The sequence below is a fragment of the Oncorhynchus kisutch genome, unplaced genomic scaffold, assembly GCF_002021735.2.
Source record: "Oncorhynchus kisutch isolate 150728-3 unplaced genomic scaffold, Okis_V2 scaffold1223, whole genome shotgun sequence".
Lineage (NCBI taxonomy): Eukaryota > Metazoa > Chordata > Actinopteri > Salmoniformes > Salmonidae > Oncorhynchus > Oncorhynchus kisutch.
This window is the reverse complement of record NW_022263168.1, coordinates 2,501-67,500: the sequence shown is the minus strand read 5'-3', so window position 1 is coordinate 67,500 and position 65,000 is coordinate 2,501. Positions and strand designations below refer to the sequence as shown.

The window sequence follows — 65,000 nt, the reverse complement described above, 5'->3', positions numbered from 1 at the left end:
TGTATTGAGCTGTAGTAAACTCCCAACCTGCATGGCAGTAATGAGGTAAACATGCGGTGCCAACCAGAATGTATTGAGCTGTAGTAAACTCCCAACCTGCATGGCAGTAATGAGGTAGACATGAGTTGCCAACTAGAATGTATTGAGCTGTAGTAAACTCCCAACCTGCATGGCAGTAATGAGGTAGACATGAGGTGCCAACTAGAATGTATTGAGCTGTAGTAAACTCCCAACCTGCATGGCAGTAATGAGGTAGACATGAGGTGCCAACTAGAATGTATTGAGCTGTAGTAAACTCCCAACCTGCATGGCAGTAATGAGGTAAACATGCGGTGCCAACCAGAATGTATTGAGCTGTAGTAAACTCCCAACCTGCATGGCAGTAATGAGGTAGACATGAGGTGCCAACTAGAATGTATTGAGCTGTAGTAAACTCCCAACCTGCATGGCAGTAATGAGGTAGACATGAGGTGCCAACTAGAATGTATTGAGCTGTAGTAAACTCCCAACCTGCATGGCAGTAATGAGGTAGACATGAGGTGCCAACTAGAATGTATTGAGCTGTAGTAAACTCCCAACCTGCATGGCAGTAATGAGGTAGACATGAGTTGCCAACTAGAATGTATTGAGCTGTAGTAAACTCCCAACCTGCATGGCAGTAATGAGGTAGACATGAGGTGCCAACTAGAATGTAATGAGCTGTAGTAAACTCCCAACCTGCATGGCAGTAATGAGGTAGACATGAGGTGCCAACTAGAATGTAATGAGCTGTAGTAAACTCCCAACCTGCACTGAGATGCAGTATCTCAGACCACTGCGTCATTCGGGAGCGATCTAAAAAATAATCCTCTTTGGCACCTCATGGAAACAGTGTAACCTGGGCTCTCGAATGGCGCAGTGGTCTAAGACACTGCATCTCAGTGCAAGAGGCATCACTGCAGTACCTGGTTTGAATCCAGGCTGCATCACATCTGGCCGTGATCGGGAGTCCCGTAGGGCGGCGTGCATTTGGCCGGATTGGGAGTCCCGTAGGGCGGCGAGCATTTGGCCGGATTGGGAGTCCCGTAGGGCGGCGTGCATTTGGCCGGATTGGGAGTCCCGTAGGGCGGCGTGCATTTGGCCGGATTGGGATTCCCGTAGGGCGGCGTGCATTTGGCCGGATTGGGAGTCCCGTAGGGCGGCGTGCATTTGGCCGGATTGGGAGTCCCGTAGGGCGGCGTGCATTTGGCCGCATTGGGAGTCCCGTAGGGCGGCGAGCATTTGGCCGGATTGGGAGTCCCGTAGGGCGGCGCGCATTTGGCCGGATTGGGAGTCCCGTAGGGCGGCGTGCATTTGGCCGGATTGGGAGTCCCGTAGGGCGGCATGCATTTGGCCGGATTGGGAGTCCCGTAGGGCGGCGTGCATTTGGCCGGATTGGGAGTCCCGTAGGGCGGCGTGCATTTGGCCGGATTGGGAGTCCCGTAGGGCGGCGTGCATTTGGCCGGATTGGGAGTCCCGTAGGGCGGTGTGCATTTGGCCGGATTGGGAGTCCCGTAGGGCGGCGTGCATTTGGCCGGATTGGGAGTCCCGTAGGGCGGCATGCATTTGGCCGGATTGGGAGTCCCGTAGGGCGGTGCGCATTTGGCCGGATTGGGAGTCCCGTAGGGCTGCGTGCATTTGGCCGGATCGGGAGTCCCGTAGGGCGGCGCGCATTTGGCCGTTTTGTAAATAAGAATTATTCTTAACTGACGTATCCTTAACAAAAAGCTTATACGTATGTAATAACAACTTCAATGATTTTTACTGAGTTAGTTCATAAGGTAATCAATACATTGAAATAAATTCCTTAGGCCCTAATCTATGGATTTCACATGACTGGGCAGACCTGGGAGGTCAGGTCAGTGTATATCCACCGGCATAACGGGAGTAAATGAAGACAGTTGCTCAGCGACACTCCATATTTGGTGAATCAATAAACGTATTTTGACATGAACGGTTGCAGAGCTGGTTAAATAATGGGATGTTGAATCTGAGCTTTCTGGGCGTTAGAGACGCACAGAGATAATGGTTCATCTAGAAGTGATCCGTCTCTTAGCTACGATCCTACGTTAGAGACGCCTCTAATGCACAGAGACGCCTCTAATGCACAGAGATAATGGTTCATCTAGAAGCGATCCGCGATCCGTCTCTTAGATACGATCATACGTTAGAGACGCCTCTAATGCACAGAGATAATGGTTCATCTAGAAGCGATCCGTCTCTTAGCTACAATCATACGCACAAAATGCTCTCACGCCATAACAGTAACTAAAATATCGGACGAACAATAGCTAGCAAACGTAACTATTATGAGTTGATAAAAGATACTTGGTCAACTATCATGCGTTGGTTAACTAATATACGTTTAGCTTTTTCCACTCAACTCAATCAAGGTCAATTGGCATCACTCCACTGCCACAAAATAAGACAAAATAGGTCAATAACAACAATATGTACAGTAACTCCGATTGTTAACTAACAACAAGTTAATAGCTAACTAGAGGCTCACTTTAGACGATGTGCTAGGTCAATGACATGTTAAGTCATGCTAATAGCTAACGTTACCTGTTGACCTAATCCTATTCAGTTAAACCAAACACCGTAGCATAACGTTACATGTTTACATTAGCTACAAATGTTAGTCAACTCACAAGGTATGGTAGTTATGTAGCTAGATACATACATGTCTCTTCCCCCAGGCTAAAGTCTTTAGTGGCCCAGCATGTAACCTCCCCTTATCTCACCTCATTTCACTCACATTGTATATAGACTTGTTTTTCTACTGTATTATTGACTGTATGTTTGTTTATGTGTAACTCTGTGTTGTTGTATGTGTCGAACTGCTTTGCTTTATCTTGGCCAGGGTTTCAGATGTAAATGAGAAATTGTTCTCAACTGGCCGACCAGGTTAAATAAAGGTGGAATAAATCAATAAAATCAAAAACAAGAAGACAACGCTCCCCAGCTAGTATAACTAACTACAGCTAGCTACCTGTTGAGCTAGAAGCTGGCGTCGCAGCTTCTGCTTTTCCCGTATCTCCTGTAGGCGACTATTCATTTCTTTATCGGTGATTAGTTAATAAAGTATTTGTTAGTTACACAAAAAAAACTGTTAAAAACTTGTTTTTTTCTTGTGGCGGTGTCGGAGGTCGAAAAGCTGTTTTACTCGAAAACAATGAACGTTGGTCGAGTTGTGATGACGTCCATCCGGTTCGATTGTTGCGCATGTGATTTGCGTCACAGTTGGTCGCTTTCCTGTCTTTCTGCTGGTGCAATGGAGTAGATGCGACCACACGGTGGTGATGTTGTATCGCGTTATTCCTCCGTGAATAAACTGTGAACAATGATCGTCAGAAAGGCCGTTAGTCACCAATTCTCTCTACTTCCGCCCAAAGTGTGCTGGAAGAGGGGCGTTAACTTCCTCTAGCTAGCCCATGCCTCTACCAACCTATAGCTTTCAGATGAGAGCAGTGAAGAGTGAAGAGAGCAGTGAAGGTGTAGACTTCAGTAGGAAAGAGAGATTATTGTGTTCCAGTAGCAGGGCTGTTCCAGTAGCAGGTTTGTTCCAGTAGCAGGGTTGTTCCAGTAGCAGGTGTGTTCCAGTAGCAGGTTTGTTCCAGTAGCAGGGTTGTTCCAGTAGCAGGGTTGTTCCAGTAGCAGGTTTGTTCTAGTAGCAGGTTTGTTCCAGTAGCAGGTTTGTTCCAGTAGCAGGTTTGTTCCAGTAGCAGGTTTGTTCCAGTAGCAGGTTTGTTCCAGTAGCAGGGTTGTTCCAGTAGCAGGTGTGTTCCAGTAGCAGGTGTGTTCCAGTAGCAGGTGTGTTCCAGTAGCAGGGTTGTTCCAGTAGCAGGTTTGTTCCAGTAGCAGGTTTGTTCCAGTAGCAGGTTTGTTCCAGTAGCAGGTTTGTTCCAGTAGCAGGTTTGTTCCAGTAGCAGGTTTGTTCCAGTAGCAGGGTCGTTAAACATCTGATATTGAATTCTCCATGTGGTCTATATTAAAAGGACATTGCTTGAATATAACAGGATTTTAAATTCAATATTGGTGCACAATTTCTACTTAAAACATCATAGGGACAAAAGGCAGTCATTTGATGGAACGACCCAGCTACTGCTTTACATAGAAGGATGACCTTTGACCCCAGACACTGATGATATACTGTATCCTAATAACAATAATATGCCATATAGCAGAAGCTTTTATCCAGAGAGACTTGCTGCCTCCCATTACACTGATCTAAGGTCAGTAAAAGTGTTTATCCAGAGAGACTGCATCCCATTACACTGATCTAAGGTCAGTAAAATGGTTTATCCAGAGAGACTGCATATCATTACACTGATCTAAGGTCATTACAAGGGTTTATAAGGTAAGAGAGAGAGAGAGAGAGAGAGATGAGGGTTAGATGGGGCGGCAGGGTAGCCTAGTGGTACACATCCTAACACTTCCTGTTATCATTTAGGATCCTAACACATCCAAATTTAGGATCCTAACACTTCCTGTTATCATTTAGGATCCTAACACATCCAAATTTAGGATCCTAACACATCCAAACACTTCCTGTTATCATTTAGGATCCTAACACATCCTGTTATATCATTTAGGATCCTAACACATCCCAACACTTCCTGTCAGAATACAAGCTACTCCTCTCTTCCTGTTGTTAAGTCTCTCTCTCATTTGCTGTCTCTCTCTCTCTTTCTCTTAACCCCCCATTTCTCTCTCTGTCTCTCTGTCTCTCTATGTCTCTCTCTCTATGTCTCTCTCTCTGTGTCTCTGTCTCTCTGTGTCTCTGTCTCTCTGTGTCTCTCTCTCTCTCTCTCTCCCTCTCTCCCTCCCTCCCCCCTTCTCTCTCTCCCTCTCTCCCTCTCTCCCCCCATATCTCTCTATCTCTCTCTCTGTCTCTCTCTCTCCCCCCCATCTCTCTCTATCTCTCTCTCTCTGTCTCTCTCCCTCTCCCTCTATAGATATATATATATATATATATCTTTCTCCCCGTCTTTCCCAGATATGCTGTAGTTTAGGACCAAATGTTAGTCTGAACAACAAACCTATCTTAGTTCTCTCTCTTTAACACAGCACTGCCCTGTCAAACAATGTCTACAGGAATGACCACACACACACTGCACTTAGCACTACCCTGTCAAACAATGCCTTGTGGAATGACAGTCATTGTGTGTGTGTGTTTGCTGAATAAGCAGACACACAGTTCAGAGCTGTGGACAAAGCAGGCCTTTATGTTAGACTCTCCCTTCACTAGGGTGTGATAGACGGGCCACTGTTCACATGTGATACGTACAGAACACTTTAAAAACATCCTTCCATCTCTCCATCTATCCCTCTATCTTTTTTTTTCACCTTTATTTAACTAGGCAGTTAAGAACAAATTCTTATTTTCAATGACGGCCTAGGAACAGTGGGTTAACTGCCTGTTCAGGGGCAGAACGACAGATTTGTACCTTGTCAGCTCAGGGGTTTGAACTTGCAACCTTCCGGTTACTAGTCCAACACTCGAATCACTAGGCTACCCTGCCGCCCCAGGATCCTAAATTATATAACAGGAAGTGTTGGGATGTGTTAGGATCCTAAATTATATAACAGGAAGTGTTTGGATGTGTTAGGATCCTAAATTATATAACAGGAAGTGTTTGGATGTGTTAGGACCCTAAATTATATAACAGGAAGTGTTGGGATGTGTTAGGATCCTAAATTATATAACAGGAAGTGTTTGGATGTGTTAGGACCCTAAATTATATAACAGGAAGTGTTGGGATGTGTTAGGATCCTAAATTATATAACAGGAAGTGTTGGGATGTGTTAGGATCCTAAATTATATAACAGGAAGTGTTTGGATGTGTTAGGATCCTAAATTATATTACAGAAAGTGTTGGGATGTGTTAGGATCCTAAATTATTTAACAGAAAGTGTTGGGATGTGTTAGGATCCTACATGATATAACAGGAAATGTTGGGATGTGTTGGGATCCTAAAGGATATACCTGGAAGTGTTAGGATTGTAAATTATACACAAAACAGGAAGTGTTAAGATCCTAAAAGCAATTTGTTTGTCTGTTAAAATATTATCAAATTGATCAGAAATGCAGTGTAGACAATAATAATAATAATAATAAGAAGAAGAATAAGGCAGAACAGTTGAAACTGGAGCAGCAGCACGGCCAGGTGGACTGGGGACAGCAAGGAGTCATCATGTCAGGTAGTCCTGGGGCATGGTCCTAGGGCTCAGGTCAGTTGAAACTGGAACAGCAGCACGGCCAGGTGGACTGGGGACAGCAAGGAGTCATCATGTCAGGTAGTCCTGGGGCATGGTCCTAGGGCTCAGGTCAGTTGAAACTGGAGCAGCAGCACGGTCAGGTGGACTGGGGACAGCAAGGAGTCATCATGTCAGGTAGTCCTGAGGCATGGTCCTAGGGCTCAGGTCAGTTGAAACTGGAACAGCAGCATGGTCAGGTGGACTGGGGACAGCAAGGAGTCATCATGTCAGGTAGTCCTGAGGCATGGTCCTAGGGCTCAGGTCAGTTGAAACTGGAGCAGCAGCACGGCCAGGTGGACTGGGGACAGCAAGGAGTCATCATGTCAGGTAGTCCTGAGGCATGGTCCTAGGGCTCAGGTCCTCCGAGAGAGAGAAATAATGAGAGAATTAGAGAACGCACACTTAGATTCACACAGGACACCGAATAGGACAGGAGAAGTACTCCAGATATAACAAACTGACCCCAGCCCCCCGACACATAAACTACTGCAGCATAAATACTGGAGGCTGAGACAGGAGGGGTCAGGAGACACTGTGGACCCATCCGAGGACACCCCCGGACAGGGCCAAACAGGAAGGATATAACCCACCTACTTTGCCAAAGCACAGCCCCCACACCACTAGAGGGATATCTTCACAGGAGTACAGAAGCCCATTATCAGCAACCGTCACTCCTGTGGTTAGAGTGCTGGGCCAGTCACCGAAATGTTGCTAGATCGAATCCCCGAGCTGACAAGGTAAAAATCTGTCGTTCTGCCCCCTGAACAAGGCAGTTAACCCACTGTTCCTAGACCAGTTAACCCACTGTTCCTAGACCAGTTAACCCATTGTTCCTAGACCAGTTAACCCATTGTTCCTAGACCAGTTAACCCACTGTTCCTAGACCAGTTAACCCACTGTTCCTAGACCAGTTAACCCACTGTTCCTAGACCAGTTAACCCACTGTTCCTAGACCAGTTAACCCATTGTTCCTAGACCAGTTAACCCATTGTTCCTAGACCAGTTAACCCACTGTTCCTAGACCAGTTAACCCACTGTTCCTAGACCAGTTAACCCACTGTTCCTAGACCAGTTAACCCACTGTTCCTAGACCAGTTAACCCACTGTTCCTAGCACCAGTTAACCCACTGTTCCTAGACCAGTTAACCCCACTGTTCCTAGACCAGTTAACCCACTGTTCCTAGACCAGTTAACCCACTGTTCCTAGACCAGTTAACCCACTGTTCCTAGACCAGTTAACCCACTGTTCCTAGACCAGTTAACCCACTGTTCCTAGACCAGTTAACCCACTGTTCCTAGACCAGTTAACCCCACTGTTCCTAGACCAGTTAACCCACTGTTCCTAGACCAGTTAACCCACTGTTCCCTAGACCAGGTAACCCCACTGTTCCCTAGACCAGTTAACCCACTGTTCCTAGACCAGTTAACCCACTGTTCCTAGACCAGTTAACCCACTGTTCCTAGACCAGTTAACCCACTGTTCCTAGACCAGTTACCCCACTGTTCCTAGACAGTTACCCCACTGTTCCTAGACCAGTTAACCCACTGTTCCTAGACCAGTTAACCCACTGTTCCTTAGACCAGTTTAACCCACTGTTCCTAGACCAGTTAACCCACTGTTCCTAGGCCAGTAACCCACTGTTCCTAGACCAGTTAACCCACTGTTCCTAGACCAGTTAACCCACTGTTCCTAGACCAGTTAACCCACTGTTCCTAGACCAGTTAACCCAACTGTTCCTAGACCAGTTAACCCACTGTTCCTAGACCAGTTAACCCACTGTTCCTAGACCAGTTAACCACTGTTCCTAGACCAGTTAACCCTGTTCTAGACCAGTTAACCACTGTTCCTAGACCAGTTAACCCACTGTTCCTAGACCAGTTACCCACTGTTCCCTAACCCAGTTAACCACTGTTCCTAGACCAGTTAACCACTGTTCCTAGACCAGTTAACCCACTGTTCCTTAGACCAGTAACCCACTGTTCCTAGACCAGTTAACCCACTGTTCCTAGACCAGTTAACCCACTGTTCCTAGACCAGTTAACCCACTGTTCCTAGACCAGTTAACCCACTGTTCCTAGACCAGTTAACCCACTGTTCCTAGACCAGTTAACCCACTGTTCCTAGACCAGTTAACCCACTGTTCCTAGACCAGTTAACCCACGTTCCTAGACCAGTACCCCACTGTTCCTAGACCAGTTAACCACTGTTCCTAGACCAGTTAACCCACTGTTCCTTAGACCAGTTAACCCACTGTTCCTAGACCAGTTAACCCCACTGTTCCTAGACCAGTTAACCCCACTGTTCCTAGACCAGTTAACCACTGTTCCTAGACCAGTTAACCCACTGTTCCTAGACCAGTTAACCCACTGTTCCTAGACCAGTTAAGCCCATGTTCCTAGACCAGTTAACCCACTGTCCTAGACCAGTTAACCCACTGTTCCCAGACCAGTTAACCCACTGTTCCTAGACCAGTTAACCCACTGTTCCTAGACCAGTTAACCCACGGTTCCTAGACCAGTTAACCCCTGTTCCTAGACCAGTTAACCCACTGTTCCTAGACCAGTTAACCCACTGTTCCTAGACCAGTTAACCCACTGTTCCTAGACCAGTTAACCCACTGTTCCTAGACCAGTTAACCCACTGTTCCTAGACCAGTTAACCCCACTGTTCCCAGACCAGTTAACCCACTGTTCCTAGACCAGTTAACCCACTGTTCCTAGACCAGTTAACCCACTGTTCCTAGACCAGTTAACCCACTGTTCCTAGACCAGTTAACCCACTGTTCCTAGACCAGTTAACCCACTGTTCCTAGACCAGTTAACCCACTGTTCCTAGACCAGTTAACCCACTGTTCCTAGACCAGTTAACCCACTGTTCCTAGACCAGTTAACCCACTGTTCCTAGACCAGTTGACCCACTGTTCCTAGACCAGTTAACCCACTGTTCCTAGACCAGTTAACCCATTGTTCCTAGACCAGTTAACCCACTGTTCCTAGACCAGTTAACCCACTGTTCCTAGACCAGTTAACCCACTGTTCCTAGACCAGTTAACCCACTGTTCCTAGACCAGTTAACCCACTGTTCCTAGACCAGTTAACCCACTGTTCCTAGACCAGTTAACCCACTGTTCCTAGACCAGTTAACCCACTGTTCCTAGACCAGTTAACCCACTGTTCCTAGACCAGTTAACCCACTGTTCCTAGACCAGTTAACCCACTGTTCCTAGACCAGTTAACCCACTGTTCCTAGACCAGGTAACCCACTGTTCCTAGACCAGTTAACCCACTGTTCCTAGACCAGTTAACCCACTGTTCCTAGACCAGTTAACCCACTGTTCCTAGACCAGTTAACCCACTGTTCCTAGACCAGTTAACCCACTGTTCCTAGACCAGTTAACCCACTGTTCCTAGACCAGTTACCCCACTGTTCCTAGACCAGTTAACCCACTGTTCCTAGACCAGTTAACCCACTGTTCCTAGACCAGTTAACCCACTGTTCCTAGACCAGTTAACCCACTGTTCCTAGACCAGTTAACCCACTGTTCCTAGACCAGTTAACCCACTGTTCCTAGACCAGTTAACCCCACTGTTCCCAGACCAGTTAACCCACTGTTCCTAGACCAGTTAACCCACTGTTCCTAGACCAGTTAACCCACTGTTCCTAGACCAGTTAACCCACTGTTCCTAGACCAGTTAACCCACTGTTCCTAGACCAGTTAACCCACTGTTCCTAGACCAGTTAACCCACTGTTCCTAGACCAGTTAACCCACTGTTCCTAGACCAGTTAACCCACTGTTCCCAGACCAGTTAACCCACTGTTCCTAGACCAGTTAACCCACTGTTCCTAGACCAGTTAACCCACTGTTCCTAGACCAGTTAACCCACTGTTCCTAGACCAGTTAACCCACTGTTCCTAGACCAGTTACCCCACTGTTCCTAGACCAGTTAACCCACTGTTCCTAGACCAGTTAACCCACTGTTCCTAGACCAGTTAACCCACTGTTCCTAGACCAGTTAACCCACTGTTCCTAGGCCAGTAAACCCACTGTTCCTAGACCAGTTAACCCACTGTTCCTAGACCAGTTAACCCACTGTTCCTAGACCAGTTAACCCACTGTTCCTAGACCAGTTAACCCACTGTTCCTAGACCAGTTAACCCACTGTTCCTAGACCAGTTAACCCACTGTTCCCAGACCAGTTAACCCACTGTTCCTAGACCAGTTAACCCACTGTTCCTAGACCAGTTAACCCACTGTTCCTAGACCAGTTAACCCACTGTTCCTAGACCAGTTAACCCACTGTTCCTAGACCAGTTAACCCACTGTTCCTAGACCAGTTAACCCACTGTTCCTAGACCAGTTAACCCACTGTTCCTAGACCAGTTAACCCACTGTTCCTAGACCAGTTAACCCACTGTTCCTAGACCAGTTAACCCACTGTTCCTAGACCAGTTAACCCACTGTTCCTAGACCAGTTAACCCACTGTTCCTAGACCAGTTAACCCACTGTTCCTAGACCAGTTAACCCACTGTTCCTAGACCAGTTAACCCACTGTTCCTAGACCAGTTAACCCACTGTTCCTAGACCAGTTAACCCACTGTTCCTAGACCAGTTAACCCACTGTTCCTAGACCAGTTAACCCACTGTTCCTAGACCAGTTAACCCACTGTTCCTAGACCAGTTAACCCACTGTTCCTAGACCAGTTAACCCACTGTTCCTAGACCAGTTAACCCACTGTTCCTAGACCAGTTAACCCACTGTTCCTAGACCAGTTAACCCACTGTTCCTAGACCAGTTAACCCCACTGTTCCTAGACCAGTTAACCCACTGTTCCTAGACCAGTTAACCCACTGTTCCTAGACCAGTTAACCCACTGTTCCTAGACCAGTTAACCCACTGTTCCTAGACCAGTTAACCCACTGTTCCTAGACCAGTTAACCCACTGTTCCTAGACCAGTTAACCCACTGTTCCTAGACCAGTTAACCCACTGTTCCTAGACCAGTTAACCCACTGTTCCTAGACCAGTTAACCCCACTGTTCCCAGACCAGTTACTCCCCTTTCCCCTTAGCCCAGTTTAACCCACTGTTACTAGACCATTAACCACTGTTCTAGACTTAACCCACTGTTCTAGACCAGTTAACCCACCTGTTCCTAGACCAGTTAACCCACTGTTCCTAGACCAGTTAACCCACTGTTCCTAGACCAGTTAACCCACTGTTCCTAGACCAGTTAACCCACTGTTCCTAGACCAGTTAACCCACTGTTCCTAGACCAGTTAACCCACTGTTCCTAGACCAGTTAACCCACTGTTCCTAGACCAGGTTAACCCACTGTTCCTAGACCAGTTAACCCACTGTTCCTAGACCAGTTAACCCACTGTTCCTAGACCAGTTAACCCACTGTTCCTAGACCAGTTAACCCACTGTTCCTAGACCAGTTAACCCACTGTTCCTAGACCAGTTAACCCACTGTTCCCAGACCAGTTAACCCACTGTTCCTAGACCAGTTAACCCACTGTTCCTAGACCAGTTAACCCACTGTTCCTAGACCAGTTAACCCACTGTTCCTAGACCAGTTAACCCACTGTTCCTAGACCAGTTACCCCACTGTTCCTAGACCAGTTAACCCACTGTTCCTAGACCAGTTAACCCACTGTTCCTAGACCAGTTAACCCACTGTTCCTAGACCAGTTAACCCACTGTTCCTAGACCAGTTAACCCACTGTTCCTAGACCAGTTAACCCACTGTTCCTAGACCAGTTAACCCACTGTTCCTAGACCAGTTAACCCACTGTTCCTAGACCAGTTAACCCACTGTTCCTAGACCAGTTAACCCACTGTTCCTAGACCAGTTAACCCACTGTTCCTAGACCAGTTAACCCACTGTTCCTAGACCAGTTAACCCACTGTTCCTAGACCAGTTAACCCACTGTTCCTAGACCAGGTAACCCACTGTTCCTAGACCAGTTAACCCACTGTTCCTAGACCAGTTAACCCACTGTTCCTAGACCAGTTAACCCACTGTTCCTAGACCAGTTAACCCACTGTTCCTAGACCAGTTAACCCACTGTTCCTAGACCAGTTAACCCACTGTTCCTAGACCAGTTACCCCACTGTTCCTAGACCAGTTAACCCACTGTTCCTAGACCAGTTAACCCACTGTTCCTAGACCAGTTAACCCACTGTTCCTAGACCAGTTAACCCACTGTTCCTAGACCAGTTAACCCACTGTTCCTAGACCAGTTAACCCACTGTTCCTAGACCAGTTAACCCCACTGTTCCCAGACCAGTTAACCCACTGTTCCTAGACCAGTTAACCCACTGTTCCTAGACCAGTAACCCACTGTTCCTAGACCAGTTAACCCACTGTTCCTAGACCAGTTAACCCACTGTTCCTAGACCAGTAACCCACTTGTTCCTGACCAGTTAACCCACTGTCTAGACCAGTAACCCACTGTTCCTAGACCAGTTAACCCCACTGTTCCTAGACCAGTTAACCCACTGTTCCCAGACCAGGTAACCCACTGTTCCTATGAACAGTTAACCCACTGTTCCTAGACCAGGTTAACCAACTGTTTCCTAGACCAGTTAACCCACTGTTCCTAGACCAGTTAACCCACTGTTCCTAGCACCAGTGTACCCCACTGTGTCCATACCCAGTTACCCACTGTTCCTCGACCAGCTTAACCACTGCTTCCTAGACCAGTTACCCACTGTCCCCTAGACCAGTTAACCCACTGTTCTAGGCCAGTAAACCCACTGTTCCTAGACCAGTTAACCCCTGTTCCTAGACAGTTAACCCACTGTTCCTAGACCAGTTAACCACTGATTCCTAAGACCAGCTTAACCCACTCGTTTTTTCCTAGACCCGGTAACCCACTGTTCCTAGACCAGTTTTAACCCACTGTTCCCAGACCAGTTAACCCACTGTTCCTAGACCAGTAACCCACTGTTCCTAGACCAGTTAACCCACTGTTCCTAGACCAGTTAACCCACTGTTCCTAGACCAGTTAACCCACTGTTCCTAGACCAGTTACCCCACTGTTCCTAGACCAGTTAACCCACTGTTCCTAGACCTAGTTAACCCACTGCTTCCTAGACCAGTTAACCCACTGTTCCTAGACCAGTTAACCCCTACTGTTCCTGGACCGTTACCCCACTGTTCCATGAGACCAGTTAACCCACTGTTCCTTAGACCAGTTAACCCACTGTTCCTTAGACCAGGTTTAACCCCACTGTTCCTAGACCAGTTAACCCACTGTTCCTAGACCAGTCTAACCCACTCGTTCCTAGGACCAGTTAACCCACTGCTTCCTAGACCTAGTAACCACTGTTCCTAGACCAGTTAACCACTCGTACTAGGCCAGTTAACCCACTGTTTCCTAGACCAGTTTAACCCACTGATTCCTAGACCAGTTAACCCATTGTTCCTAAGACCAGTCAACCCATTTCCTTAGACCATGTATACCCCACTGTTCCTAGACCAGTTAACCCACTGTTCCTAGACCAGTTAAACCCACTGTTCCTAGACCAGTTAACCCACTGTTCCTAGACCAGTTAACCCACTGTTCCTAGACCAGTTACCCAACTCTTCCTAGACCAGTTAACCCACTGTTCCACTGTTCCTAGGCCGTCATTGTAAATAAGAATTTGTTCTTAACTGACTAGTTAAATAAAGGTAAAAATGTGCTTTTCTTTCTAAAACAATGAAATGTCTAAGCGACCCCCCAAAACTTTTGAACAGTCGTGTATATATATTCATATAACAGGAAGTGTTTGGATCCTAAATCATATGAGAGATCAGATAACCCTTGGACAATCAAAAACACAAAGTTCTTTAAAAAATCCTAGTTTTATGAGGCAACAGGACATTGAGTCAACACAGACAGGGTTAGCATCCTAGATGGGCCCCTTGTCCTGATGTAGTACAGTACATTGAGTCAACACAGACAGGGTTAGCATCCTAGATGGGCCCCTAGTCCTGATGTAGTACAGTACATTGAGTCAACACAGACAGGGTCAGCATCCTAAATGGGCCCCTAGTCCTGATGAGGCAGCAGTACATTGAGTCAACACAGACAGGGTTAGCATCCTAGATGGGCCCCTAGTCCTGATGAGGCAACAGGACATTGAGTCAACACAGACAGGGTCAGCATCCTAGATGGGCCCCTAGTCCTGATGAGGCAACAGGACATTGAGTCAACACAGACAGGGTTAGCATCCTAGATGGGCCCCTAGTCCTGATGAGGCAACAGGACATTGAGTCAACACAGACAGGGTTAGCATCCTAGATGGGCCCCTAGTCCTGATGAGGCAACAGGACATTGAGTCAACACAGACAGGGTTAGCATCCTAGATGGGCCCCTAGTCCTGATGTAGTACAGTACATTGAGTCAACACAGACAGGGTTAGCATCCTAGATGGGCCCCTAGTCCTGATGAGGCAACAGGACATTGAGTCAACACAGACAGGGTTAGCATCCTAGATGGGCCCCTAGTCCTGATGAGGCAACAGGACATTGAGTCAACACAGACAGGGTTAGCATCCTAAATGGGCCCCTAGTCCTGATGAGGCAGCAGTACATTGAGTCAACACAGACAGGGTTAGCATCCTAGATGGGCCCCTAGTCCTGATGAGGCAGCAGTACATTGAGTCAACACAGACAGGGTTAGCATCCTAGATGGGCCCCTTGTCCTGATGTAGTACAGTACATTGAGTCAACACAGACAGGGTTAGCATCCTAAATGGGCCCCTAGTCCTTACGTAGTACAGTACATTGAGTCAACACAGACAGGGTTAGCATCCTAGATGGGCCCCTTGTCCTGATGTAGTACAGGACATTGAGTCAACACAGACAGGGTTAGCATCCTAGATGGGCCCCTAGTCCTGATGAGGCAGCAGTACATTGAGTCAACACAGACAGGGTTAGCATCCTAGATGGGCCCCTTGTCCTGATGTAGTACAGTACATTGAGTCAACACAGACAGGGTTAGCATCCTAAATGGGCCCCTAGTCCTTACGTAGTACATTAGACGGATAGGATCTGAACCCTGGTCTCCCACTTTCAGACCTTGATGAGTAGCCTGAAAACAGCTGAAGCTCTTCTGAACTAAAGCCGAGGGATCGGTATCTCTGTGGACGACCCCAGGGGGTTGAAAACCTGATCGATCTGTCATCATAGCAACGCTGTAACAGTCACAAACACCGGACGAGTTTAAATAACACGACAAGAAACAATCCAAGACCCAACATTAGATACGAGTGTGCTGTTCCTATAAACCTGACAGAGATAGATTACCACTAAGAAACAATCCAAGACCCAACATTAGATACTAGTGGGCTGTTCCTATAAACCTGACAGAGATAGATTACCACTAAGAAACAATCCAAGACCCAACATTAGATACTAGTGTGCTGTTCCTATAAACCTGACAGAGATAGATTACCACTAAGAAACAATCCAAGACCCAACATTAGATACGAGTGTGCTGTTCCTATAAACCAATCACCTGACAGAGATAGATTACCACTAAGAAACAATCCAAGACCCAACATTAGATACTAGTGTGCTGTTCCTATAAACCTGACAGAGATAGATTACCACTAAGAAACAATCCAAGACCCAACATTAGATACTAGTGTGCTGTTCCTATAAACCTGACAGAGATAGATTACCACTAAGAAACAATCCAAGACCCAACATTAGATACTAGTGTGCTGTTCCTATAAACCTGACAGAGATAGATTACCACTAAGAAACAATCCAAGACCCAACATTAGATACTAGTGTGCTGTTCCTATAAACCTGACAGAGATAGATTACCACTAAGAAACAATCCAAGACCCAACATTAGATACTAGTGTGCTGTTCCTATAAACCTGACAGAGATAGATTACCACTAAGAAACAATCCAAGACCCAACATTAGATACTAGTGTGCTGTTCCTATAAACCTGACAGAGATAGATTACCACTAAGAAACAATCCAAGACCCAACATTAGATACTAGTGTGCTGTTCCTATAAACCTGACAGAGATAGATTACCACTAAGAAACAATCCAAGACCCAACATTAGATACTAGTGTGCTGTTCCTATAAACCTGACAGAGATAGATTACCACTAAGAAACAATCCAAGACCCAACATTAGATACTAGTGTGCTGTTCCTATAAACCAATCATCTGACAGAGATAGATTACCACTAAGAACACGATATTAACAGTGTAAAAGTTTACAACTAGAGAACAAGGATAAAGTACATAGAGACAATAGGTCCCAAATGGCACTATATTCCCTATGTATTACCCTACTAGTCTAAAGTAGTGCACTATATAGGGAATAGGGTGCTATAAGGTAGTGCCCTATATAGGGAATAGGGTTCTATAAGGTAGTGCCCTATATAGGGAATAGGGCTCTATAAGGTAGTGCCCTATATAGGGAATAGGGTTCCATAAGGTAGTGCCCTATATAGGGAATAGGGTTCTATAAAGGTAGTGCCCTATATAGGGAATAGGGCTCTATAAAGGTAGTGCCCTATATAGGGAATAGGGTTCTATAAAGTAGTGCCCTATATAGGGAATAGGGTTCTATAAAGTAGTGCCCTATATAGGGAATAGGGTTCTATAAAGTAGTGCCCTATTTAGGGAATAGGGTTCTATAAGGTAGTGCCCTATATAGGGAATAGGGTTCTATAAAGGTAGTGCCCTATATAGGGAATAGGGTTCTATAAAGGTAGTGCCCTATATAGGGAATAGGGTTCTATGAGGTAGTGCCCTATATAGGGAATATGGTTCTATAAAGGTAGTGCCCTATATAGGGAATAGGGTGCTATAAAGGTAGTGCCCTATATAGGGAATAGGGTGCTATAAAGGTAGTGCCCTATATAGGGAATAGGGTGCTATAAAGGTAGTGCCCTATATAGGGAATAGGGTTCTATAAAGGTAGTGCCCTATATAGGGAATAGGGTGCTATAAAGGTAGTGCCCTATATAGGGAATAGGGTTCTATAAAGGTAGTGCCCTATATAGGGAATAGGGTGCTATAAAGGTAGTGCCCTATATATGTCATGTATTGTCATATTATATCTTGTTCCTGTTCTTTCTCTTCACTCCGTTTTCCTCTGCTGGTCGTATTAGGTTACCTTCTCTTCCTCTCCTTCCCCCAGCTGTTCCCCATCTTCTCTAACTACCTCGTTCACTCTTTTCCCACCTGTTCCCTTTTTCCCTCTGATTAGGTCTCTATTTCTCTCTCTGTTCCTGCTTCTTTCTTTGTCAGATTCTCGTTTGAGTTTCTCATGCCAGAACCAAACTATCGTCTTGTTTGCTTCACCCTTGTCCCATCCTGTCGGAATCTGCCTGTTCTTCTGATGCTACGTGTGATCAGGTACCTCTGTCCGCTACGACCCGCGCCTACCCAGAGAGACCAGCAGTCTGTCGCCGCAACCCAGCTATTCTCCTCTGCTGCTAAGAAGGGGACTCTTTTGTAAATATCAGAAGGACTTTCTGTTTCATTTGTCGCCCTCTCTGAGGGTTGTCTATTTTGCCATTTTCTACATCTGAAGAGGATCTATGTCTTCCCTGTGTTTTTACATTAAAGGACTCTGTTTTTGTTAAACCCGCTTTTGGGTCCTCACTCAAGTGCACAACAATATAGGGAATAGGGTTCTATAAGGTAGTGCCCTATATAGGGAATAGGGTTCTATAAAGGTAGTGCCCTATATAGGGAATAGGGTTCTATAAAGGTAGTACACTATATAGGGAATAGGGTTCTATAAAGGTAGTGCCCTCTATAGGGAATAGGGTGCTATAAAGGTAGTGCCCTATATAGGGAATAGGGTGCTATAAAGTAGTGCCCTATATAGGAAATAGGGTTCTATGAGGTAGTGCACTATATAGGGAATAGGGTTCTATAAAGGTAGTACACTATATAGGGAGTAGGGTTCTATAAAGTAGTGCCCTATATAGGGAATAGGGTTCTATAAAGTAGTGCCCTATATAGGGAATAGGGTTCTATAAAGTAGTGCCCTATATAGGGAATAGGGTTCTATAAAGGTAGTACACTATATAGGGAATAGGGTTCTATAAAGGTAGTACACTATATAGGGAATAGGGCTCTATAAAGGTAGTACACTATATAGGGAATAGGGCTCTATAAAGGTAGTGCACTATATAGGGAATAGGGTGCTATAAAGGTAGTGAGCACTATATCGGGAATGAGCCATAGGGCTCTGGTCTAAAGTAGTGCACTATATAGGGAATAGGGTGCCATCTGAATCCGTTTGATAAACAGTTTAGCTGTCGGACTCGGAGGGTGAACAGTAAACAACAACAAATCCAATCAGATTGTATTAGTCACATGCTATTAGTCACATGCAATTAGTCACATGCTATTAGTCACATGCTTTGTAAACAACAGGTGTAGAGTAACAGTGAAATACTGTTTTCAGTGTAAATCTCCACCTTCTCCTTTACAGTAGGAAGGAGACTCAGTAATATTGTCGTGTGTGTTCAGGACATAGTCCTTTCCCTGCCTGTGGTCCCCGTCGTTCCCTAGGAGTCGGATGTCAACAACAATGTGCTGTAGCTGCTTTCATCAGGTCATTCATAGAACAATATAAAACATTTTAGACCGGTTGTCTGGGATGTGTTCGTTAGTCCACACCGTAGCAAAGCAACAAAACATTCTCAGATTAAGTCTTGTTCAGAATCTCCACTGTTCATCAAACCAGGAGTTGATTTAACCTTAAATAGCGTTACCTCAAAAGGGTTCAATTAAATAAGTGCTGATAAAGAGGAGTTGAGATTGTGTTCAGTAGAGGAGAGAGGGAATGAGGAGGAAGAGAGAGAGGGAATGAGGAGGAAGAGAGAGAGGGAACGAGGAGGAAGAGAGAGGGAACGAGGAGGAGGAGGAGAGAGAGGGAACGAGGAGGAAGAGAGAGAGGGAACGAGGAGGAAGAGAGAGAGGGAATGAGGAGGAAGAGAGAGAGGGAACGAGGAGGAGGAGGAGAGAGAGAGGAAACGGGGAGGAAGAGAGAGAGAGGGAACGAGGAGGAAGAGAGAGAGGGAACGAGGAGGAAGAGAGAGAGAGGGAACGAGGAGGAAGAGAGAGAGGGAACGAGGAGGAAGAGAGAGAGGGAACAAGGAGGAAGAGAGGGATGGAAGAAGGAGGGAGGGAGAGAGAGGGAACGAGGAGAATGAGAGAGAGGGAACGAGGAGGAAGAGAGAGAGGGAACGAGGAGGAAGAGAGGGATGGAAGAAGGAGGGAGGGAGAGAGAGGGAACGAGGAGGATGAGAGAGAGGGAACGAGGAGGAAGAGAGGGGGAACGAGGAGGATGAGAGAGAGAGAACGAGGAGGAAGAGAGAGAGGGAACGAGGAGGAAGAGAGGGGGAACGAGGAGGAAGAGAGAGGGGGAACGAGCAGGAAGAGGAGAGGGGAAAGGAGAGAGAGAGAGAGAGAGAGAGAGAGGGAACGAGGAGGAGGAGGAGAGAGAGGGAACAAGGAGGAGGAGGAGGAGGAGGAGAGAGGGAACGAGGAGGAAGAGAGAGAGGGAATGAGGAGGAGGAGAGAGAGGGAACGAGGAGGTAGAGAGAGAGAGGGAAGGAGGAAGAGAGAGAGGGGAAAGGAGAGAGAGAGAGGGAACGAGGAGGAAGAGAGAGAGGGAACGAGGAGGAAGAGAGAGAGGGAATGAGGAGGAGGATAGAGAGGGAATGAGGAGGAAGAAAGAGAGGGAATGAGGAGGAGGAGAGAGAGGGAACGAGGAGGAGGAGAGAGAGGGAACGAGGAGGAAGAGAGAGAGGGAACGAGGAGGAAGAGAGAGAGGGAACGAGGAGGAAGAGAGGGAACGAGGAGGAAGAGGAGAGGGGAAAGGAGAGAGAGAGAGGGGGTAAAGGGGGAGGGATGGATATGAAATAGAGACAGGGGTCTTTCAACTGGTTTGAAACCACTTATTTTACTGACCAATCAAATTACAAGCTCCAAATATAGTCCTTCTCAATTGGCCAGTCCGTTATCTACCACTGTCTCACATTGGCTGTCATCTCTTCATGCCCTTATCCCAATGTCCAATCACCTTGCAGATCCACTTCCTATATTCTTCCCATTGTCCAATCACCTTGACGATCCAGTTCCTGTATCCCTCTCATTGTCCAATCACCTTGTGTATCCAGGGTGTGAAGGCGGAGACTTTAGTGTAGACGCCAGGTGAGTGTTGCGTGCGACAGGAGTGACCCCACGACGTCACACCGTACACGACCCACCCTCCGCCCGGACGCTCACACACCAACGGGCCGCCGCTGTCTCCACGGCAACTGTCCACGCGGCGCTCCGATTGGCCGTCTGTCCCGGCGCAGAGCATGCGGCTAGTGAAGGCTCCGTGGTAACGCTGTTGGCAGTGACGACGGGGGAGGAGGGAGAGAGGAGCCTGTTGGAGGGTCTTAGAGTAGGAGCGACCTGGAGGACAGAGAGAGACGATTACCATTACACTGGGCCTTTAGTCTGTTTAATTAGAGAGACGATTACCATTCAACTGGTCCATTAATCACTAACATCCCCCTCAGCTTCCACACTAAATCACCCACTAACACCCCCCTGGTCTTCCCCACTAAATCACCCACTAACACCCCCCTGGTCTTCCACACTAAATCACCCACTAACACCCCTTCGTCTTCCCCACTAAATCACCCACTAACACCCCCCTGGTCTTCCCCACTAAATCACCCACTAACACCCCCCCTGGTCTTCCCCACTAAATCACCCACTAACACCCCCCTGGTCTTCCACACTAAATCACCCACTAACACCCCCCCCCCCGGTCTTCCACACTAAATCACCCCCCTCATCTTCCACACTAAATCACCCACTAACACCCCCCTGGTCTTCCACACTAAATCACCCACTAACACCCCCCTGGTCTTCCACACTAAATCACCCCCCTCATCTTCCACACTAAATCACCCACTAACACCCCCCTGGTCTTCCCCACTAAATCACCCACTAACACCCCTTCGTCTTCCACACTAAATCACCCACTAACACCCCCCTGGTCTTCCCCACTAACACCCCCCTGGTCTTCCACACTAAATCACCCACTAACACCCCCCTGGTCTTCCACACTAAATCACCCACTAACACCCCCCTGGTCTTCCCCACTAACACCCCCCTGGTCTTCCCCACTAAATCACCCACTAACACCCCCCTGGTCTTCCCCACTAAATCACCTACTAACACCCCTTCGTCTTCCCCACTAAATCACCCACTAACACCCCCCCGGTCTTCCCCACTAACACCCCCCTCATCTTCCCCACTAACACGCCCCTCGTCTTCCACACTAAATCACCCACTACACCCCCTCGTCTTCCACACTAAACACCCCCCTGGTCTTCCACCCCCCCCCATCTCACCTGTGTCCCCCCAGCCTGTGATGTGACAGTTGGAAGCCTGTTTCAGGACTCTCTCCTTGCGTAGCGGCAGACAGGCGGGCAGGACGTGGCGACTGAACGCCACACATCGACCGCGGCCCTTCCCCGCCACTCCCGGCGACAGACGCACCAAGGCCAGGTCGTAGTCGTTGCTGTGGGAACGGTAGCTAGGGTGCAGGACGATCTGATCGACAGCGTACTCCTCCTCAAACTCCTCGGGAACCAGAGAATGATAATCCCCAACCCTCACCTTGTACTGTTTAGTACTGTTACCATGCCTGGGTGAGAGAGACGAGAGTTAACCAGAGAATGGTAATCCCCAACCCTCACCTTGTACTGTTTGGTACTGTTACCATGCCTGGGTGAGAGAGACGAGAGTTAACCAGAGAATGGTAATCCCCAACCCTCACCTTGTACTGTTTAGTACTGTTACCATGCCTGGAGGAGAGAGAGGAGAGTTAACCAGAGAATGGTAATCCCTAACCCTCACCTTGTACTGTTTAGTACTGTTACCATGCCTGGGTGAGAGAGAGGAGAGTTAACCAGAGAATGGTAATCCCCAACCCTCACCTTGTACTGTTACCATCCCTGGAGGAGAGAGAGGAGAGTTAACCAGAGAATGGTAATCCCCAACCCTCACCTTGTACTGTTTAGTACTGTTACCATCCCTGGGGGAGAGAGAGGAGAGTTAACCAGAGAATGATAATCCCCAACCCTCACCTTGTACTGTTACCATCCCTGGAGGAGAGGAGAGTTAACCAGAGAATGGTAATCCCCAACCCTCACCTTGTACTGTTACCATCCCTGGAGGAGAGGAGAGTTAACCAGAGAATGGTAATCCCCAACCCTCACCTTGTACTGTTACCATCCCTGGAGGAGAGGAGAGTTAACCAGAGAATGGTAATCCCCTACCCTCACCTTGTACTGTTACCATCCCTGGAGGAGAGGAGAGTTAACCAGAGAATGGTAATCCCCAACCCTCACCTTGTACTGTTACCATCCCTGGAGGAGAGGAGAGTTAACCAGAGAATGGTAATCCCCTACCCTCACCTTGTACTGTTACCATCCCTGGAGGAGAGGAGAGTTAACCAGAGAATGGTAATCCCCTACCCTCACCTTGTACTGTTACCATCCCTGGAGGAGAGGAGAGTTAACCAGAGAATAGTAATCCCCTACCCTCACCTTGTACTGTTTAGTACTGTTACCATCCCTGGAGGAGAGGAGAGTTAACCAGAGAATGGTAATCCCCTACCCTCACCTTGTACTGTTTAGTACTGTTACCATGCCTGGGTGAGAGAGAGGAGAGTTAACCAGAGAATGGTAATCCCCAACCCTCACCTTGTACTGTTTAGTACTGTTACCATGCCTGGAGGAGAGAGAGGAGAGTTAACCAGAGAATGGTAATCCCCAACCCTCACCTTGTACTGTTTAGTACTGTTACCATGCCTGGAGGAGAGAGAGGAGAGTTAACCAGAGAATGGTAATCCCCTACCCTCACCTTGTACTGTTTAGTACTGTTACCATGCCTGGAGGAGAGAGAGGAGAGTTAACCAGAGAATGGTAATCCCCAACCCTCACCTTGTACTGTTTAGTACTGTTACCATCCCTTGAGGAGAGGAGAGTTAACCAGAGAATGGTAATCCCCTACCCTCACCTTGTACTGTTACCATCCCTGGAGGAGAGGAGAGTTAACCAGAGAATGGTAATCCCCTACCCTCACCTTGTACTGTTACCATCCCTGGAGGAGAGGAGAGTTAACCAGAGAATGGTAATCCCCTACCCTCACCTTGTACTGTTTAGTACTGTTACCATGCCTGGGTGAGAGAGAGGAGAGTTAACCAGAGAATGGTAATCCCCAACCCTCACCTTGTACTGTTACCATCCCTGGAGGAGAGGAGAGTTAACCAGAGAATGGTAATCCCCAACCCTCACCTTGTACTGTTACCATCCCTGGAGGAGAGGAGAGTTAACCAGAGAATGGTAATCCCCAACCCTCACCTTGTACTGTTACCATGCCTGGAGGAGAGGAGAGTTAACCAGAGAATGGTAATCCCCAACCCTCACCTTGTACTGTTACCATGCCTGGAGGAGAGGAGAGTTAACCAGAGAATGGTAATCCCCAACCCTCACCTTGTACTGTTACCATGCCTGGGTGAGAGAGAGGAGAGTTAACCAGAGAATGGTAATCCCCAACCCTCACCTTGTACTGTTACCATCCCTGGAGGAGAGGAGAGTTAACCAGAGAATGGTAATCCCCAACCCTCACCTTGTACTGTTACCATCCCTGGAGGAGAGGAGAGTTAACCAGAGAATGGTAATCCCCAACCCTCACCTTGTACTGTTACCATCCCTGGAGGAGAGGAGAGTTAACCAGAGAATGGTAATCCCCAACCCTCACCTTGTACTGTTACCATCCCTGGAGGAGAGGAGAGTTAACCAGAGAATGGTAATCCCCAACCCTCACCTTGTACTGTTACCATCCCTGGAGGAGAGGAGAGTTAACCAGAGAATGGTAATCCCCAACCCTCACCTTGTACTGTTACCATCCCTGGGTGAGAGAGAGGAGAGTTAACCAGAGAATGGTAATCCCCAACCCTCACCTTGTACTGTTACCATCCCTGGAGGAGAGGAGAGTTAACCAGAGAATGGTAATCCCCAACCCTCACCTTGTACTGTTACCATCCCTGGAGGAGAGGAGAGTTAACCAGAGAATGGTAATCCCCTACCCTCACCTTGTACTGTTACCATCCCTGGAGGAGAGGAGAGTTAACCAGAGAATGGTAATCCCCAACCCTCACCTTGTACTGTTACCATCCCTGGAGGAGAGGAGAGTTAACCAGAGAATGGTAATCCCCAACCCTCACCTTGTACTGTTACCATCCCTGGAGGAGAGGAGAGTTAACCAGAGAATGGTAATCCCCAACCCTCACCTTGTACTGTTACCATGCCTGGAGGAGAGGAGAGTTAACCAGAGAATGGTAATCCCCTACCCTCACCTTGTACTGTTTAGTACTGTTACCATGCCTGGAGGAGAGGAGAGTTAACCAGAGAATGGTAATCCCCAACCCTCACCTTGTACTGTTACCATGCCTGGGTGAGAGAGAGGAGAGTTGACCAGAGAATGGTAATCCCCAACCCTCACCTTGTACTGTTACCATCCCTGGAGGAGAGGAGAGTTAACCAGAGAATGGTAATCCCCAACCCTCACCTTGTACTGTTACCATCGATGGGGGAGAGGAGAGTTAACCAGAGAATGGTAATCCCCAACCCTCACCTTGTACTGTTACCATCCCTGGAGGAGAGGAGAGTTAACCAGAGAATGGTAATCCCCAACCCTCACCTTGTACTGTTACCATCCCTGGAGGAGATGAGAGTTCACCAGAGAATGGTAATCCCCAACCCTCACCTTGTACTGTTACCATCCCTGGAGGAGAGGAGAGTTAACCAGAGAATGGTAATCCCCAACCCTCACCTTGTACTGTTACCATCCCTGGAGGAGAGGAGAGTTAACCAGAGAATGGTAATCCCCAACCCTCACCTTGTACTGTTACCATCCCTGGAGGAGAGGAGAGTTAACCAGAGAATGGTAATCCCCAACCCTCACCTTGTACTGTTACCATCCCTGGAGGAGAGGAGAGTTAACCAGAGAATGGTAATCCCCAACCCTCACCTTGTACTGTTACCATCCCTGGAGGAGAGGAGAGTTAACCAGAGAATGGTAATCCCCAACCCTCACCTTGTACTGTTACCATGCCTGGAGGAGAGGAGAGTTAACCAGAGAATGGTAATCCCCAACCCTCACCTTGTACTGTTACCATGCCTGGAGGAGAGGAGAGTTAACCAGAGAATGGTAATCCCTAACCCTCACCTTGTACTGTTACCATCCCTGGAGGAGAGGAGAGTTAACCAGAGAATGGTAATCCCCAACCCTCACCTTGTACTGTTACCATCCCTGGAGGAGAGGAGAGTTAACCAGAGAATGGTAATCCCCAACCCTCACCTTGTACTGTTACCATCCCTGGAGGAGAGGAGAGTTAACCAGAGAATGGTAATCCCCAACCCTCACCTTGTACTGTTACCATCCCTGGAGGAGAGAGAGGAGAGTTAACCAGAGAATGGTAATCCCCAACCCTCACCTTGTACTGTTACCATCCCTGGAGGAGAGGAGAGTTAACCAGAGAATGGTAATTATGGAATGGTAGGTTAAGTGGTTAATTAAGAGCGTTGGCCAAGTTTGAATCCCCGAGATGACTAGGAAATCTGTCGACGTGCCCTTGAGCAATGCACTTAACCCTATTTGTTATCAGAGTGTCTGAATGTACCTGGAGACGGTAACTACCACTATTCTCTGTTTCCTGTTTCCTGTCTCTCTATCAGAGTGTCTGAATGTACGTAGACAGTAACTACCACTATTCTGTTTCCTGTCTCTCTATCAGAGTGTCTGAATGTACCTGGAGACAGTAACTACCACTATTCTCTGTTTCCTGTTTCCTGTCTCTCTATCAGAGTGTCTGAATGTACCTGGAGACAGTAACTCCCACTATTCTCTGTTTCCTGTTTCCTGTCTCTCTATCAGAGTGTCTGAATGTACCTGGAGACAGTAACTACCACTATTCTCTGTTTCCTGTTTCCTGTCTCTCCATCAGAGTGTCTGAATGTACCTGGAGACAGTAACTCCCACTATTCTCTGTTTCCTGTTTCCTGTCTCTCTATCCGAGTGTCTGAATGTACCTGGAGACAGTAACTACCACTATTCTGTTTCCTGTCTCTCTATCAGAGTGTCTGAATGTACCTGGAGACAGTAACTACCACTATTCTCTGTTTCCTGTTTCCTGTCTCTCTATCCGAGTGTCTGAATGTAACTGGAGACAGTAACTACCACTATTCTCTGTTTCCTGTTTCCTGTCTCTCTATCAGAGTGTCTGAATGTACCTGGAGACAGTAACTACCACTGTTCTCTGTTTCCTGTCTCTCTATCAGAGTGTCTGAATGTACCTGGAGACAGTAACTACCACTATTCTCTGTTTCCTGTTTCCGGTCTCTCTATCCGAGTGTCTGAATGTACCTGGAGACAGTAACTACCACTATTCTGTTTCCTGTCTCTCTATCAGAGTGTCTGAATGTACCTGGAGACAGTAACTACCACTATTCTCTGTTTCCTGTTTCCTGTCTCTCTATCAGAGTGTCTGAATGTACCTGGAGACAGTAACTCCCACTATTCTCTGTTTCCTGTTTCCTGTCTCTCTATCAGTGTCTGAATGTACCTGGAGACAGTAACTACCACTATTCTCTGTTTCCTGTTTCCTGTCTCTCTATCCGAGTGTCTGAATGTACCTGGAGACAGTAACTACCACTATTCTCTGTTTCCTGTTTCCTGTCTCTCTATCAGAGTGTCTGAATGTACCTGGAGACAGTAACTACCACTATTCTGTTTCCTGTCTCTCTATCAGAGTGTCTGAATGTACCTGGAGACAGTAACTACCACTATTCTCTGTTTCCTGTTTCCTGTCTCTCTATCCGAGTGTCTGAATGTACCTGGAGACAGTAACTACCACTATTCTCTGTTTCCTGTTTCCTGTCTCTCTATCCGAGTGTCTGAATGTACCTGGAGACAGTAACTACCACTATTCTCTGTTTCCTGTTTCCTGTCTCTCTATCAGTGTCTGAATGTACCTGGAGACAGTAACTCCCACTATTCTCTGTTTCCTGTTTCCTGTCTCTCTATCAGAGTGTCTGAATGTACCTGGAGACAGTAACTACCACTATTCTCTGTTTCCTGTTTCCTGTCTCTCTATCCGAATGTCTGAATGTACCTGGAGACAGTAACTACCACTATTCTCTGTTTCCTGTTTCCTGTCTCTCTATCAGAGTGTCTGAATGTACCTGGAGACAGTAACTACCACTATTCTCTGTTTCCTGTTTCCTGTCTCTCTATCAGAGTGTCTGAATGTACCTGGAGACAGTAACTACCACTATTCTGTTTCCTGTTTCCTGTCTCTCTATCCGAGTGTCTGAATGTACCTGGAGACAGTAACTCCCACTATTCTCTGTTTCCTGTTTCCTGTCTCTCTATCCGAGTGTCTGAATGTACCTGGAGACAGTAACTCCCACTATTCTCTGTTCTCTGTTTCCTGTCTCTCTATCAGAGTGACTGAATGTACCTGGGGACAGTAACTACCACTGTTCTCTGTTTCCTGTTTCCTGTCTCTCTATCAGAGTGACTGAATGTACCTGGAGACAGTAACTACCACTATTCTCTGTTTCCTGTTTCCTGTCTCTCTATCAGAGTGTCTGAATGTACCTGGAGACAGTAACTACCACTATTCTCTGTTTCCTGTTTCCTGTCTCTCTATCAGAGTGTCTGAATGTACCTGGAGACAGTAACTCCCACTATTCTCTGTTTCCTGTTTCCTGTTTCCTGTCTCTCTATCAGAGTGTCTGAATGTACCTGGAGACAGTAACTACCACTAATCTCTGTTTCCTGTTTCCTGTCTCTCTAACCGAATGTCTGAATGTACCTGGAGACAGTAACTACCACTATCCTCTGTTTCCTGTTTCCTGTCTCTCTATCAGAGTGTCTGAATGTACCTGGAGACAGTAACTCCCACTATTCTCTGTTTCCTGTTTCCTGTCTCTCTATCAGAGTGTCTGAATGTACCTGGAGACAGTAACTACCACTGTTCTCTGTTTCCTGTTTCCTGTCTCTCTATCCGAGTGTCTGAATGTACCTGGAGACAGTAACTACCACTATTCTCTGTTTCCTGTCACCTGTTTCCTGTCTCTCTATCAGAGTGTCTGAATGTACCTGGAGACAGTAACTACCACTATTCTGTTTCCTGTTTCCTGTCTCTCTATCCGAGTGTCTGAATGTACCTGGAGACAGTAACTCCCACTATTCTCTGTTTCCTGTTTCCTGTCTCTCTATCCGAGTGTCTGAATGTACCTGGAGACAGTAACTACCACTATTCTGTTTCCTGTTTCCTGTCTCTCTATCCGAGTGTCTGAATGTACCTGGAGACAGTAACTCCCACTATTCTCTGTTCTCTGTTTCCTGTCTCTCTATCAGAGTGACTGAATGTACCTGGGGACAGTAACTACCACTGTTCTGTTTCCTGTTTCCTGTCTCTCTATCAGAGTGACTGAATGTACCTGGGGACAGTAACTACCACTGTTCTCTGTTTCCTGTTTCCTGTCTCCTGATCACCACACAGATAGAGCTCACACAGACACAGGGACCGTTAGATCCACAGCAGAACACATTTAACAGGACACAGTCCCTCCTACTCTGGGTGACAGACCGTCAGATCCACAGCAGGACACAGTCCCTCCTACTCTGGGTGACAGACCGTCAGATCCACAGCAGGACACAGTCCCTCCTACTCTGGGTGACAGACCGTCAGATCCACAGCAGGACACATTAAACAGTCCCCCCTACTCTGGGTGACAGACCGTCAGATCCACAGCAGGACACAGTCCCTCCTACTCTGGGTGTCAGACCGTCAGATCCACAGCAGGACACAGTCCCTCCTACTCTGGGTGACAGACCGTCAGATCCACAGCAGGACACAGTCCCTCCTACTCTGGGTGACAGACTGTCAGATCTACAGCAGGACACAGTCCCTCCTACTCTGGGTGACAGACCGTCAGATCCACAGCAGGACACATTTAACAGGACACAGTCCCTCCTACTCTGGGTGTCAGACCGTCAGATCCACAGCAGGACACAGTCCCTCCTACTCTGGGTGACAGACCGTCAGATCCACAGCAGGACACAGTCCCTCCTACTCTGGGTGACAGACCGTTAGATCCACAGCAGGACACATTTAACAGGACACAGTCCCTCCTACTCAGGGTGACAGACCGTCAGATCCACAGCAGGACACAGTCCCTCCTACTCTGGGTGTCAGACCGTCAGATCCACAGCAGAACACAGTCCCTCCTACTCTGGGTGACAGACCGTCAGATCCACAGCAGGACACAGTCCCTCCTACTCTGGGTGACAGACCGTCAGATCCACAGCAGAACACAGTCCCTCCTACTCTGGGTGACAGACCGTCAGATCCACAGCAGACCACAGTCCCTCCTACTCTGGGTGACAGACCGTCAGATCCACAGCAGGACACAGTCCCTCCTACTCTGGGTGACAGACCGTCAGATCCACAGCAGGACACAGTCCCTCCTACTCTGGGTGACAGACCGTCAGATCCACAGCAGGACACAGTCCCTCCTACTCTGGGTGACAGACCGTCAGATCCACAGCAGGACACAGTCCCTCCTACTCTGGGTGTCAGACCGTCAGATCCACAGCAGGACACAGTCCCTCCTACTCTGGGTGACAGACCGTCAGATCCACAGCAGGACACAGTCCCTCCTACTCTGGGTGTCAGACCGTCAGATCCACAGCAGAACACAGTCCCTCCTACTCTGGGTGACAGACCGTCAGATCCACAGCAGGACACAGTCCCTCCTACTCTGGGTGACAGACCGTCAGATCCACAGCAGAACACAGTCCCTCCTACTCTGGGTGACAGACCGTCAGATCCACAGCAGACCACAGTCCCTCCTACTCTGGGTGACAGACCGTCAGATCCACAGCAGGACACAGTCCCTCCTACTCTGGGTGACAGACCGTCAGATCCACAGCAGGACACAGTCCCTCCTACTCTGGGTGACAGACCGTCAGATCCACAGCAGGACACAGTCCCTCCTACTCTGGGTGACAGACCGTCAGATCCACAGCAGGACACAGTCCCTCCTACTCTGGGTGTCAGACCGTCAGATCCACAGCAGGACACAGTCCCTCCTACTCTGGGTGACAGACCGTCAGATCCACAGCAGGACACAGTCCCTCCTACTCTGGGTGACAGACCGTCAGATCCACAGCAGGACACAGTCCCTCCTACTCTGGGTGACAGACCGTCAGATCCACAGCAGGACACAGTCCCTCCTACTCTGGGTGACAGACCGTCAGATCCACAGCAGGACACAGTCCCTCCTACTCTGGGTGACAGACCGTCAGATCCACAGCAGGACACAGTCCCTCCTACTCTGGGTGACAGACCGTCAGATCCACAGCAGGACACAGTCCCTCCTACTCTGGGTGTCAGACCGTCAGATCCACAGCAGGACACAGTCCCTCCTACTCTGGGTGACAGACCGTCAGATCCACAGCAGGACACAGTCCCTCCTACTCTGGGTGACAGACCGTCAGATCCACAGCAGACCACAGTCCCTCCTACTCTGGGTGACAGACCGTCAGATCCACAGCAGGACACAGTCCCTCCTACTCTGGGTGACAGACCGTCAGATCCACAGCAGGACACAGTCCCTCCTACTCTGGGTGACAGACCGTCAGATCCACAGCAGGACACAGTCCCTCCTACTCTGGGTGACAGACCGTCAGATCCACAGCAGGACACAGTCCCTCCTACTCTGGGTGACAGACCGTCAGATCCACAGCAGGACACAGTCCCTCCTACTCTGGGTGACAGACCGTCAGATCCACAGCAGGACACAGTCCCTCCTACTCTGGGTGACAGATCGTTTGCTTTCCGATCTGAGAGAATATCTCGTGGTTCTCCAATAGATCAGTGGTTAGTTGACCTGTTGTAACTTTAGGAGTGACGATATCATGTCCATATTCCTGCGTCTACATCTGTGTGTGTGTGTGTGTATGTGTGTGTGTATGTGTGTGTGTGTGTGTGTGTGTGTGTGTGTGTGTATGTGTGTGTGTGTGTGTGTGTGTGTGTGTGTGTGTGTGTGTGTGTGTGTGTGTGTGTGTGTGTGTATGTGTGTGTGTATGTGTGTGTGTGTGTGTGTGTGTGTCTCTGTGTGTGTATGTGTCTCTGTGTGTGTGTGTGTGTGTGTGTGTGTGTGTGTGTGTGTGTGTGTGTGTGTGTGTGTGTGTGTGTGTATGTGTCTCTGTGTGTGTATGTGTGTGTGTGTGTGTGTATGTGTCTCTGTGTGTGTGTGTGTGTGTGTGTGTGTGTGTGTGTGTGTGTGTGTGTGTGTGTGTGTGTGTGTGTGTGTGTATGTGTCTCTGTGTGTGTATGTGTGTGTGTCTCTGTGTGTGTGTGTGTGTGTGTGTGTGTCTCTGTGTGTGTGTGTGTGTGTGTGTGTGTATGTGTGTGTGTATGTGTATATGTGTGTGTGTGTGTGTGTGTGTGTGTGTGTGTGTGTGTGTGTGTGTGTGTGTGTGTGTGTGTGTGTGTGTGTGTGTGTGTGTGTGTGTGTGCATGCTTCTACGTGTGAATGCCATCTCTATTACAGCAGTATTGAAAGGTGACACCTAAAATTCGGAAGTCCCCCATTTAGACTGTGAGTGTCGACCTGCAGAGGTAACAGCCTGTTAAAACTGCACTGGGTTTAAACGGACAATCTAGGATTCGAAAAACAATCCTGTCACTTTTAAAATGTCCAAAAATGGATGTCCCAGTTTGTTCCTTTAACATTCATCTGAACCTGATCAGTCAACTGTAGAACCAGGGAATATCAGAACCTGATCAGTCAACTGTAGAACCAGGGAATATCTGAACCTGATCAGTCAACTGTAGAACCAGGGAATATCAGAACCTTATCAGTGAACTGTAGAATCAGGGAATATCAGAACCTGATCAGTCAACTGTAGAACCAGGGAATATCAGAACCTGATCAGTCAACTGTAGAACCAGGGAATATCAGAACCTGATCAGTCAACTGCAGAACCAGGGAATATCAGAACCTTATCAGTCAACTGTAGAACCAGGGAATATCAGAACCTGATCAGTCAACTGCAGAACCAGGGAATATCAGAACCTGATCAGTCAACTGTAGAACCAGGGAATATCTGAACCTGATCAGTCAACTGTAGAAACCTGATCAGTCAACTGTAGAACCAGGGAATGTCAGAACCTGATCAGTCAACTGTAGAACCAGGGAATATCAGAACCTGATCAGTCAACTGTAGAAACCTGATCAGTCAACTGTAGAACCAGGGAATGTCAGAACCTGATCAGTCAACTGTAGAACCAGGGAATATCAGAACCTTATCAGTCAACTGTAGAACCAGGGAATATCAGAACCTGATCAGTCAACTGTAGAACCAGGGAATATCAGAACCTGATCAGTCAACTGTAGAATCAGGGAATATCAGAACCTGATCAGTCAACTATAGAACCAGGGAATATCAGAACCTGATCAGTCAACTGTAGAACCAGGGAATATCAGAACCTGATCAGTCAACTGTAGAACCAGGGAATATCAGAACCTGATCAGTCAACTGTAGAACCAGGGAATATCAGAACCTGATCAGTCAACTGTAGAACCAGGGAATATCAGAACCTGATCAGTCAACTGTAGAACCAGGGAATATCAGAACCTGATCAGTCAACTGTAGAATCAGGGAATATCAGAACCTGATCAGTCAACTGTAGAACCAGGGAATATCAGAACCTGATCAGTCAACTGTAGAACCAGGGAATATCAGAACCTGATCAGTCAACTGTAGAATCAGGGAATATCAGAACCTGATCAGTGAACTGTAGAACCAGGGAATATCAGAACCTGATCAGTCAACTGTAGAACCAGGGAATATCAGAACCTGATCAGTCAACTGTAGAACCAGGGAATATCAGAACCTGATCAGTCAACTGTAGAACCAGGGAATATCAGAACCTGATCAGTCAACTGTAGAACCAGGGAATATCAGAACCTGATCAGTCAACTGTAGAACCAGGGAATATCAGAACCTGATCAGTCAACTGTAGAACCAGGGAATATCAGAACCTGATCAGTCAACTGTAGAACCAGGTCTATAATCTCTAGTCTAAATGATAAAGTACTTTAAAGGGCTGGTTTCCCGGATACATACAGATGAACCATAATTCTGGACCATCATTTCAATAGATGATTGTGAAAATGTGTTTCATTAAATCCAGGACAAGGCTTAACAACAAATCGTGTTGAACCCACCCATACAGCAATTCACTAATGTAGACATTTAATGTATCATATTGAATGGCTTTATGTATCTTTATCTGAGTCAGATATTAACACTGAACTGACATATACAACGTAACATTTAAAGTGTTGGATCCATGTTTCATGATCACAGATCTTTTCCCATTCACACAAAAAGCTTCTCTCTCTCGAATGTTGTTGTGTTTTACATCCCTGTTAGTGAGCATTCATCCACCTGACAGGTGTGGCATGTCAAGAAGCTGATTAAACGGCATGATCATTACACAGGTGCACCTTGTGCTGAGGACAATAAAAGGCCAGTTTTGTCAGACATGACGATGTCACAGATGTCTCAGCTTTTGAGGGAGCGTGCAATTGTCTTGCTGATTGCAGGAATGTCCACCAGAGCTGTTGCCAGATAATTGAATGTTCATTTTTCTACCGTAAGCCGCCTCCTCTAACATCGTTTTAGAGAATTATGTCCAACCGGACGCCTCACAACCGCAGACCACGTGTAACCACGTCAACCCAGGACCTCCACATCCGGCTTCTTCACCTGCAGGATCATCTGAGATCAGCCAAACAGACAGCTGATGAAACTGTGGGTTTGCACAACTGAAGAATTTCTGCACAAACTGTCAGAAACCGTCTCAGGGAAGCTCATCTGCCCGTCGTCCTCACCAGGGTCTTGACCTGACTGCAGTTCGGCATCGTAACCGACTTCAGTGGGCAAATCTTCACCTTCGATGGTCACTGGCCTCGCTGGAGAAGTGTGCTCTTCACGGATGAATCCCTGTTTCAACTGTCCCGGGCAGATGGCAGACAGCGAGTATGGTGTCGTGTGGGTGAGCGGTTTGCTGATGTCAACGTTGCCCCATGGTGGAGGTGGAGTTATGGTATGGGCAGGCATGAGCTACCGACAACAAACACAATTGCATTTTATCGATGGCAATTTGAATGAACAGAGATACCGTGACGAGATCCTGAGACCCATTGTGGTGCCATTCATCCACCGCCATCACCTCATGTTTCAGCATGATAATGTACAGCCCCATGTCACAAGGATCTGGTCACAATTCCTGGAAGCTGAAAACGTCCCAGTTCTTCCATGGCCTGCATACTCACCAGACATGTCACCCCCTGAGCATGTTTGGGATGCTCTGGATCGACGTGTACGACAGCTTGTTCCAATTCCCGACAATATCCAGCAACTTCACACATCCATTAAAGAGGATGAATTTATTTCAATTTCCATATACAAACTGTTACTCAGTACAATGTATATTCTTTGTTCAGTTGCATGTGTAGCTTTCCAGAGTGGGAACTGGTTTTAGGAACTGGTTTTAGGAACTGGTTTTAGGGAACTGGTTTTGGGAACTGGTTTTAGGAACTGGTTTTGGGAACTGGTTTTAGGGAACTGGTTTTAGGAACTGGTTTTAGGGAACTGATTTTAGGGAACTGGTTTTAGGGAACTGGTTTTAGGAACTGGTTTTAGGGAACTGGTTTTAGGAACTGGTTTTAGGGAACTGATTTTAGGGAACTGGTTTTAGGAACTGGTTTTAGGAACTGGTTTTAGGGAACTGGTTTTAGGAACTGGTTTTAGGAACTGGTTTTGGGAAACTGGTTTTATGAACTTGTTTTAGGAACTGGTTTTGAATGCTTCTGCTGGTCTTTCTCTCTAATCGAGAAACACTGAGACAGAAATGCACTCTGGCACACTGTGAGTGGAGTGTGAGAATGTGTGTGTGTGAGTGAGTGTGTGTGTGGAGTGTAAGAATGTGTGTGTGTGAGTGTGAGTGGAGTGTAAGAATGCGTGTGTGTGTGGGTGAGTGTGAGAATGTGTGTGTGAGTGTGACCTGATCTGTCTCTGGTTTTTCATAACAAACTCAAACATTTGAAAATATCCCAGATAAAATCTGTAGAGGGGCTGAGAGACACAGTATTTACATCGAACTCAGATCATCATATGCAACATGGAGATATGCATCACACTCAAAATTGGCTACCCCCAACTTAACCTTACACACACACACACACACACACAGACACAGACACAGACACACACACACACGTTGATGAAGTGACTAGATGAATGTTGAGGTGTCTGTCTCTCTAAACTAGATGTTGATGAAGTGACTAGATGCATGTTGAGGTGTCTGTCTCTCTAAACTAGATGTTGATGAAGTGACTAGATGCATGTTGAGGTGTCTGTCTCTCTAAACTAGATGTTGATGAAGTGACTAGATGCATGTTGAGGTGTCTGTCTCTCTAAACTAGATGTTGATGAAGTGACTAGATGAATGTTGTGGTGTCTGTCTCTCTAAACTAGATGTTGATGAAGTGACTAGATGAATGTTGTGGTGTCTGTCTCTCTAAACTAGATGTTGATGAAGTGACTAGATGAATGTTGTGGTGTCTGTCTCTCTAAACTAGATGTTGATGAAGTGACTAGATGAATGTTGAGGTGTCTGTCTCTCTAAACTAGATGTTGATGAAGTGACTAGATGCATGTTGAGGTGTCTGTCTCTCTAAATGAGATGTTGATGAAGTGACTAGATGAATGTTGAGGTGTCTGTCTCTCTAAACTAGATGTTGATGAAGTGACTAGATGCATGTTGAGGTGTCTGTCTCTCTAAACTAGATGTTGATGAAGTGACTAGATGCATGTTGAGGTGTCTGTCTCTCTAAACTAGATGTTGATGAAGTGACTAGATGCATGTTGAGGTGTCTGTCTCTCTAAACTAGATGTTGATGAAGTGACTAGATGCATGTTGAGGTGTCTGTCTCTCTAAATGAGATGTTGATGAAGTGACTAGATGCATGTTGAGGTGTCTGTCTCTCTAAACTAGATGTTGATGAAGTGACTAGATGCATGTTGAGGTGTCTGTCTCTCTAAACTAGATGTTGATGAAGTGACTAGATGCATGTTGAGGTGTCTGTCTCTCTAAACTAGATGTTGATGAAGTGACTAGATGAATGTTGAGGTGTCTGTCTCAACCACGGTCTGGTTTGAGTTACCTCTTAAAGCAGTGAGCTGAGGTGAGTATCCAACAGGAGCTGATGAGAGTCGCTCCACACACCAACCTTCCGTCCCCCCGAGAGCCTCTGAGACGCACCGCAGCCTGCCATGGCCAGCCTCCCCTACACACACACACACACACACACACACACACACACACACACACACACACACACACACACACACACACACACACACACAATAAAACTAATGAGGGTTAGACACGGACACCCAACTACAACACCCAACACCCAACATACACGGACACTAGAACTACAACCCCCAACATACACGGATACTAGAACTACAACCCCCAACAAACACGGATACTAGAACTAAACTACAACACCCATCAACACACCATGTATTATAATATAATATATCTGGATAATATTAAACTACAACACCCATCAACACACATACTAGAACTACAACACCCATCAACACACCATGTATTATAATATAATATATCTGGATAATATTAAACTACAACACCCATCAACACACATACTAGAACTACAACACCCATCAACACACCAGATCAACTAGCTACACACAGTATATATACAGTATATATATGTAGTTCTCTCCTTACCTCAGTGAGTTCTCTCCTCCTATGATTCTGGATTATATTAAACTACAACACCCATCAACACACCAGTATATATATGTAGTTCTCTCCTTACCTCAGTGAGTTCTCTCCTCCTATGATTCTGGATTATATTAAACTACAACACCCATCAACACACCAGTATATATATGTAGTTCTCTCCTTACCTCAGTGAGTTCTCTCCTCCTATGATTCTGGATTATATAAAACTACAACACCCATCAACACACCAGTATATATATGTAGTTCTCTCCTTACCTCAGTGAGTTTTCTCCTCCTATGATTCTGCGTTGGCGTGTATGTATCAGCCTCAACCCACAGACAGGATCTGACACAGACTCCACCGTACCTAACACAGACAGACAGTTAGTATCTAACACAGACAGGATCTGACACAGACAGACAGTTAGTATCTAACACAGACAGACAGTTAGTATCTAACACAGACAGGATCTGACACAGACTCCACCGTACCTAACACAGACAGGACCGTTAGTACCTAACACAGACTCCACCGTACCTAACACAGACAGTACCGTTAGAACCTAACACAGACAGACAGTATATAACACAGACAGGATCTGACACGGACTCCACCGTACCTAACACAGACAGACAGTTAGTATATAACACAGACAGGATCTGACACAGACTCCACCGTACCTAACACAGACAGACAGTTAGTATCTAACACAGACAGGACCATTAGTACCTAACACAGACAGACAGGAACGTTAGTTTAGTATCTAACACAGACAGGAACGTTAGTATCTAACACAGACAGGAACATTAGTTTAGTATCTAACACAGACAGGAACATTAGTTTAGTATCTAACACAGATAGACAGACAGGAACGTTAGTTTAGTATCTAACACAGACAGGAACGTTAGTATCTAACACAGACAGGAACATTAGTTTAGTATCTAACACAGACAGACGGGATCGTTAGTTTAGTATCTAAAACAGACAGGAACGTTAGTATCTAACACAGACAGACAGACAGGAACATTAGTTTAGTATCTAACACAGACAGACAGACAGGAACATTAGTTTAGTATCTAACACAGACAGACCGGAACATTAGTTTAGTATCTAACACAGACAGGAACATTAGTTTAGTATCTAACACAGACATACAGACATGAACGTTAGTTTAGTATCTAACACAGACAGGAACATTAGTTTAGTATCTAACACAGACAGGAACATTAGTTTAGTATCTAACACAGACAGACAGACAGCAACATTAGTTTAGTATCTAACACAGACAGACAGGAACATTAGTTTAGTATCTAACACAGACAGACAGACAGACAGGAACATTAGTTTAGTATCTAACACAGACAGACCGGAACATTAGTTTAGTATCTAACACAGACAGACAGGAACATTAGTTTAGTATCTAACACAGACAGACAGACAGGAACATTAGTTTAGTATCTAACATAGACAGACAGGAACATTAACCTTAACCCCAACCCCAATGGTAACCCCAATGGTAACCCTAACCCCAATGGTAAACCCAATGGTAACCCTAACCCCAATGGTAACCCCAATGGTAACCCTAACCCCAATGGTAACCCTAACCCCAATGGTAACCCCAATGGTAACCCTAACCCAAATGGTAACCCCAACCCCAATGGTAACCCTAACCCCAATGGTAATTCCAATTGTAACCCCAATGGTAACCCTAACCCCAATGGTAACACCAATGTTAACCCTAACCCCAATGGTAACCCCAACCCCAATGGTAACCCTAACCCCAATGGTAACCTCAATGGTAACCCCAATGGTAACCCTAACCCCAATGGTAACCTCAATGGTAACCCCAACCCCAATGGTAACCCAAATGGTAACCCCAATGGTAACCCCAATGGTAACCCTAACCCCAATGGTAACCCTAACCCCAATGGTAACCCCAACCCCAATGGTAACCCACATGGTAACCCCAATGGTAACCCTAACCCCAATGGTAACCCCAACCCCAATGGTAACCCTAACCCCAATGGTAACCCCAATGGTAACCCTAACCCCAATGGTAACCCCAATGGTAACCCTAACCCAAATGGTAACCCCAATGTTAACCCTAACCCCAATGGTAACCCCAACCCCAATGGTAACCCTAACCCCAATGGTAATCCCAATGGTAACCCTAACCCCAATGGTAACCTCAATGGTAACCCCAATGGTAACCCCAATGGTAACCCTAACCCCAATGGTAACCTCAATGGTAACCCTAACCCCAATGGTAACCCCAACCCCAATGGTAACCCCAATGGTAACCCCAATGGTAACCCCAATGGTAACCCTAACCCCAATGGTAACCCTAACCCCAATGGTAACCCTAACACCAATGGTAACCCCAACCCCAATGGTAACCCCAACCCCAATGGTAACCCTAACCCCAATGGTAACCCTAACCCCAATGGTAACCCCAACCACAATGGTAACCCTAACCCCAATGGTAACCCCAATGGTAACCCTAACCCCAATGGTAACCCTAACCCCAATGGTAACCCCAACCCAAATGGTAACCCCAACCACAATGGTAACCCCAACCCCAATGGTAACCCTAACCCCAATGGTAACCCTAACCCCAATGGTAACCCCAACCCCAATGGTAACCCTAACCCCAATGGTAACCCTAACCCCAATGGTAACCCCAACCCCAATGGTAACCCTAACCCCAATGGTAACCCTAACCCCAATGGTAACCCCAACCCCAATGGTAACCCTAACCCCAATGGTAACCCCAATGGTAACCCTAACCCCAATGGTAACCCTAACCCCAATGGTAACCCTAACACCAATGGTAACCCCAACCCCAATGGTAACCCCAACCCCAATGGTAACCCTAACCCCAATGGTAACCCTAACCCCAATGGTAACCCCAACCCCAATGGTAACCCTAACCCCAATGGTAACCCTAACCCCAATGGTAACCCCAACCCCAATGGTAACCCTAACCCCAATGGTAACCCCAATGGTAACCCTAACACCAATGGTAACCCTAACCCCAATGGTAACCCCAATGGTAACCCTAACCCCAATGGTAACCCCAATGGTAACCCTAACCCAAATGGTAACCCCAATGTTAACCCTAACCCCAATGGTAACCCCAACCCCAATGGTAACCCTAACCCCAATGGTAATCCCAATGGTAACCCTAACCCCAATGGTAACCTCAATGGTAACCCCAATGGTAACCCCAATGGTAACCCTAACCCCAATGGTAACCTCAATGGTAACCCTAACCCCAATGGTAACCCCAACCCCAATGGTAACCCCAATGGTAACCCCAATGGTAACCCCAATGGTAACCCTAACCCCAATGGTAACCCTAACCCCAATGGTAACCCTAACACCAATGGTAACCCCAACCCCAATGGTAACCCCAACCCCAATGGTAACCCTAACCCCAATGGTAACCCTAACCCCAATGGTAACCCCAACCACAATGGTAACCCTAACCCCAATGGTAACCCCAATGGTAACCCTAACCCCAATGGTAACCCTAACCCCAATGGTAACCCCAACCCAAATGGTAACCCCAACCACAATGGTAACCCCAACCCCAATGGTAACCCTAACCCCAATGGTAACCCTAACCCCAATGGTAACCCCAACCCCAATGGTAACCCTAACCCCAATGGTAACCCTAACCCCAATGGTAACCCCAACCCCAATGGTAACCCTAACCCCAATGGTAACCCTAACCCCAATGGTAACCCCAACCCCAATGGTAACCCTAACCCCAATGGTAACCCCAATGGTAACCCTAACCCCAATGGTAACCCTAACCCCAATGGTAACCCTAACACCAATGGTAACCCCAACCCCAATGGTAACCCCAACCCCAATGGTAACCCTAACCCCAATGGTAACCCTAACCCCAATGGTAACCCCAACCCCAATGGTAACCCTAACCCCAATGGTAACCCTAACCCCAATGGTAACCCCAACCCCAATGGTAACCCTAACCCCAATGGTAACCCCAATGGTAACCCTAACCCCAATGGTAACCCTAACCCCAATGGTAACCCTAACCCCAATGGTAACCCCAACCCCAATGGTAACCCCAACCCCAATGGTAACCCCAACCCCAATGGTAACCCTAACCCCAATGGTAACCCTAACCCCAATGGTAACCCCAACCCCAATGGTAACCCTAACCCCAATGGTAACCCTAACCCCAATGGTAACCCCAACCCCAATGGTAACCCTAACCCCAATGGTAACCCTAACCCCAATGGTAACCCCAACCCCAATGGTAACCCCAATGGTAACCCCAACCCCAATGGTAACCCTAACCCCAATGGTAACCCTAACCCCAATGGTAACCCAAACCCCAATGGTAACCCTAACCCCAATGGGAACCCTAACCCCAATGGTAACCCTAACCCCAATGGTAACCCTAACCCCAATGGTAACCCTAACCCCAATGGTAACCCCAACCCCAATGGTAACCCTAACCCCAATGGTAACCCCAACCCCAATGGTAACCCCAACCCCAATGGTAACCCTAACCCCAATGGTAACCACAACCCCAATGGTAACCCCAATGGTAACCCTAACCCCAATGGTAACCCCAACCCCAATGGTAACCCCAACCCCAATGGTAACCCCAATGGTAACCCTAACCCCAATGGTAACCCCAATGGTAACCCTAACCCCAATGGTAACCCCAACCCCAATGGTAACCCCAACCCCAATGGTAACCCCAACCCCAATGTTGTCTCTCTGTGTTAGATACTAAACTGGGATTTCTCCTAGAACAGGTTGACGTAAGATAAATATGTTTGTGACATCACCACTGACCTTTGCCCTCTGTGTCGCTGAACTGTGATTGGCCGTAGTCACAGATGACCCCGGCGTCTTCGCTATGGCGACAGTTATGCGTCCCGGTTGGCTGTTTGAGGCAGTCGACCAATGAACGCTCTTCGCCGGAACACTTCACGTTGTCCACATGGATAGGCCCCTCCCCCTCGCCAAAATACGCCATCACACGGGCCTTTGCCACTCCACTGAAGACGACACACAAACATCGCAGACAGACAGAGTGTATGAGCGTAAATACACTTCCACACAACAGCGTTACACTTAGACACTGAAGATACCAATGAATCAACTACGATACTAATGAATCAACTACGATACTAATGAATCAACTACGATACTAATGAATCAACTACGATACGGTTGAATCAACTACGATACGGTTGAATCAACTACGATACGGTTGAATCAACTACGATACCAAAAAATCAACTACGATACGGTTGAATCAACTACGATACGGTTGAATCAACTACGATACGGTTGAATCAACTACGATACGGTTGAATCAACTACGATACCAATGAATCAACTACGATACCAATGAATCAACTATGGTACGGTCATCATTGTAACTAACTGAATCATCATCGTAACCAACTGAATCATCATTGTAACTAACTGAATCATCATTGTAACTAACTAAATCATTGTAACTAACTAAATCATAACTAAATCATCATTGTAACTTAATCATCATCTTAACTAACTGAATCATCATTGAAACCAACTGAATCATCATAGGTCTACCAACTGAATCATCATAGGTCTACCAACTGAATCATCATAGGTCTACCAACAATCATCATTGTAACTAACTGAATCATCATTGTAACTAACTGAATCATCATTGTAACTAACTGAATCATCATTGTAACTAACTGAATCATCATTGTAACTAACTGAATCATCATTGTAAGTAGCTGAATCATCATTGTAACCAACTGAATCATCATTGTAACTAACTGAATCATCATTGTAAGTAGCTGAATCATCATTGTAACTAACTGAATCATCATTGTAACGAACTGAATCATCATTGTAACCAACTGAATCATAACTAAATCATCATTGTAACCAACTGAATCATCATTGTAACCAACTGAATCATCATTGTAAGTAGCTGAATCATCATTGTAACCAACTGAATCATCATTGTAACCAACTGAATCATCATTGTAACCAACTGAATCATCATTGTAACCAACTGTATTAGAGATGTGGACACTGTTTCTTTGTCTTTGTTTCAGTGTCCACATCTCTATTACAGTAAAATAATCTCCATGTGTTTCAGTGTCCACATCTCCATGTGTTTCAGTGTCCACATCTCTATTACAGTAAAATAATCTCCATGTGTTTCAGTGTCCACATCTCCATGTGTTTCAGTGTCCACATCTCCATGTGTTTCAGTGTCCACATCTCTATGTGTTTCAGTGTCCATATCTCTATGTGTTTCAGTGTCCATATCTCTATGTGTTTCAGTGTCCACATCTCTATGTATTTCAGTGTCCACATCTCTATGTGTTTCAGTGTCCACATCTCTATTACAGTAAAACAATCTCTATGTGTTTCAGTGTCCATATCTCTATTACAGTAAAATAATCTCCATGTTTCAGTGTCCACATCTCCATGTGTTTCAGTGTCCCCATCTCCATGTGTTTCAGTGTCCACATCTCCATGTGTTTCAGTGTCCACATCTCTATGTGTTTCAGTGTCCACATCTCCATGTGTTTCAGTGTCCACATCTCTATGTGTTTCAGTGTCCACATCTCTATGTGTTTCAGTGTCCACATCTCTATGTGTTTCAGTGTCCACATCTCTATGTGTTTCAGTGTCCACATCTCTATGTGTTTCAGTGTCCACATCTCTACGTGTTTCAGTGTCCATATCTCTATTACAGTAAAATAATCTCCATGTGTTTCAGTGTCCACATCTCTATGTGTTTCAGTGTCCACATCTCTATGTGTTTCAGTGTCCACATCTCTATGTGTTTCAGTGTCCACATCTCTATGTGTTTCAGTGTCCATATCTCTATTACAGTAAAATAATCTCTATGTGTTTCAGTGTCCACATCTCCATGTGTTTCAGTGTCCACATCTCTATGTGTTTCAGTGTCCACATCTCTATGTGTTTCAGTGTCCACATCTCCATGTGTTTCAGTGTCCACATCTCTATGTGTTTCAGTGTCCACATCTCCATGTGTTTCAGTGTCCACATCTCTATGTGTTTCAGTGTCCACATCTCTATGTGTTTCAGTGTCCACATCTCTATGTGTTTCAGTGTCCACATCTCTATGTGTTTCAGTGTCCACATCTCTATGTGTTTCAGTGTCCACATCTCTACGTGTTTCAGTGTCCATATCTCTATTACAGTAAAATAATCTCCATGTGTTTCAGTGTCCACATCTCTATGTGTTTCAGTGTCCACATCTCTATGTGTTTCAGTGTCCACATCTCTATGTGTTTCAGTGTCCACATCTCTATGTGTTTCAGTGTCCATATCTCTATTACAGTAAAATAATCTCTATGTGTTTCAGTGTCCACATCTCCATGTGTTTCAGTGTCCACATCTCTATGTGTTTCAGTGTCCACATCTCTATGTGTTTCAGTGTCCACATCTCCATGTGTTTCAGTGTCCATATCTCTATTACAGTAAAATAATCTCTATGTGTTTCAGTGTCCACATCTCTATGTGTTTCAGTGTCCACATCTCTATGTGTTTCAGTGTCCACATCTCTATGTGTTTCAGTGTCCACATCTCTATGTGTTTCAGTGTCCATATCTCTATTACAGTAAAATAATCTCCATGTGTTTCAGTGTCCACATCTCCATGTGTTTCAGTGTCCACATCTCTATGTGTTTAAGTGTCCACATCTCTATGTGTTTCAGTGTCCACATCTCTATGTGTTTCAGTGTCCACATCTCTATGTGTTTCAGTGTCCATATCTCTATGTGTTTCAGTGTCCACATCTCTATGTGTTTCAGTGTCCATATCTCTATGTGTTTCAGTGTCCATATGAACCATTCTGTTGGAACACACCTCAAATGCAAATAGCGAGATAAAACGCTTGTCAGAGAGTGAGATGTGATCTCTCAACTTTGTTGGCGTGAGAGGCAGGGGGAGGAGCTTGGAATGAGAGGCAGTGGGAGGGGCTTGGTGTGAGAGACAGAGGGAGGGGCTTGGCTTGAGAGGCAGAGGGAGGGGCTTGGCGTGAGAGGCAGTGGGAGGGGCTTGGCGTGAGAGGCAGTGGTAGGGGCTTGGCGTGTGAAACAGAGGGAAGGGCAGGGCTTGTGTGAGAGGAAGTGGGAGAGGATTGGTGTGAGAGACAGAGGGGGGGACTTGGTGTGACAGGCAGTGGGAGGGGCTTGGCGTGAGAGGCAGTGGGAGGGGCTTGGAATGAGAGGCAGTGGGAGGGGCTTGGAATGAGAGGCAGTGGGAGGGGCTTGGTGTGAGATGCAGTGGGAGGGGCTTGGAATGAGAGGCAGTGGGAGGGGCTTGGAGTGAGAGGCAGTGGGAGGGGCATGGAATGAGAGGCAGTGGGAGGGGCTTGGAATGAGAGGCAGTGGGAGGGGCTTGGCGTGAGAGACAGTGGGAGGGCTTGGTGTGACAGGCAGTGAGAGGGGCTTTGCGTGAGAGGCAGGGGGAGGGGCTTGGAATGAGAGGCAGTGGGAGGGGCTTGGAATGAGAGGCAGTGGGAGGGGCTTGGTGTGAGAGGAAGTGGGAGGGGCTTGGCATGAGAGGCAGTGGGAGGGGCTTGGTGTGAGAGGAAGTGGGAGGGGCTTGGTGTGACAGGCAGTGGGAGGGGCTTGGCATGAGAGGCAGTAGGAGGGGCTTGGTGTGTGAAACAGAGGGAAGGGCAGGGCTTGAGAGGCAGAGGGAGGGGCTTGGCATGAGAGGCGGGGGGAGGGGCTTGGTGTGAGAGGAAGTGGGAGGGGCTTGGTGTGAGAGGAAGTGGGAGAGGCTTGGTGTGAGAGACAGAGGGGGGGACTTGGTGTGACAGGCAGTGGGAGGGGCTTGGCGTGAGAGGCAGTGGGAGGGGCTTGGAATGAGAGGCAGTGGGAGGAGCTTGGTGTGAGAGGAAGTGGGAGGAGCTTGGAATGAGAGGCAGTGGGAGGGGCTTGGAGTGAGAGGCAGTGGGAGGGGCTTGGTGTGAGAGGAAGTGGGAGGGGCTTGGTGTGACAGGCAGTGGGAGGGGCTTGGCATGAGAGGCAGTAGGAGGGGCTTTGCGTGAGAGGCAGGGGGAGGGGCTTTGCATGAGAGGCAGTGGGAGGGGCTTGGAGTGAGAGGCAGTGGGAGGGGCATGGAATGAGAGGCAGTGGGAGGGGCTTGGAGTGAGAGGCAGTGGGAGGGGCATGGAATGAGAGGCAGTGGGAGGGGCTTGGAATGAGAGGCAGTGGGAGGGGCTTGGCGTGAGAGACAGTGGGAGGGGCTTGGTGTTTTTAAACAGAGAGGAAGAGGTGAAGAGAGAGGTTTCACTCTCTCTAAAATCTGTCCAAATTAAAGCCAATGTGTTTCTTTGGGTTTATTATGGACCTCAGTTTGTCGCCTGCCTTTCCACCTTTGGGACCACGGCTCCCATTGTTAGGGTGGAGACGTGCATCTCGTCATTACATACACATATCTGGTGTAAATGGGAAGGGGCACACTGAGGAGCGAAGGAGACGAGACCAAAAAGACAACACACACTGACACAAACACATCCACTACCATCTACACTACATTATCTCTGTCTGTCCCAGATTCTACAATCTACACTACATTATCTCTGTCTGTCCCAGATTCTACCATCTACATTATGTCTGTCTGTCTGTCCTCCAGATTGTACCATCTACATTATGTCTGTCTGTCTGTCCTCCAGATTCTACCATCTACATTATGTCTGTCTGTCTGTCTGTCCTCCAGATTGTACCATCTACATTATCTCTGTCTGTCCTCCAGATTCTACCATCTACATTACATTATGTCTGTCTGTCTGTCCTCCAGATTCTACCATCTACATTATGTCTGTCTGTCTGTCCTCCAGATTCTACCATCTACATTCTGTCTGTCTGTCTGTCCTCCAGATTCTACCATCTACATTATGTCTGTCTGTCTGTCTGTCTGTCCCAGATTCTACCATCTACATTATGTCTGTCTGTCTGTCTGTCCTCCAGATTCTACCATCTACATTACATTATGTCTGTCTGTCTGTCCTCCAGATTCTACCATCTACATTATGTCTGTCTGTCTGTCCCAGATTCTACCATCTACATTATGTCTGTCTGTCTGTCTGTCCTCCAGATTCTACCATCTACATTATGTCTGTCTGTCTGTCTGTCCCAGATTCTACCATCTACATTACATTATGTCTGTCTGTCTGTCCTCCAGATTCTACCATCTACATTATGTCTGTCTGTCTGTCTGTCCTCCAGATTCTACCATCTACATTATGTCTGTCTGTCTGTCTGTCCTCCAGATTCTACCATCTACATTACATTCTGTCTGTCCTGTCTGTCTGTCCTCCAGATTCTACCATCTACATTCTGTCTGTCTGTCTGTCTGTCCTCCAGATTCTACCATCTACATTACGTCTGTCTGTCTGTCCTCCAGATTCTACCATCTACATTATGTCTGTCTGTCTGTCTGTCCTCCAGATTCTACCATCTACATTACATTATGTCTGTCTGTCTGTCCTCCAGATTGTACCATCTACATTATCTCTGTCTGTCCCAGATTCTACCATCTACATTATGTCTGTCTGTCTGTCCCCCAGATTCTACCATCTACATTATGTCTGTCTGACTGTCCTCCAGATTCTACCATCTACATTACGTCTGTCTGTCTGTCCTCCAGATTCTACCATCTACATTATGTCTGTCTGTCTGTCTGTCCTCCAGATTCTACCATCTACATTACATTATGTCTGTCTGTCTGTCCTCCAGATTCTACCATCTACATTATGTCTGTCTGTCTGTCTGTCCTCCAGATTCTACCATCTACATTCTGTCTGTCTGTCTGTCTGTCCTCCAGATTCTACCATCTACATTATGTCTGTCTGTCTGTCCCCCAGATTCTACCATCTACATTCTGTCTGTCTGTCTGTCTGTCCTCCAGATTCTACCATCTACATTCTGTCTGTCTGTCTGTCTGTCCTCCAGATTCTACCATCTACATTACGTCTGTCTGTCTGTCCTCCAGATTCTACCATCTACATTATGTCTGTCTGTCTGTCTGTCCTCCAGATTCTACCATCTACATTACATTATGTCTGTCTGTCTGTCCTCCAGATTCTACCATCTACATTATGTCTGTCTGTCTGTCTGTCTGTCTGTCTGTCTGTCCTCCAGATTCTACCATCTACATTACGTCTGTCTGTCTGTCCTCCAGATTCTACCATCTACATTACGTCTGTCTGTCTGTCCTCCAGATTCTACCATCTACATTATGTCTGTCTGTCTGTCTGTCTGTCCTCCAGATTCTACCATCTACATTATGTCTGTCTGTCTGTCCTCCAGATTCTACCATCTACATTATGTCTGTCTGTCTGTCTGTCCTCCAGATTCTACCATCTACATTATGTCTGTCTGTCTGTCTGTCTGTCCTCCAGATTCTACCATCTACATTATGTCTGTCTGTCTGTCCTCCAGATTCTACCATCTACATTATGTCTGTCTGTCTGTCTGTCCTCCAGATTCTACCATCTACATTATGTCTGTCTGTCTGTCCTCCAGATTCTACCATCTACATTACGTCTGTCTGTCTGTCTGTCCTCCAGATTCTACCATCTACATTATGTCTGTCTGACTGTCCTCCAGATTCTACCATCTACATTACGTCTGTCTGTCTGTCCTCCAGATTCTACCATCTACACTACATTATGTCTGTCTGTCTGTCCTCCAGATTCTACCATCTACATTATGTCTGTCTGTCTGTCTGTCCTCCAGATTCTACCATCTACATTATGTCTGTCTGTCTGTCTGTCTGTCCTCCAGATTCTACCATCTACATTATGTCTGTCTGTCTGTCTGTCTGTCCTCCAGATTCTACCATCTACATTATGTCTGTCTGTCTGTCTGTCTGTCTGTCCTCCAGATTCTACCATCTACATTATGTCTGTCTGTCTGTCTGTCCTCCAGATTGTACCATCTACATTATGTCTGTCTGTCTGTCCTCCAGATTCTACCATCTACATTATGTCTGTCTGTCTGTCTGTCCTCCAGATTCTACCATCTACATTATGTCTGTCTGTCTGTCCTCCAGATTCTACCATCTACATTATGTCTGTCTGTCTGTCCTCCAGATTCTACCATCTACATTATGTCTGTCTGTCTGTCCTCCAGATTCTACCATCTACATTACGTCTGTCTGTCTGTCCTCCAGATTCTACCATCTACATTATGTCTGTCTGTCTGTCTGTCCTCCAGATTCTACCATCTACATTACATTATGTCTGTCTGTCTGTCTGTCTGTCCTCCAGATTCTACCATCTACACTACATTATGTCTGTCTGTCTGTCTGTCCTCCAGATTCTACCATCTACATTATGTCTGTCTGTCTGTCCTCCAGATTCTACCATCTACATTATGTCTGTCTGTCTGTCTGTCCTCCAGATTCTACCATCTACATTATGTCTGTCTGTCTGTCCTCCAGATTCTACCATCTACATTATGTCTGTCTGTCTGTCTGTCTGTCCTCCAGATTCTACCATCTACATTATGTCTGTCTGTCTGTCCTCCAGATTCTACCATCTACATTATGTCTGTCTGTCTGTCTGTCTGTCTGTCCTCCAGATTCTACCATCTACATTATGTCTGTCTGTCTGTCCCAGATTCTACCATCTACATTACATTATGTCTGTCTGTCTGTCCTCCAGATTGTACCATCTACATTATGTCTGTCTGACTGTCTGTCTGTCCTCCAGATTCTACCATCTACATTATGTCTGTCTGTCTGTCTGTCTGTCCTCCAGATTCTACCATCTACATTATGTCTGTCTGTCTGTCTGTCCCAGATTCTACCATCTACATTATGTCTGTCTGTCTGTCCTCCAGATTCTACCATCTACATTATGTCTGTCTGTCTGTCTGTCTGTCCTCCAGATTCTACCATCTACATTATGTCTGTCTGTCTGTCTGTCTGTCTGTCTGTCCTCCAGATTCTACCATCTACATTATGTCTGTCTGACTGTCTGTCTGTCCTCCAGATTCTACCATCTACATTATGTCTGTCTGTCTGTCTGTCTGTCCTCCAGATTCTACCATCTACATTATGTCTGTCTGTCTGTCTGTCTGTCCTCCAGATTCTACCATCTACATTATGTCTGTCTGTCTGTCTGTCTGTCCTCCAGATTCTACCATCTACATTATGTCTGTCTGTCTGTCTGTCTGTCCTCCAGATTCTACCATCTACATTATGTCTGTCTGTCTGTCCCAGATTCTACCATCTACATTATGTCTGTCTGTCTGTCTGTCTGTCCTCCAGATTCTACCATCTACATTATGTCTGTCTGTCTGTCCTCCAGATTCTTAGAGTTCCTAGAGTCAGTAATAAAACCTGACTGAGGCCTCAGAGACACATTCATCTCTCTCTCTCTCTGTGTGTGTATGATGTATGTAATTTATTTTCCCTGAACCAGGAGGCTGTGACACGCTCTGCTCTGTCTGCCTTATTCACTACAGATGTTACTGAGCAGATACTTTCAGACAGAGAGCGACAGAGAGAGAGACAGAGCGACACAAAGAGAGACAGAGAGAGATAGACAGAGCGACACAGAGAGAGACAGAGCGACACAGAGAGAGACAGAGTGACACAGAGTGACACAGAGAGAGACAGAGCGACACAGAGCGACACAGAGAGAGACAGAGCGACACAAAGAGAGACAGAGAGAGATAGACAGAGCGACACAGAGAGAGTCAGAGCGACGCAGAGACAGACAGACACAGAGAGACAGAGTGACACAGAGAGAGACAGAGCGACACAGAGAGAGACAGAGCGACACAGAGAGAGACAGAGAGAGACAGACAGAGCGACACAGAGAGAGACAGAGCGAGACAGAGACACAGAGAGACACAGAGAGAGACAGAGAGAGACAGAGTGACACAGAGAGAGACAGAGTGACACAGAGAGAGACAGAGCGACACAGAGCGAGACAGAGCGACACAGAGAGACAGAGCGACACAGAGAGACAGAGACAGCGTGACACAGAGAGAGACAGAGAGAGAGAGAGAGACAGAGTGACACAGAGAGAGACAGAGAGAGAGAGAGACAGAGTGACACAGAGAGAGACAGAGCGACACAGAGCGAGACAGAGAGAGACAGACACAGAGAGACAGAGACAGAGAGAGAGAGGGGGATGGGTGTCTCCTGATAGAAACCTCCCCCAGAAAGATTTGGCATTTGTAATTCTCCCCCCTGCAACTCTACACGGTTTCTTAACAGGGATAATCTACATTACATTATGAATCCATATTAATGAACGATTCTACCATCTACATTACATTATGTAGATAGATCATCACTACTACACACACCTCATCACTACTACACACACCTCATCACTACTACACACACCTCATCACTACTACACACACCTCATCACTACTACACACACCTCATCACTACTCCACACACCTCCACACACCTCAACACACCTCATCACTACTACACACACCTCATCACTACTACACACACCTCATCACTACTACACACACCTCATCACTACTAAACACACCTCATCACTACTACACACACCTCAACACTCCCCAACACACCTCCACACACCTCAACACTACTACACACACCTCATCACTCCCCAACACACCTCAACACACCTCATCACTACTACACACACCTCAACACTACTCCACACACCTCATCACTACTCCACACACCTCATCACTACTACACACACCTCATCACTACTACACACACCTCATCACTCCCCAACACACGTCAACACACCTCATCACTACTACACACACCTCAACACTACTACACACACCTCATCACTACTACACACACCTCATCACTACTACACACACCTCATCACTACTACACACACCTCATCACTACTACACACACCTTATCACTACTACCCACACCTCATCACTCCCCAACACACCTCAACACTACTACACACACCTCATCCACTACTACTACACACCTCATCACTACTCCACACACCTCAACACTACTCCACACACCTCAACACTACTACACACACCTCATCACTACTACACACACCTCATCACTACTACCCACACCTCATCACTCCCCAACACACCTCAACACTACTACACACACCTCATCACTACTACTACACACCTCATCACTACTCCACACACCTCAACACTACTCCACACACCTCAACACTACTACACACACCTCATCACTACTCCACACACCTCATCACTACTACACACACCTCATCACTACTACACACACCTCAACACTACTACACACACCTCATCACTACTACACACACCTCATCACTACTACACACACCTCATCACTACTACACACACCTCATCACTACTACACACACCTCAACACTACTACACACACCTCATCACTACTACACACACCTCATCACTACTACACACACCTCATCACTCCCCAACACACCTCAACACTACTACACACACCTCATCACTACTACTACACACCTCATCACTACTACACACACCTCATCACTACTAAACACACCTCAACACACCTCAACACCACTAAACACTCCTCAACACCACTAAAAACACCTCAACACTCCTCAACACCACTAAACACACCTCAACACTCCTCAACACCACTCAACACACCTCAACACTCCTCAACACCACTCAACACACCTCAACACTCCTCAACACCACTAAACACTCCTCACCATATGCTCACTGGAGAGTTTGAGCCTCAAAGTAGAGGAGAGAAAAATAAACACAGGCTCACCTTCCAGAATGTGTTCTACAGCTTATGTGTTTCATAATGACTTAACATGTGTGTGTGTGTGTGTGTGTGTGTGTGTGTGTGTGTGTGTGTGTGTGTGTGTGTGTGTGTGTGTGTGTGTGTGTGTGTGTGTGTGTGTGTGTGTGTGTGTGTGTGTGCGTGTGTGTGTCAGTATCAGACTACAGTCTACCAGTCCACTTGGCCCAAGTCACACGCGTGTGTGTACCGTGTAAATTGTAGCGTGTAGCGAGACACGGAGGAATGCCCTGCTCTGAAAAACATGATGAAGTGTAGACTAAAACAGAGGGGGAGAGAATGGAAGAAGGCAGGGTGGGGATGAAGGGGGAGAGAGTCACGTTACTATAGAAACACTGGTCAATGTGGAGTGAGTCCTGTTACTATAGAAACACTGGTCAATGTGGAGAGAGAATGGAAGAAGGCAGGGTGGGGATGAAGGGGGAGAGAGTCCCGTTACTATAGAAACACTGGTCAATGTGGAGTGAGTCCTGTTACTATAGAAACACTGGTCAATGTGGAGTGAGTCCTGTTACTATAGAAACACTCTGGTCAATGTGGAGAGAGAATGGAAGAAGGCAGGGTGGGGATGAAGGGGGAGAGAGTCATGTTACTATAGAAACACTGGTCAATGTGGAGTGAGTCCTGTTACTATAGAAACACTGGTCAATGTGGAGTGAGTCCTGTTACTATAGAAACACTCTGGTCAATGTGGAGAGAGAATGGAAGAAGGCAGTGTGGGGATGAAGGGGGAGAGAGTCATGTTACTATAGAAACACTGGTCAATGTGGAGTGAGTCCTGTTACTATAGAAACACTCTGGTCAATGTGGAGAGAGAATGGAAGAAGGCAGTGTGGGAATGAAGGGGGAGAGAGTCACGTTACTATAGAAACACTGGTCAATGTGGAGTGAATCCTGTTACTATAGAAACACTGGTCAATGTGGAGTGAGTCCTGTTACTATAGAAACACTCTGGTCAATGTGGAGAGAGAATGGAAGAAGGCAGGGTGGGGATGAAGGGGGAGAGAGTCCCGTTACTATAGAAACACTGGTCAATGTGGAGTGAGTCACGTTACTATAGAAACACTGGTCAATGTGGAGTGAGTCACGTTACTATAGAAACACTCTGGTCAATGTGGAGTGAGTCCTGTTACTATAGAAACACTCTGGTCAATGTAGAGTGAGTCCTGTTACTATAGAAACACTCTGGTCAATGTGGAGTGAGTCCTGTTACTATAGAAACAGTGAGTCACCGAACGGTAGTGTTACAGACCTGTATCCCAGCTGTCGACACACCACCTCTGCGTTTACGTCTGTCCATCCATCGTCACACACCGTCCCCCAGGTCCCCTGGAGGTACACCTCTACTCTGCCCTCATTAACGCTCTCCCCTCCTACCAGCCTCACCGGGACACCTGCAACACACATACACAGAGGGAGGGAGGGAGGGGAGAGGAGAGGAGAGGAGAGGAGAGGAGAGGAGAGGAGAGGAGAGGAGAGGAGAGGAGAGGAGAGGAGAGGAGAGGAGAGGAGAGGAGAGGAGAGGAGAGGAGAGGAGAGGAGAGGAGACAGAGGGAGGGGAGGAGAGGAGAGCGGGAGGGAGGGAGGGAGGGAGGGAGGGAGGGAGAGGAGAGGAGAGGAGAGGAGAGGAGAGGAGAGGAGAGGAGAGGAGAGGAGAGGAGAGGAGAGGAGAGGAGAGGAGAGGAGAGGAGAGGAGAGGAGAGGAGAGGAGAGGAGAGGAGAGGAGAGGAGAGGAGAGGAGACAGAGGGAGGGGAGGAGAGGAGAGCGGGAGGGAGGGAGGGAGGGAGGGGGAAGAGAGGGGGGGAGGAGAGAGGGAAGAGAGGAAGGGAGGGAGGGAGGGAGGGAGGATAGGAGAGAGGGAGGGAGGGAAGGGAAGGAGGATAGGAGAGAGGGAGGGAGGGAAGGGAGGAGGATAGGAGAGAGGGAGGGAGGGAAGGGAGGAGAAGGATGGGGGAGAGGGAGGGAGGGAGGGTGAAGGAGGATAGGAGAGAGGGAGGGAGGGAGGGAGGGAGGACACATCAGAAAAAACAGTTAGCCCTGGACGCTTTGAAAATAGCATTCTACATAACACCCAACTCTCCCCCTCTCTCTCCATGTCTCCGTCCGCTAATCTAATCAGTCAGAACTGTTCAACAGATCATCACTCCTCTACAGAAACACCCACACCAGTCAGTCAGGTACTAATGTGTTTCTCACCTGGTCTCTTTGCTCTGTCGGGCTCTGGGCCAAAGGGTGTGTGTGTGTGTGTGTGTGTGTGTGTGTGTGTGTGTGTGTGTGTGTGTGTGTGTGTGTGTGTGTTTTATGATCAGTTGTTTCCACATGGGTGTACTAAATGTTTTCATGATCTTATCACGTTCATGCTATTCAGAACCTCAAGTGACAGGGGTGTGTGTTGATGGAGTGTGTGTGTGTGTGTGTGTGTGTGTGTGTGTGTGTGTGTGTGTGTGTGTGTGTGTGTGTGTGTGTGTGTGTGTGTGTGTGTGCAGCTCCAACACTTCCCCAACAACACAAGCTATTACATAAAACTGTCATCAATCAGAGATGAGAGGGGGCTGAGGAGAGAGGGCTGAGGAGAGAGGGCTGAGGAGAGAGGGCTGAGGAGAGAGGGCCGAGGAGAGAGGGCTGAGGAGAGAGGGCTGAGGACGAGAGGGCTGAGGAGAGAGGGCCGAGGAGAGAGGGCTGAGGAGAGAGGGTTGAGGAGAGGGGGCTGAGGAGAGAGGGCTGAGGAGAGAGGGCAGAGGAGAGGGGGCTGAGGAGAGAGGGCTGAGGAGAGAGGGCTGAGGAGAGAGGGCTGAGGAGAGAGGGCCGAGGAGAGAGGGCAGAGGAGAGAGGGCTGAGGAGAGAGGGCAGAGGAGAGAGGGCTGAGGAGAGAGGGGCTGAGGAGAGAGGGCAGAGGAGAGAGGGCTGAGGAGAGAGGGCAGAGGAGCAGCAGGAGAGGCTGAGGAGAGAGGGCTGAGGAGAGAGGGCTGAGGAGAGAGGGTTGTGGAGAGGCGGCTGAGGAGAGAGGGCCGAGGAGAGGAGGCAGAGGAGAGAGGGTTGAGGAGAGGCGGCTGAGGAGAGAGGGCCGAGGAGAGGAGGCAGAGGAGAGAGGGTTGAGGAGAGGCGGCTGAGGAGAGAGGGCCGAGGAGAGGAGGCAGAGGAGAGAGGGTGAGGAGAGGCGGCTGAGGAGAGAGGGCTGAGGAGAGAGGGCTGAGGAGAGAGGGTTGAGGAGAGGCGGCTGAGGAGAGAGGGCCGAGGAGAGGAGGCAGAGGAGAGAGGGTTGAGGAGAGGCGGCTGAGGAGAGAGGGCCGAGGAGAGGAGGCAGAGGAGAGAGGGTTGAGGAGAGGCGGCTGAGGAGAGAGGGCCGAGGAGAGGAGGCAGAGGAGAGAGGGCTGAGGAGAGAGGGTTGAGGAGAGGCGGCCGAGGAGAGGGGGCCGAGGAGAGAGGGCTGAGGAGAGAGGGCCGAGGAGAGAGGGCTGAGGAGAGAGGGCTGAGGAGAGAGGGCTGAGGAGAGAGGGCTGAGGAGAGAGGGCTGAGGAGAGAGGGCCGAGGAGAGGGGGCAGAGGAGAGGAGGCAGAGGAGAGAGGGCCGAGGAGAGGAGGCAGAGGAGAGAGGGCTGAGGAGAGAGGGCTGAGGAGAGAGGGCCGAGGAGAGGGGGCAGAGGAGAGAGGGCTGAGGAGAGAGGCCTGAGGAGAGAGGGCCGAGGAGAGGGGGCAGAGGAGAGGAGGCAGAGGAGAGAGGGCTGAGGAGAGAGGGCTGAGGAGAGAGGGCCGAGGAGAGGGGGCAGAGGAGAGGAGGCAGAGGAGAGAGGGCTGAGGAGAGGAGGCAGAGGAGAGAGGGCTGAGGAGAGGAGGCAGAGGAGAGAGGGCTGAGGAGAGAGGGCTGAGGAGAGAGGGCTGAGGAGAGAGGGCTGAGGAGAGGAAGCGGAGGAGAGAGGGCTGAGGAGAGAGGGCTGAGGAGAGAGGGCCGAGGAGAGGGGGCCGAGGAGAGAGGGCTGAGGAGAGAGGGCTGAGGAGAGAGGGCTGAGGAGAGAGGGCTGAGGAGAGAGGGCTGAGGAGAGAGGGCCGAAGAGAGAGGGCTGAGGAGAGAGGGCTGAGGAGAGAGGGCTGAGGAGAGAGGGCTGAGGAGAGAGGGCTGAGGAGAGAGGGCCGAGGAGAGAGGGCCGAGGAGAGAGGGCCGAGGAGAGGGGGCTGAGGAGAGAGGGCCGAGGAGAGAGGGCCGAGGAGAGAGGGCCGAGGAGAGAGGGCCGAGGAGAGAGGGCCGAGGGCCACACACACACACACACACACACTGAGAGAGACACACACACACACACACACACACACTGAGAGAGACACACACACACACACACACTGAGAGAGAGACACACACAGAGAGAGACACACACTGAGAGAGACACACACACACACACACTGAGAGACACACACACACACACACACACACATACTGAGAGAGACACACACACACACTGAGAGAGACACACACTGAGAGAGACACACACACACACACACACACTGAGAGACACACACACACACTGAGAGAGACACACACACACACACACACACTGAGAGAGAGAGAGACACACACACACACACACCCTACTTGGCAATGACCTCATACCTCTATAGCATGGGGAATGGTTTGACTGTGACACCTCGTTGACTATTTCGGTCAATGGTGTCACAGTGAAACCATTCCCCATGGTGTCACAGTCAAACCATTCCCCATGTCTCTCAGTCAGAGGTGTCACAGTCAAACCCTTCCCCATGTCTCTCAGTTAGAGGTGTCACAGTCAAACCCTTCCAAGTATCTCAGAGGTGTCACAGTCAAACCCTTCCCCAAGTTTCTCAGAGGTGTCACAGTCAAACCCTTCCCCAAGTTTCTCAGAAGTATCACAGTCAAACCCTTCCCCAAGTTTCTCAGTGTTGTCACAGTCAAACCCTTCCCCAAGTTTCTCAGTGTTGTCACAGTCAAACCCTTCCCCAAGTTTCTCAGAGGTGTCACAGTCAAACCCTTCCCCAAGTTTCTCAGAGGTGTCACAGTCAAACCCTTCCCCAAGTTTCTCAGAGGTGTCACAGTCAAACCCTTTCCCAAGTTTCTCAGAAGTGTCACAGTCAAACCCTTCCAAATATTTCTCAGAGGTGTCACAGTCAAACCCTTCCCCAAGTTTCTCAGAGGTGTCACAGTCAAACCCTTCCCCAAGTTTCTCAGAAGTGTCACAGTCAAACCCTTCCAAATATTTCTCAGAGGTGTCACAGTCAAACCCTTCCCCAAGTTTCTCAGAGGTGTCACAGTCAAACCCTTCCCCAAGTTTCTCAGAAGTGTCACAGTCAAACCCTTCACCAAGTTTCTCAGAGGTGTCACAGTCAAACCCTTCCCCAAGTTTCTCAGAGGTGTCACAGTCAAACACTTCCAAATATTTCTCACAGGTGTCACAGTCAAACCCTTCCAAGTTTCTCAGTCAGAGGTGTCACAGTCAAACCTTTCCCAAGTTTCTCAGTCAGAGGTGTCACAGTCAAACCCTTCCCCAAGTTTCTCAGTCAGAGGTGTCACAGTCAAACCCTTCACCAAGTTTCTCAGAGGTGTCACAGCCAAACCCTTCCCCAAGTTTCTCAGTCAAAGGTCTCACAGCCAAACCCTTCCCCATATCTCTCATTTAAAGGGCTATCAGCGCCAGATAGTGCCATCATGATAAACCCAGTAGACATCATTACCCCTATAGATCAGATAGACATCATTACCATTATAGACATCAGTACCCCTATAGACATCATTACCCCTATAGATATCATTCAACCTATAGATCAGAAAGAGACATCATTACCCCTATAGACCAGATAGAGACATCATTACCCCATAGACCCAATAGACATCATTACCCCTATACAAATCATTACCCCTATAGACATCATTACCCCTATAGATCAGATAGACATCATTACCCCTATAGACATCAGTACCCCTATAGACATCATTACCCCTATAGACATCATTACCCCTATAGACCAGATAGAGACATCATTACCCCTATAGACCAGATAGAGACATCATTACCCCTATTCACCAGATAGAGACATCATTACCCCTATAGACCAGATAGAGACATCATTACCCCTATAGATCAGATAGAGACATCATTACCCCTTTAGATCAGATAGAGACATCATTACCCCTATAGATCAGATAGAGACATCATTACCCCTATAGATCAGATATAGACATTATTACCCCTATAGATCAGATATAGACAGCATCACCCCTATAGATCAGATAGACATCATTACCCACATAGATCAGATATAGACATCATTACCCCTATAGATCAGATATAGACAGCATTACCCCTATAGACATCAGTACCCCTATAGACATCATTACCCCTATAGACATCATTACCCCTATAGATCAGATAGAGACATCATTACCCCTATAGATCAGATAGAGACATCATTACCCCTATAGATCAGACATAGACATCATTACCCCTATAGATCAGATATAGACATCATTACCCCTATATACATCATTACCCCTATAGATCAGATAGAGACATCATTACCCCTATAGATCAGATAGAGACATAATTACCCCTATAGACATCATTACCCCGGAGAGACATCATTACCCCTATAGACATCATTACCCTTATAGACATCATTACCCCTATAGATCAGAAAGAGACATCATTACCCCTATAGGCATCATTACCCCTATAGACATCATTACCCCTATAGACCAGATAGAGACATCATTACCCCTATGGACCAGATAGAGACATCATTACCCCTATAGACCAGACAGAGACATCATTACCCCTATAGATCAGATAGAGACATCATTACCCTTATAGACATCATTACCCCTATTGATCAGACAGACATCAATACCCCTATAGACCAGATAGAGACATCATTACCCCTATAGACCAGATAGAGACATCATTACCCCAATAGACATCATTACCCCTATAGACCAGATAGAGACATCATTACCCCTATAGACATCATTGCCCCTATAGACCAGATAGAGACATCATTACCCCTATAGACATCATTACCCCTATAGACCAGACAGAGACATCATTACCCCTATAGATCAGATAGAGACATCATTACCCCTATAGATAAGATAGAGACATCATTACCCCTATAGACATCATTACCCCCTATAGACATCATTACCCCTATAGATCAGATAGAGACATCATTACCCCTATAGACATCATTGCCCCTATAGATCAGATAGAGACATCATTACCCCTATAGACATCATTACCCCTATAGATCAGATAGAGACATAATTACCCCTATAGACATCATTACCCCTATAGATCAGATAGAGACATCATTACCCCTATAGACATCATTACCCCTATAGATCAGATAGAGACATCATTACCCCTATAGACATCATTACCCCTATAGATCAGATAGAGACATAATTACCCCTATAGACATCATTACCCCTATAGATCAGATAGAGACATCATTACCCCTATAGACATCATTACCCCTATAGATCAGAAAGAGACATCATTAACCCTATAGGCATCATTACCCCTATAGACATCATTACCCCTATAGACCAGATAGAGACATCATTACCCCTATGGACCAGATAGAGACATCATACCCCTATAGACCAGACAGAGACATCATTACCCCTATAGATCAGATAGAGACATCATTACCCCTATAGACATCATTACCCCTATTGATCAGACAGACATCAATACCCCTATAGACAGATAGAGACATCATTACCCCTATAGACCAGATAGAGACATCATTACCCCAATAGACATCATTACCCCTATAGACCAGATAGAGACATCATTACCCCTATAGACATCATTGCCCCTATAGACCAGATAGAGACATCATTACCCCTATAGACCAGATAGAGACATCATTACCCCAATAGACATCATTACCCCTATAGACCAGATAGAGACATCATTACCCCTATAGACATCATTGCCCCTATAGACCAGATAGAGACATCATTACCCCTATAGACATCATTACCCCTATAGACCAGACAGAGACATCATTACCCCTATGGACCAGATAGAGACATCATTACCCCTATAGACCAGACAGAGACATCATTACCCTATAGATGAGATAGAGACATCATTACCCCTATAGACATCATTACCCCTATTGATCAGACAGACATCAATACCCCTATAGACCAGATAGAGACATCATTACCCCTATAGACCAGATAGAGACATCATACCCCAATAGACATCATTACCCCTATAGACCAGATAGAGACATCATTACCCCTATAGACATCATTGCCCCTATAGACCAGATAGAGACATCATTACCCCTATAGACATCATTACCCCTATAGACCAGACAGAGACATCATTACCCCTATAGACATCATTAGCCTTATAGACATCATTACCCCTATAGATCAGAAAGAGACATCATTACCCCTATAGGCATCATTACCCCTATAGACATCATTACCCCTATAGACCAGATAGAGACATCATTACCCCTATGGACCAGATAGAGACATCATTGCCCCTATAGACCAGACAGAGACATCATTACCCCTATAGATCAGATAGAGACATCATTACCCCTATAGACATCATTACCCCTATTGATCAGACAGACATCAATACCCCTATAGACCAGATAGAGACATCATTACCCCTATAGACCAGATAGAGACATCATTACCCCAATAGACATCATTACCCCTATAGACCAGATAGAGACATTCATTACCCCTATAGACATCATTGCCCCTATAGACCAGATAGAGACATCATTACCCCTATAGACATCATTACCCCTATAGACCAGACAGAGACATCATTACCCCTATAGATCAGATAGAGGACATCATTACCCCTATAGATAAGATAGAGACATCATTACCCTATAGACATCATTACCCCTATAGACATCATTACCCCTATAGATCAGATAGAGACATCATTACCCCTATAGATCAGATAGAGACATCATTACCCCTATAGACATCATTACCCCTATAGATCAGATAGAGACATCATTGCCCCTATAGACATCATTACCCCTATAGATCAGATAGAGACATCATTACCCCTATAGATCAGACAGAGACATCATGATAATCTGATCAATATGTTTCTTCCTGTTGAAGGGAGCTGATGTTGATTGTACAGAGGAAACAGTCGGTCCTTTTCATTCGGGTATAATTAATGATACAGACCAGATCTGATCTCAGAGGATAAACACGGGAAAGAGTCAAAAACACCCGTTACTCAAGTGTCCATTATGGTGAAGACACTGAGCCCACAGAGAGTCCAGCTGACCAGGGAGACAGGATGTTACGGAGAGACACTGAGCCTACAGAGAGACACTGAGCCCACAGAGAGTCCAGCTGACCAGGGAGACAGGATGTTACGGAGAGACACTGAGCCCACAGAGAGTCCAGCTGACCAGGGAGACAGGATGTTACGGAGAGACACTGAGCCTACAGAAGAGACACTGAGCCACAGAGAGTCCAGCTGACCAGGGAGACAGGATGTTAGGAGAGACACTGAGCCCACAGAGAGACACTGAGCCCACAGAGAGTCCAGCTGACCAGGGAGACAGGGATGTTACGGAGAGACACTGAGCCCACAGAGAGACACTGAGCCCACAGAGAGTCCAGCTGACCAGGGAGACAGGATGTTACGGAGAGACACTGAGCCTACAGAGAGACACTGAGCCCACAGAGAGTCCAGCTGATAAGGGAGACAGGATGTTATGGAGAGACACTGAGCCCACAGAGAGTCCAGCTGACCAGGGAGACAGGATGTTACGGAGAGACACTGAGCCTACAGAGAGACCACTGAGCCCACAGAGAGTCCGCTGACCAGGGAGACAGGATGTTACGGAGAGACCACTGAGCCCACAGAGAGACACTGAGCCCACAGAGAGTCCAGCTGACCAGGGAGACAGGATGTTACGGAGAGACACTGAGCCCACAGAGAGACACTGAGCCCACAGAGAGTCCAGCTGACCAGGGAGACAGGATGTTACGGAGAGACACTGAGCCTACAGAGCGACACTGAGCCCACAGAGAGTCCAGCTGACCAGGGAGACAGGATGTTACGGAGAGACACTGAGCCCACAGATAGACACTGAGCCCACAGAGAGGACACTGAGCCACACAGAGAGTCCAGCTGACCAGGGAGACAGGATGTTACAGAGAGACACTGAGCCCACAGCGATTCCAGCTAACCAGGGAGAACGAATGTTACGGAGAGACACTGAGCCCACAGCGAGTCCAGCTGACCAGGGAGACAGGATGTTACGGAGAGACACTGAGCCCACAGAGAGAACACTGAGCCCACAGAGAGTCCAGCTGACCAGGGAGACAGGATGTTACGGAGAGACACTGAGCACACAGAGAGACACTGAGCCCACAGAGAGTCCAGCCTGACCAGGGAGACAGGATGTTATGGAGAGACACTGAGCCCACAGAGAGACACTGAGCCCACAGAGAGTTCCAGCCGACCAGGGAGAACAGGATGTTACGGAGAAGGACACTGAGCCCACAGAGAGTCCAGCTGACCCAGACGGGACAGGATGTTGCGGAGAGACACTGAGCCCACAGAGAGACACTGAGCCCACAGAGAGACCCTGAGTCCACAGAGAGTCCAGCTGACCAGGGAGACAGGATGTTACGGAGAGGACACTGAGCCCACAGAGAGTCCAGCTGACCAGGGAGACAGGATGTTACGGAGAGACACTGAGCCTACAGAGAGGACCACTGAGCCCACAGAGAGTCCAGCTGACCAGGGAGACAGGATGTTACGGAGAGACACTGAGCCCACAGAGAGACACTGAGCCCACAGAGAGTCCAGCTGACCAGGGCGGACAGGATGTTACGGAGAGACACTGAGCCCACAGAGAGACACTGAGCCCACAGAGAGTCCAGCTGACCAGGGAGACAGGATGTACGGAGAGACACTGAGCCTACAGAGAGACACTGAGCCCACAGAGAGTCCAGCTGACCAGGGAGACAGGATTGTTATGGAGAGACACCTGAGCCCACAGAGAGTCCAGCTGACCAGGGAGACAGGATGTTACGGAAGAGACACTGAGCCTACAGAGAGACACTGAGCCCACAGAGAGTCCAGCTGACCAGGGAGACAGGATGTTACGGAGAGGGGAACTGAGCCCACAGAGAGGACACTGAGCCCACCAGAGAGTCCCAGCTGACCAGGGAGACAGGATGTTACGGAGAGACACTGAGCCCACAGAGAGACACTGAGCCCACAGAGAGTCCAGCTGACCAGGAGACACGGATGTTACGGAGAGACACTAAAAGGCTTACAGAGGCAACACTGAGCCCACAGAGAGTCCAGCTTGACCAGGAGAGACAGGATGTACGGAGAGACACTGAGCCTACAGAGAGACACTGAGCCCACAGAGAGTCCAGCTGCCAGGAGACAGGATGTTACGGAGAGGACACTGAGCCCACAGATAGACACTGAGCCCACAGAGAGACACTGAGCCCACAGAGAGTCCAGCTGACCAGGGAGACAGGATGTTACAGAGAGACACTGAGCCCACAGCGATTCCAGCTAACCAGGGAGACAGAATGTTACGGAGAGACACTGAGCCCACAGAGAGTCCAGCTGACCAGGGAGACGGATGTACGGGAGAGACACTGAGCCCACAGAGAGACACTGAGCCCACAGAGAGACACTGAGCCCACAGAGAGTCCCAGCTGACCAGGGAGACAGGATGTTACGGAGGAGAGACACTGAGCCACAGAGAGACACTTGAGCCCACAGAGTCCAGCTGACCAGGGAGACATGATGTTATGGAGAGGACACTGAGCCCACAGAGAGACACTGAGCCCACAGAGAGTCCAGCCGGACCAGGGAGACAGGATGTTACGGAGAGACACTGAGCCCACAGAGAGTCCAGCTGACCAGGGAGACAGGATGTTGCGGAGAG

The 65,000-nt window shown here is 47.5% G+C and overlaps 2 protein-coding genes across 2 annotated transcripts in view; both read right to left on the bottom strand.

Moving 5' to 3' along the window:
* The window catches only part of LOC116365354 (N6-adenosine-methyltransferase non-catalytic subunit-like), a gene marked incomplete at its 3' end in the record, with an annotated part of 10,909 nt that extends 7,691 nt beyond the window's left edge, over window positions 1-3,218 (bottom strand). Inside the window, exon 1 of the mRNA XM_031818002.1 lies at window positions 3,011-3,218. Within this exon, the coding sequence (XP_031673862.1) occupies window positions 3,011-3,076 (66 nt within the window). The remainder of the gene's footprint in view (window positions 1-3,010) is intronic.
* Window positions 3,219-20,091: 16,873 nt separating this feature from the next.
* On the bottom strand, window positions 20,092-58,479 carry LOC116365353 (neurotrypsin; the record flags this gene model as incomplete). Its single annotated transcript, XM_031818001.1, has 7 exons — window positions 20,092-20,730; window positions 21,681-21,976; window positions 36,654-36,776; window positions 37,523-37,613; window positions 42,084-42,289; window positions 54,307-54,448; window positions 57,859-58,479. Coding segments are annotated over 7 exons (1,790 nt in total), but the record flags the coding sequence as incomplete, so codon positions are not given.
* Window positions 58,480-65,000: the final 6,521 nt, after the last annotated feature.